Source organism: Lynx canadensis, chromosome A1, assembly GCF_007474595.2.
Source record: "Lynx canadensis isolate LIC74 chromosome A1, mLynCan4.pri.v2, whole genome shotgun sequence".
Lineage (NCBI taxonomy): Eukaryota > Metazoa > Chordata > Mammalia > Carnivora > Felidae > Lynx > Lynx canadensis.
In genome coordinates this window covers 69,395,591-69,467,679 of record NC_044303.2, presented here as the reverse complement: position 1 = coordinate 69,467,679, position 72,089 = coordinate 69,395,591, and the positions used below count along the sequence as shown (strand labels likewise).

The 72,089-nt window shown below is 39.8% G+C and overlaps 1 protein-coding gene across 1 annotated transcript; it reads right to left on the bottom strand.

Annotated features, from left to right (window-relative positions):
* Positions 1-17,468: 17,468 nt before the first annotated feature.
* On the bottom strand, positions 17,469-60,176 carry IPO5 (importin 5). Its single transcript, XM_030312981.2, has 26 exons — positions 60,059-60,176; positions 53,854-53,934; positions 50,492-50,684; positions 48,504-48,606; positions 47,294-47,390; positions 46,973-47,077; positions 44,646-44,768; positions 44,441-44,561; positions 42,561-42,648; positions 40,429-40,535; positions 35,368-35,492; positions 35,186-35,275; positions 34,920-35,093; positions 32,348-32,566; positions 30,761-30,844; positions 29,255-29,387; positions 29,046-29,167; positions 27,365-27,461; positions 25,548-25,720; positions 24,491-24,602; positions 24,348-24,403; positions 23,070-23,192; positions 21,983-22,202; positions 21,143-21,371; positions 18,844-18,985; positions 17,469-18,240 (listed from the first exon to the last, which is right to left on the bottom strand). The coding sequence occupies exons 1-26, from the start codon at positions 60,146-60,148 to the stop codon at positions 18,154-18,156; spliced, it is 3,294 nt and encodes a 1,097-aa protein (XP_030168841.1). The 5' UTR covers positions 60,149-60,176; the 3' UTR covers positions 17,469-18,153.
* Positions 60,177-72,089: the final 11,913 nt, after the last annotated feature.

Sequence of the window (72,089 nt, the reverse complement as noted above, 5' to 3'; positions counted from 1 at the left end):
TGGAGCTCCACGTTGGGTGTAGAGATTACTAAAAATAAGTAAATAAATAAACTTAAAAAAAAACTTGGATCAACAGACTTCTTGCCTGAATTTTCAATTTATCTTTGATTATCTGCCAAACTATTCTGCGTAGGAGTAAGACTATATGAACCTAATGCGCTCAAGCAGGTTTCTCTCAATTTTTCCCCACCGCTATATTCACAATTTTTTTAAAAAGTCTATTATTTTCTATTATTATTAGGCTACACTAAATGGAACCCTTTTCCATGACTGATGTAAAGTTTTCTAAGACAAAAATGACAACCCTTGGGTTCGTCAAAACATATGGATTATGACAGGTTAAGCAAATATTTTGCCGATGAAGAACGTAGTATGTGAAATATTCTCTAGCCGCCCCCCCCAACCTCCCGCCCAAAATTCTTAGCTCAGTAGAAGGGTACTCTTAAGAACTAAAAGCGTTAAGATGTGAGTGGCCTAATTCTATCCCCTTAAAGACTGAGAAATTCTTTCCATAATATCACTTCGTCAGCTTTAGGTTGGACATTAACAGTGATGAAAAACTCCTAAGTCTTGGATCCGTTCTCCTTCCTGGTAACTTATTCCTTCTCTAGACACCACCCAGACTCATAGCTCTCAGCCACTTCTCTAGAGCTGCCATTGAGAGCCAGGCAGAACTGGCCCAGTCCCTGTTGGAGACAACGGGGATCCCCTCCCAAGATCTTGAACTTACCACATCTTTCCTCTGCATGGTGCAACCAGATTTTATGATGCTGGTGGATGGTATTCCCCTTTCCCCAGAACTCTTCTCAGAACGCCGCCTTTTCCCAAAACTGCTTTTAAGAATCAGTAAGGGGTGTGGGTGGGTGGTGGTGGGGAGTGGGGGGGATTCATGTCAAAATCCCAGAGGAAACATGAAGCCTTAATTTCAATTATGAGACAAAATAATGTTGCCTCTTATGAAAGAAGTATCCAGCCTCAACAGACATGAGAGTATGGCTTGTTTTTGTAGGGATCATGATGGGGAAGGAGAGGAGATTGAGAATTTGGGTGCAAAGAGGCTTCCTAATTTTTCTGGGATCATAGTGCCTTGGATATAGGCCCATTATCTATGAGGTGGTCTTCTTGTTCCCCTGGCCTGGCATCAAGCCCTTTAGAGACAACTTGGATATGTGGAAAATGCAGCCTTTCAAGCAGGGTGCAGCTACGTGAATAGATGACAACATTACTGAGGACCTACTGAGTGCCGGGCTTTCAGCCACATGCTGGCAAAATAGCATTAAACCCTATGCACAAAAGTTATGGGCATGTTTCTTTCTTTCTTGCAGTTTTCCAAAATGAAAATGGCATCACTATTGTTTTTGATAACAAAAAAAATGCATATTATACAGAAAATTCAAATAATACAAAAAATATAAAGAAGGGGGAAAAGTGGTTGCTTTTCTTAGCATCCTGGAAAACTGGAGGTAAGAGCAACCACCTCACAAGATTGTTGGGAGGGTTAAATGAGAGAAGGCATGTGAAAATATCTAGCACATAGTAGGTCCTCAAAAGCAGGGGTGTAGTTATAGTAAAACCAATGGAGCTTAAGCTTCAGGTTTCCACAGTGACATGAGCTCCTTCCACGGCCCCTGGCAGTTTTTCCTTCGGTCATCGATTTTTGTGAAATTTGCAAAAGTGATCTATTTTTGTATTTTTTTCAAGTGCCACAAAATCTGGAGCATCTCCTGCTAAACAATTGTAGTTACTTTCCTTCCCTTGATGAACAACGAAACCATGTTTTCCATCTACTAGGAAAGCCCTGTGGAAGCGACTGAGACCACCACGAGTTGGCAAGGCTCAGCTCCAGCGACAAATGTCATGTTACCTTTCCCTCGAGGATTACATGGCTCCATCTTTGTTAGTGAAGCCCGCTCCTTCATTCTTCAGAACGATCAAAATGGCTGGCGCCTTCCTGAGTCGAAGAACAGTGCCTCGGCAGCCTGCTAAGCCGTGTGCTTCCTGAATTTAAGAAGAAAGTGGTCCCTGCCTTCTCCCTTCCCTACACCACAATGGAAAACAGCCTCAGCTGTCAGCAAGTTGAATAAACAAAGTAAGGGATTATCTCTGCCTTTTTACCACCTGTGTGACTGATCTCTGACACCAACAGCTCTTATTATGAAATCTTATTTTGAGGACGCTGAGGAAAATGATTGCATTTCAGTGCAGAAACACAATCTGAGCCTGTTTAGTTGGCTTCAAAAGATTGTTTTGGTCACTAAGGACCCATGAGAGGAGAGAGTCTGTCTGCACAGCTAATTATCTTCAGCCACAGGCTGCCTCCATGGCTCAGTACTGGCAGTAATGAGGCCTAGGTCTTGGGTTCGGGCCCCTTGTGGACAAGCTGACTTTGCTCCTAACATGATTACAAAATGCATCTGGACTTCGGTGCTCTTAAAAATGCGCATCACTTATCCAAGAGGGCCTGAGCGAGACGGTACGGGTATGCTCCTCACACAATTGGACGAACACTGTACAAGTACATGATTCATTTTTTTAAAACGTTTATTTATTTTAGAGAAAGAGGGAGCATGTGCATGTGTGTGAGTGAGGGAGGGGCAGAGAGAGAGGAAGACAGAGGATCCAAAGCAGTCTCTGTGCTGACAGCAGAGAGCCCAATATAGGGCTGGAACTTGTGAACTGTGAGATCATGACCCGAGCTGAAGTTGGCCACTTAATCCACTGAGCCACTCAGGCGCCCAAAGTATGTGACTCATTGATCTTGGGGTTGCAGTGCTTTCTTGTAGATGAGGAACAGACTTAGAGGTCTTTTATGGAACAGATGGGAGAATAACGTAAGAACAGATAGTAGTAAGTACAGTAAAACCTTGGTTTGCAAGCATAATTCGTTCCGGAAACATGATTGTAATCCAAAGCACTTGTATATCAAAGCGAATTTCCCCGTAAGAAATAATGGAAACTCGGATGATATGTTTCACAACCCAAAAATATTCACATAAAAATGATAACAATACTGTAATGCAATACAACATAATAAAGATAATACAAAATAGAAAAATAAACAAATTAACCTGCACTTACCTTTGAAAACCTTCGTGGCTGGTGTGAGGGGACAAGGGAGGAGGGTTATTGCATAGAGTGACTTTCACTATCATTAACAGAATCAGTGCTATCGTCACACTTCTTTTCATGCGACTTTAACAAAGAACCTATCCAATGACCTAAAATGAAGCAAAGCATTCCTAAGCTTACTCTTGCATGGAAAAGCAAAGGACTGTCCATTGGTGCTTTGAAGGGACAAAAAATACCCTAGTGCCAGTTGTGGGCACTTCCCAGCGTTCTGAAAATTCACTGCTTTCTGACAAGCACCGTGGCCTGAGACTGAGCGTTTGACCACGGGAGATAATCACCGACAATCCCGGAGAGAGAGAGAGAGAGAGAGAGAGAGAGAGAAAACCATTGACTCAGTTGTGATCATGTGACAACTCAGCATCACATACCAGTCGTATTGCAAGATATCACTCGTTTATCAAGTTAAAATTTATTAAAAATGTTTGCTCGTCTTGCAGAACACTTGCAGAACAAGTTACTTGCAATCCAAGGTTTTACTGTATTGTGGGTTGAATGTAGGTTTTCTTCCACTTTTGCTAGAAAAGCGATATATATGGGGCGCCTGGGTGGCTCAGTCGGTTAAGCGTCCGACTTCAGCCCAGGTCACGATCTCGCGGTCCGTGAGTTCGAGCCCCGCGTCGGGCTCTGGGCTGATGGCTCAGAGCCTGGAGCCTGCTTCCGATTCTGTGTCTCCCTCTCTCTGACCCTCCCCCGTTCATGCTCTGTCTCTGTCTCAAAAGTAAAATAAACGTTAAAAAAAAAATTAAAAAAGAAAAGAAAAAAAGAAAAGCAATGTATATATCCATAAAAAATAAAAAGTCAGAGTTATATCAGTACTTGGATCTATTGCGGTAGGGGTAGGAATTTCTGGTGACGACAAAGCAAGATGTAGAAGGAACATATGGTGTGATCTTGTTTTATAAGATCACTAAAAACCCTTGGCTATAGCTATGTATAAATGCATAAATGCCTTTTCATTTCTTTGTTTGTTTTTAAAGATTTTATTTTTAAGTAATCTTTACACCCAACGTGGGGCTCGAACTCACAACTTTGAGATCAAGAGTCTCATGCTCCGACTGAGCCAGCTGGGCACCCTAAAATTCCTTATAATTTGTAGAGTAACACTGTGTTGACATTAGCTACTCTGAAGAAGACATCCACCAGTTGGACAACTACCAATCTACACTTTGTCTCTATGGATTTACCTATTCTAAACATTTCATATAAATGGAATCATAAAGTATGTGGACTTTTGTGTCTGGCTTCTTCAGTTAGCATGTTTTTGAGATTCATCCATGTTGCATGTATCAATGCTTTGTTCCTTTTCATGGCTAAATAATATTCCATTGTATGACTATACCACAATTAGTCCGTTCGTTCACTGATGGGCATTTGGGATGTCTCCGCCTTTTGGCTGTGATTAGTGCTACTTTGATCATGTATTTGAACACCTGCTTTCAATTCTTTTGGGTACATACCTAGGAGTGGAATTGCTGGATCATATGGTAATTCTGTGTTTAATTTTTAAGGAACTATCAAACTGTTTTCCACAGTAGTTGAACCAATTTGCATTCCCACCAGCAATATAGGAGGGTTCAGTGGAATGTTTTAATTAAATAAGGAAAGGCACTAGAGAGGCCATAAATCCTTTTTTGTTTAAATTTTTTTTTAACATTTATTTATTTTTGAGAGATGGAAAAGACAGAGCAAGACCGAGTGCTAGCAGGGGAGGGACAGAGAGAGAAGGAGTCACAGAATCCAAAGCAGAGGCCATAAATTCTTAGAGCCCATTAAGGGGAGTGATCACAGGGAGAACAGCAATATCAGTGGGTTGAAAATTACCTTTGGCCTTGGGCCAATTCCTTACTTTCATGGAGCTTCACTTTCCTCATTGGTGAAATACCAAAACCATGACATCACCAAATACTTGAGTATTAAACGAAAAAACATGAAAAAGCATACTCACTGGCACAGTGTGGACAATAGTTAGCTGAATCTCAGCGTTCTTCACTAACAGATACCTTCAATGTAGTTGAAAAGTTGGTGGAAGCCATGATAGATACACACATGACAATTTCCCAAAAGGGGAGAGTTTCCATAGAAAACGTGTCTCTAGGAAGTAGAATTTCAACCAGAAGAGGGCACTCATGGTGAGGGCAGTAGGTCACACGGTGGTAAAAAGCACAGCCTTTGCAACCAGACTGTCCTGGGTCTTCAAACTAGCTTTGCTTTGAAGTAGTCAGAATTCCTTCCATTGCAAGTGGCAAGAACCCAACTCAAACAGCCCTTCGAAGAAAGGAGACTGACTTGCTGGCTCTGGCAGAGCTTCCCAAACAGTGTCTTGTGCATAGGCTATAGGTGGGTGGTGGTCCTCCTCCCCTCAGCCCTGGTGAGGCCGTGGGGTCCACCAGGGCTGGCGTCTTGACATAAGAACATGCAGTACCGGTCTCTCTGCTTCCCTTGGCAAGCTTTCTCATTGCACACCTGCTGTCTCATGTGATCACTGCCCCTTATGGGTTTCTATCCTCACGTCACATGGTTGGAGAAGAAAGAAGGCTCCCCCCCCACCCCCCCGGGCCACACGTGGAAAACCCCAGGGATGGTCTGATAAGCCTGGTTTCCATCATGTGTTCAAGTTTTCCACCAATTCCCATGACCAGGAGACTATGTATTTCAACTGGCCCAGCTTGGGCCAGCTGTGCCATCCCTTGTAGCCACAGGATTGGGATCATTGAAGATAATGGAAGCTCCCATCTCTACGGAGGGAGGGAGAAAGAATGGCTCCTCAAAAGGAGATGGACACAAACATTTTAATGACATCTAATTTAATTAAAAAAATTTTTAATGGCTTATGCTTTTGGTGTCATGTCTAAGAACACTTTTCCTAGCCCTAGGGTCCAACGACTTTTTCCTCAGTGTTCTTCTATAAGTGTTAGAACTTTACATTGTGCATTTAAATCCATGATCCGGGGTGCTGGGCTGGCTCAGTCGGTAGAGCATGTGACTCTTGATACCAGGGTTGTGAGTTCAAGCTCCACATTGGGCCTGAAGCCTATTATAAATTAAAAAAATAGAATGAAAAAATAAATTAATGATCCATTGTTGAATTAGTTTTTTCATTCAGTGCAAAGTTTAGGTTGAACTTCCTTGTTTGTCTCTGGATGTCTAATTTCCCAGCATCATTTGTTGAAAACACTGTCCTTCCTCCGTGGAATTGTGCCTTTCCTAAACATTAATTGGACATATTACATTGATCTATTTTTGGGTTCTCTTTTCTCTTCCATTGATCTATGTGTCTATTCCTCTTCCAGTACTGTGCTGTCTTGGTTACTAACACTATATACTAAGTCTTAAAAACAGGTAGAGTATTTCCTCCCACTTAATTCTTCTTTTTCAAAGTTGTATTGACTATTCAAGTTCCTTCACCATTCCATATGTATTTTAGAATTGGATTGTTTATATCTGCAAAAAACAATCTTGTGGCGATTTTTATAGGAACTATGTTGAATCTACAGATCAATTTGGGGGAAATTGATATCTTTAGTATAGTGAGCTTTCCAACTCATTAGTGCCTGACACCTCTCCATTTATTTAGATTTTCTTTTATTTATTTCACCAATATGTTGTGATTTGTCAGCATACAGATTCTATCTTGTTTTGTGCTGCAAAAGACCCTGTCCAGAGGGTGAAAGATAAGCTCTTGACCAGGAAAAAGTATTTGCAGATAACATGTCCCACAAAGATCTTATATTTGTAATATTTAATATAAAGAGCTCTCAAAACTTGACAGTAAAGGAAACTAACAATCCAGTTATAAAATAGGCGAATAAGCACATGACAAGTTGTTCAACATCAGTAGCCACGTTATATTTTAGTACACACAAGCTTGGATCATGCACAGAAATCAAGAGATTGAGTGTCCAATGTTGACTTCTTAGTGTGGGAGAATTAAATGTGCTCATATTGGCCATCCATGATAAAGGATATAATTGAACAAATCCAGTGTTATGTCAAAAGTGTGTGTGTTTATCACACAGAAAAGCTACTGTTTTCTCCAGAGGCATATGCCAAATTTATAACAGTGTGAAAAGTATTACTGTATGGTACATGTGTTCCTTTTCAAAAATGTGTTAAGTACATAGAGCCAGCTTAATCTGTATCTTAGGGTAGCAGATGTTAATTTTCATATTTTCTAATATTTATCCTCAATGATCCCCCTTAATCCTACCATGCTATTATTTTGATCGTAAAACTCTCATGGTTTCTCCAATTTCTTTTTCCTTGTTTGTTTCACCATATTGTACCAGGCCATCATTCGGATAGGAATGTGTAGAACCTGGGATCTAAACATTGCTTTAAAGACTAATGCTATGTAGCAGTTAATTATCTGCCATATATGTATCGAAGGTCAAATAATTAGTTGGCATTTATCAGGCACTGACTATATAGAAAGTTGTTTTTTTTTTTTTTATGTTTATTTACTTATTTTGAGAGACAGAGAAAGAGCACATGAGTGGGGGAGGGACAGAGAGAGAGAATCCCAAGCAGGATCTGTGTTATCAGTGCAGAGCCTGATGTGGGGCTCGAGCTCACAAACCGTGAGATCATGACCTGAGTCGAAGTTGGACACTTAAATGACTGAGCCACCCAGGCACCCCAGAAAGAGTTTTTAAAAATTCCTCCAATGTGGAAAAATTTCAAAATAATTTTACATAAATAGCAGCTCAGGCCTCATGCTTTACCAAGTTTGTGTTGTTAATCAGATTATTTGTCCCAACAATGGAGGAGGGTCAGAAAAGATAATACAGTGCAAATACACTGATAATTAACCCAGGAGAGGGCCAGTCCCCAACGGTTCTGATTATTCACAGTAACCTGTGTTTCTTGCCTGTTTATGCTCTGAACGTTGACCACGGAAGGGGCGAAAGTAGAATCCTGGGCAGCAACAGAATACGTTGAGGTATTTCTAATAGAACTGGTACATTCTTTAGAAACTGCTTCAGGATAGGTTAGTGTATCTCTTCCCCAAAATGACGAAACTCCTCATTGTTCTTCAACCTCAAGTTATGCTCCTTTGCTGCCCCCTCAAGGTTCTCAGAGTTTTCTCCAGGAAGACACATTTTTAAGTAAGCCAAGATACCACCCAAAACAGAGTATAAAAATCTCACATAAGCTGCTCATAATGCAAACCACTGATAGTCCCAATGATTAAGGAACAGTAATGTTATCTTCCGCACACGGATTTCGTCGGGGGCTATTTACTTGCTATTAGCATCATTCGGGATGATGGATCTTTAAGATCTAGTCATTAAAAAATATATTTTGCATACATGTTAAGGTAAAAGAGCAAAACCTTTTTTTGATATCTAATATTCTTGGGCTTTTAGGACACCCACCGTGTAATAAATGAGTCACAGATTCTGTCTTGGTTATTGTTTCACTGTGTCTACCGTCAACCTATCAACTACATTTTTGTTCTGAGATATAAGGATTTGCCAGCATTGTGCTGGGCAGGAAGGGCCTGTGGGCGGGCAGGGCCCACCTTGCTGTGCACCTAGGAATTCCCTGACCTTTGCGCCCTTGACCTCACTTAGCCCTCACTGCAACTCTGCGGAATAGGCATTTATTTCCCCATTTCCCAATGAGCAAACCGAGGTAGGAAGCTTGTCAATGCCAAGTACATTTTCCAAACCCACCCACTTAATAAAGCACATGGACAATTCAAATGCCTTCAGAGTCCATGCTTTTCCCCACCCAGCGCTAGTCTCAGGGGAAAACATGCACTTGCTCATTCTTTCCTTAGGCTTCTGCTTTCCATTCATGCTCCTGTCCAAGCCGTTCGTTGTGCACCTGTTCTCTGTGGGCCCTGAAGATAAGAGTTTAAATCCTTCTAGGTTAGAAGGCAGATATAATGCACGAACCCCCAGACTCCGATGCTGCACGGCAATGAAAGCGCACCCCACAATCCTCAACTGCTCCCTTAAAAGTGGCTAAGATGGTAATCTCGACGTTTTGTGTATTTACCACAGTTGAAAAAATGCAATTACAAAAATGAGACAGAGCGAATAAAATATCGGTCACATAGAGACATTGGAAGGCTGAAAGAGTAAGACACAGGATACTCAAACATCGGTATATTCACAAAGCAGTTGTGATGCCTGGGGCCGAGGTAAGCGAGATTCTCCTACTCTGGCGAGCAGCTACTACCCAAGGGCTAGGGGAGCAAAGAAGGGCTGGGCTGGCCAGAACCAGAGCTCAGGGGGCTGGCGCCCCACTCCCAAAGCTGGGGTGGGAGGCGGGTGGTGTGCCTGACGCTGGGAAGCCCTTGGGAAGCTGGAGTTTGACGTGCTAGCTTCCTCCTACTCCTTCCTTCTCCTCTCCCTGCCACGTCTCCCAGCGGGGCCTCCCGTTGGTAGGGTCCCCACAGGAGCTAGCTGGCAAGGGAGCCCTGCAAATGCACTTGGCAAAGTCCCAACCCCAGCGTCAGAGAGCAGAGCAAGGGAAGCTTGGAGTGAATGAGTGAATGAATGACCAGCACAACTGGTGAATTTTCAACATGGATGTGACATTGGACACTATTTTGGTGACGTTAAGTTTTCTGATGGTGATGATACTGTGGTGTTTATGGAAATGTCCTTATTCTTGGGAGATGTGTGCTGAACTGTGAAGGAACAGCAGGTTAGGATTCTGTAACTTTTGCTAAAGAAAAGATTTTTCATGACACTGGCTAAGAAGGCAAGGTGGACTTTATTCAGGGAGGCCGTTGTGACAGGTGTAGGGTCCAGGACAGTAGGTCCATGCTGTGGCAGAGACCGGGCTCAGCTCTGACTCCGAGGACAAGTGGGGATTTCCAGGCAAGGGGCAAGGTGGGGCTCGGTGGATGGAAAACCGTGAAGAGGGGTACGTGGGGTTCTGGCTGAACCAACCTGCAGGACCCTGAACCTGACCGGATATTGGATGTCCAGCAGCCCCACTGATAGCACGATTCTGGCTAGATTGGACAAGGCAGAGAGGAAGTCTGAAAGTCAAGGTCTGTGTGAAGAAGTGCTCAGAGGAACCTGCTCAGAGCTTGGTCAAGGAGGCAGGTTCCATCACCCTCAAGGGATTTGGGAGATAAACATTCAAGGTGGTGAATCTGGAGAAGGGAGATATGGGAGTTCTGTGTGCTATTTTGTACCCTTACCTATGAATTTGAAGTTGTTTTAAAACAACACAATTTAAAAAAAATCCCCAAACCTGTACAGTTCTTTAGTTTTTGGTCCATGCCTCCAAGTGTCCTGTTGGCTGAGCCTATTGCTGAATTTTGTCTAACCTGACAGAACAACTATGGCATTGCATTTCTCGTAACAAAGGACAAAACTTGTCGATCCTGCAGGATTTCATTGCAAACCTTGGTCAAGAAGTATCTCAAAGACTTTAATCATGAGTACCATCTGCATGATTTTTGCGGCACCCTCACGGCAATGGTGTCTGTATTTGCATTATAATTTAAAAAATCAACTCGCTTTTTAAAAAGTGCTTTAAGAGAAAATTTTAAGTCATTACCCCAAATAAAAAACTGGTATCGTTTGCTATAAATAGCAGGTAACCACAAAACTAAACACATTAAGAACAGAACTATGTTATTAAATTTTTAAAAATAAAATGGAATGCTAGTAAAGATAATTATTTTATGAAAATGCATACTTGAAAATATTCTCCCTAATGAGAGTGAGACTTTATGCTGATTTAGCAATAAAAGGATTTTTGGCCCAATGCCACTTAGTTTAAAACAAAATGAGGTTCTAAATCAATGTGATGACCTCATTTTACCAATTTGATGATAACCAGTACTGAGCGTTTCAATTTAGAGGGCAAAAGATCTTTAACCTCCACCTTTAATAGAGCTGGTTATTGATAATTCCTAGTGAAAATGATGTACTTTCATTCCAAAGATCCATTTGAATATTCATCACCTTGGAAGGATACATAAGACGGAAGATGGCTTAAAAAATCCTTTTCAGACAATGTAGTATGTTGGAACTTTAGTATAAATTTACTGCAGGAACATAGATCTTGAGCAGGCCAATTTCAAAGATTTCTTTCATAGAGGCATTTAGAGGCACGAAAAAATTAGGTTAGATAATCACTGTTGGCTTAGCAAAAAATAAAACAAAATAAATAAACCAAATGTCTGATTAGAGTTCAGGCTGGGTTAACTAGGTAGGTGGGTAGTTTTTCAGAATAGTTTTGGGTTTTTTTGTTTTTTTGAACTACATTAAAAAAATCTGTTTTATTTTTTTTAGTAATCTCTGCACCCAACGTGTAATTCGAACTCACAACCCCCAGATGGAGAGTTGTGTACTACTTCCTGAGTCAGCCAGGTGCCCTTCTCAGAACTGTTAACCTGACTCATATCCATCAGAAAGCATAGGCTTTTCATCTGGAATGCTGATTTCCTTCCAGAGGGAGGTTATCAAATACAGGGCAAAAAAGTCCTGTTGGGACCAAGTCTATGAATTTTTCTTTCACAAGGAAAGCTCAATGGGGCCAGCTGAGGCACAAGAGTGAAAAGAGACTTTTCCCTGAGTCATTTTTTAAATAAATCTTGAAGTTTGAACCAGGTACAGGTGGCCCTTTGTGTAAAAATAAGTTAAATAATTAAAAAAAAAATTTAAGACTCGGCAGAATTTGAGCCTCTTCTCGAAATACCCATATGCCAACTAAGGAAGAGACCTTTATTTTTTTTAAATAAGCAAACAGTGATTATCTACCCATTCCTTACTTATCCACTGCCATCTGCTTCAGAAAATGTCAAGGACCTTTTCATAAATAATTAAAGTATTTCCAGCAAAATGTTCACCTGAGTTCAGAAGCAGAAAGCTCAGATTATCAGGTTTTCCAATCTTGGTTGGTTTTGGAGTATTTAATTGGCGGCTGGTCTCCGGGACCTGGGTGTAGGTGTCATAGTAAAGCCACTACCCTGAACCACGTAAGCACTTGGGTTACATCATTCCATTGAACTGTCACCAGCACTCTCCACCGCACAAAATTAGAGAAGCCTTTGGAGCATCCAAGAGCAACAATTCAGAAACCATGTCATCTATTCTAGTTAGATCAGATAAAGGCCAGGTTGAGATGTTTGCAATGAAAACAGGCCCAGGCAAGAAGCAAATGGTCTAGTACAACAAAGTAGAGCGGGAGATGAGGGAGACAGCACTTTACCTGCAGGTCTAAGCAGTTTTCAAAACAGCAGAAGTCCGTGGGTCCAGGGCTCCCTTCCCAGGAGGGAAGGGGGTTCGGGCTGCTGGGTACTTGGGGAGGCAGGGCTGTGGGGGACCGTGGATCAGAGCCGGAAGCAGGCCCTGCTGCCTGGCCCCCAGCCTTGCACACCTCTGGGAATGACTTGTCTGAGCTGGCCTCTGCACTGGGATCGCACAGGCCATCTAGGGAAGCAAGTAGCTTTGGGGTGAGTGGGATCCCTGAAGGCTTTTGCAGGGCCTCCCACTCACTGTCTTTGGTGGCAGAGATCTGGAAGCTTCCATCTCGGGAGGGAAGGGGAGATCTCCACTGTGAATCAGAAAGTACCCCCCTTAGTATCTTCACAGAGGTACTGGGTGGCTGCTGGTTAAGGGTCCAACTCTTGATTTCCGCTCAGGTCATGATCACACAGCCATGAGATAGAGCCCCACGTCAGGCTCTGGGGCTGACAGCTTGGAGCCTGCTTGGGACACTCTCCCTCTCTCTCTCTCTCTATGTCCTTCCTCTGCTTGCTTTCTCTCAGAGTAAACTTTTTTAGAAAAGGCCCCTCAGTATCTTCAAAGGCAAAGTTCATTGTGCCTCGGAGTCCTTTCCAACTGCTATCCAGAAAAGCTATCCCTCTCTAGAGACAATTATAATTGCAATCCATTTTTAGGTCTCCATACTAGTGTTGGCTATTTTGTATTTTTAGTCTCTTTAAACACCATCTACAATGTGAGTTCTTGGTCTTACGACTTACTGATCTTTTATATAGTAGTGGTAACCTTTTCTCTTGAGACAATTCAGGAACACTAAAAATTGACAGGTTGTGTTTTTCTCTCAAAATAGAGTGCGAGCGGGGTGGGGGGTGGAGAATCCCAAGCAGGCTCTGCACTGACCCATGCAGGGTTCAGACTCACGGACCATGAAATCATGACCTGAGCTGAAACCAAGAGTTGGAAGGAAGCTCAACTGACTGAGCCACCCAGGTGCCCCTTTAATAAACTTTAAATATTTTTATTAAAAATTTTCAAAAATATTTTTGAGACAATGTGAGCGGGGGAGGGGCAGGGAGAGGGGGAGACAGATTCCAAAGCAGGCTCAAGGCTCTGAGCTGGCAGCACAGAGCCCAACATGGGGCTCAACTTCATGAACTGCGAGATTGGACGCAACCAACTAAACCACCTAGATGCCCCATAAACCTTAAATATTTTTAAAGCACAAAGTGCAATATGGCCACAATCCTGTATTTTCCCACTACTTGCAGTCAAAGGGTCTTTGTTATAAAGGCCACATTTTAGATCTATGTAAGACGTGTCAGCTGAAGCCGAAAGGAGTTTGGGAAAAGTCTGGGAGTGTGAAATTAAGTGGTAAGGGGCAGTCATGTACACGTGGGACAGAAACAGACACAAAAAGCTCACCTGCCCCACTAGGTTTCTACATATTGTGAAACAAGAGTTAGCTGCAGTTGGGGATTGGGACCAGGTCTCCAAATGGGCAACAAATACTTCGGCATTTTTCACGGTCAACCAGATTGTGATTTACTGGCAATACTTCCCCTAGGCAGGAGTTGTGCTCGGTTGCGGGGAGAGGGTTTGGGGACCCGACAGGCTTTCTGTGCCCGGCTCCTTCACCCTCCAAGAGAGCACGTGCTGGTCTGGTACTCTGGGCCATCTGTGACACAACCCTAGCACCAGCTCCACGGTGCCAGCAAGGCCAGGCAGAAAGCTTCAGCTCAGGGGTTTCTTCAGGGACCATGAGTGGGCAGTTTAAGCCCGCTGTGTACATCCCCTATTTGCAGTACTTGTTATGTTAGTTCTCTTTCTTCCTATTCTACCTTCTACTTTTCCTTGTTATGTAATTGGGTGTCCCCTACCTAAAGGCAGATGTTTTGCTCAGCACTTGCACTGAAGCCGGTGTTTGTTACACAGCTTAATAAAAGTGACCGCATTCTCGCTGGGAAGTACTACTCCACGTTCCATGGAGTAACTATGACGTAACTAGTTGTAAAAGCAGTATTGTCCAGATTTAATTCTACCTCTTCAAACGTGTACTCAAATAGCAAACCTGCACTGCTAGGCAGTCTCAGGTGCTTCTGGTGTTGTACTACCTCAGGCCTCACGACCATCCCGTGTGGTAGATCCGTCGATAGACTGTTTTACAAACAAATACTGAGGCAGAGAAATACGGGGGCTCTAGGAGGGCCTAGACTAGTAAGTAGTTGCAGCCAAAATGCGTGTGTGCTATTGCTCCCACTTTTGAGGTAACTAAGACATAGGTTAATTTGTCCAAGGTGTCAATACATGTACAGTGAGACTTTTGAACCCAAGCAATGGTTCTCATCAGATGTCAGCAAACCACGGCCAGCCTGTTTTTGTAGATTAAGGAGACACAGCCACACCCTCTCGTTTGGTATCACCTATGGATGGTCTGGCGCTAGAATGGCAGCTAAGTAGTTTTAAGAGAGACCTTTGAGCCTGCAAAGCCTAAAATATTTTTTGTCCCTTAGAAAGTTTGCTGACCCCTGGTTTTCATCACTCAACACCATGATCTTTCTTTCAAGGTGTGCCTGAAAACACAGGGTGTGATCAGGCTGCAATGGAAAACTTGGACATTTTCTACCCATCTGTCACAAAGTGTCCAGAGACAAAGGGGAACTAATTCCTTATCCACAGCAAACGGCGCAAGTCTTGATTTCCATCACAATCTGAAGGACAGTCAAGGAGGACAGAGACTTATAGATTGAGGAAACAATGAAAGATCAGAATCACCAAGAAACATTTCAGAATCACTCTTCTGCCTTAACTAGAATTAAAGCATTTGGGAGGTGTTTTGTATAAAATCCATACATACCACACCGCTTCTGGATTCAGTTTTTAGAAAGTAACAACTGAGCTATAATTTTATCTTCTAAGTGTTAGTATTTATCCATTCATATAAACAATATAATCTGTATAGTCTAGGCAATGACTGTCTGGACTAAAGGTCTGTGTAAAAAAAAAAAGGGAGGGGGTAAGCAAGTCTAGTCCAGAATGGTTTGTTACCCCTGCCCCTCTGCTTCAGAAGTTCAAGTGTTGGAAATGAAAATCCCAGCCTCCTCGTTGCAGTTGGTTCACACTCTTCTGAAACAGTGGTACTCCCACGTTTGGAGCTAAGGAAATCAAAGACGGCAGCTTCTGGCCATCACTCCTTTGAGGCAAAGAGGAATAGGAGCAGTGATTTCTATGCAACAAGATGAAAGCCAAAAAACTGTTTTATCCAATACCTGTAGGCAGAATGAAGCCATACTAAATAAAACATTACCTTGCTGTGAGGGGCTTCCAAATTGCTTAAAATGCCTTAATAAAAATATAATGCTCACACCACTATTAATATGCACCCCCCTTATTTACTATGAGACCAGGTGCATCAAGAATGTTTATTTGCATATTATTTAGTGATGGTTCGGTTAGTCAAACTACAACTCCAGAGTTATGATAAAGTTGCCTCCCATTACAGAAGTGTCAAATTAGCTTTAAGACAATTTTACTTTTCTTTAAATTTACAGCATTAAAAAAATACTCCAAATAAGTTTTGCTACAAATTTCTAATACTTGTGCAGGTAACTTAATCCTTTGTTACAAAATACCCAGAAAACGTAAGAGCCACACACATGATTTTCCTCCAGAAATAGCTTGGATTCATAAATATACCATTGTTGGCTGACACGCAAGGCCACCAGGCAACTAAATTTGGTACAAAAGGAAAAAACATGAATTTTCATCTTGTGTAGATAAAATGAGGTATTAAAAATGTGTCCCCAGATAATTCCAAAGAACCGTTAGTTCATGAACATATTACAATTAGTTACAAGCCCTGGATTTCCGGATCATGGCACAGTAACAGCCTTTAATACCAACCTTTCCCTGATGAATGCGATTCAGTTTCAGTTTCTCTATTTCTAGCCCGAGGATGGATCTGCACCCATTTACTTCTTTCAGGGATCTTACTGACTCTTCACTGGTCCATCTTCTGACTTTCCCATTAGTGTTTAAACCAGAAGCTACGAATCTTACCCGTAAGTACTTAGTACAGAGCTTTGCAGACACTAGATTCTCCAAAAACATGCAGCCATCTTCTGATCACACTTCCATTTCAACTTAGGCAGGCGTGCCACATTTTTAACATGTTTTAAGTGTTGTAATAATTTAAATTAAAAACAACAGCGAAACTGCTATTGCAATCAGTACACGATTCGGCCTTCCACACTCTATTCTACATAAGAAAGCACAAAGGAGTTGTCTTGACACATTTTACTCCAACAGGAATACAGGGTATAAAGTAGTTCCAAGTGTTACCCACACACGTTACAAAACAGTCGAGTAGGTGCCCACTGAAAGCAATGATTGTGCTGGTGAAGTCATTCAATGCTGTTCTGCAGGATACTGAAGCTTCTGGGCTAACAATGTGCTGAAAACTGAAAATATATTTGAAGGATATTTGCTACCAAGTGAACCATCTTAATTTTAGCTCATTCTTTCTATTCCATTTCAGATTTAATTTTAATAAAGTAATGCAAATCACTTAAAGAAAAAATCTTTAATTTTAAATTCTGATCTATGCATAAAATTCATTTTTGTATCACGGTTAAATTTAGTACAAACTATAAAAGTGTTAACACTGAAGTTTCAACAGAAATCTATTAAGATCCCTTAGAAAAATTATGTAAAGAAACAACAGCAAGTCATTCACTGCTATGAGGTTAACACACAAGGAAAAAAATTTCATACATTTTACTGAATTTATCAGTAAATAATTTTAGGCATAATACTTATCATAAAATTAAAAGTCTGAAAGTTGTACATGGCTCCCTATCAATTACAATTTGCAGTGAAAATACTAAGCCAGATCTTTTTTATCTACCAGAACAACACTAGTTTAAAAAAACTATTGGTTGAAATTTGCAAACTTTAAAGGGACACCAGTTGTGAAGGAATAGGTATATAACTTAGCTTAAATTAAAGTGGAAGATGGTAAAAACTAAATGCACAAGGAAAATATTAGGGGAAAAAGAAAACCTTCGAAGCCATAGTTGCTACTCTAAAAAAATATTAGCTTATTCTTATATTAAAAACATTAAATGAATCAAAGCCAGACAGTACTGAATTTCTACACAGATCTCTTTGTACTTCAATGTTGTTTATTGAGTGAATGAGACACTACTGCCAGACATGCCAACGACACTTCACATTCAAGGGCTGGAAGCTGGAGAGCTTTCCAGATTGAGTCACTGCATAAGCCTTTTGGGAAAAAACTGAAAGTGACATCAAATATGACATCTTCATGCTTGTTTTTGTCTTCAGCTTTTTTTTTTTTCTTCCAATTTTTAGATCTACTGGTTTGTTGGGTAGAAGGCTTCTTTCTACCCTACAAAAAGACTCACATCCAATTAATAGAACACTAGGTGTATAGCAAATTGTTTTAGTACACATCTACACTGAATAACTGATCTTAAAGCTGTTTTTTCTTAAATTTCCTTAAGTCTAATGAGAAAAATTAATTTTCCTTCCCTTTCACCTTCACGTGGGTGGCTTATACCAATAGAAAAATACTCTTCAGTGCTGCTGTAGGGCTTACAGGGAACCTCTTCAGTGGTACCATAGAAATCCTTTCAAACCCCACTCTGAAACCCAGTGCTTCTCTTCCTGCTGTTGTGGCTTTGCAGAAGAATGGCCTACACAACACAACTCTACCGTTCTCTTTTGCTCAAAAACAAAACAAAGAAACCTAAACAAAAGGGTAAACGTTTATTTGGAGTTAGTTTTCTGGTGGTGATATTAAGGCCCTTCAAGCAGAGTTCAGGAGCTCCTGTATGGCTGCCTGCTGCTCGGGACTGAGCTGTGCTATGCACTCAGTCCACAATCCTCCAGAAGTCTAGGAAAAAACAATTTCATACATTTAGATTCAGTGAAATGGTCATTTAGAAGTATTTTACTAATCATCATTAGGTAGACTATAATAATGCCAAATACTTTCTGTCGATGTAGTTTGAGGAGTGCCATCATAAAAGCAAGAAATCTATGCATTTCTTTAAAGTTCATTTCACTCACACTGTTTTCTTCATCCAATCTAACCTGAAAAAGCTATATTAGGTAGAGGACACAGTCAAGTAAACAACACAAAGGAATAAGGAGCATAAATCACTTAAAAAACTTTGGTAGCTGACGGCTCATTTACTATTAAAATCTCATCTTTTTTTCTTCACAGACAATGCAAAAAAAACCTTCTACAGGAATATGCGCTAAGCACCAAGTGGAAGGTTCGAAGTATCTCAAGTTTAAGACAAACATTTTAGTACTGATAAAAGATGAGAACATATAGACACAGTATACATTAAGTAATCTGAAGGTTGGAGACAAGAGAATATAAAAATGAAACTTCCTTTGCTCATTGGGTACCTATTTTTTTCCTTGTAGAACAGAAAACAAAACAAAACACCTCCCCAAGAAACTGTTTTATTTCCGCAAAACAGCTTACCTGTACTTGGCGGACTACATTAGCCAGACGTTTGGCACAAGGATCTTCATGTTTAATTGCCTCATGCATTTCTCCTTCTGCAATTATACTGAATATTTTGGGCAGATTGGTATTGTTGGGGCCAAGAACGATTGGGTGATTACTGACCAAAGAGAAGAAAGCCATTATAAATGAAAATTAAGGAAAAATTACACAAGCACTCATATTTTCCTATATCCTTCCCCCAATATGGAATTCTGCTATAGGATCTTTATAAAATGATTATGCATTCATTAAAATCAAATTCAGTGGCAGGAAAACCAGCTAATTTTATTTATTAGCTCTTCAGTGTTTTCCCATGTAAATTAAGAAAAATACTTGGCTCATCTCAGGTTAGTTGCAAGGGCCAAACAATAAATAGGACGTTCTAAGTGCCTTATAAATAACTTGTGACTTATTAAAAAAAAAAAAACAAAACAACAGAGCTATTACTAAGAATAGCAGTTTCTTATATGGCAAAATGATTTCCAAATAAATGTGAAGTTCAAAAGGATTTATGGGCATTTTAAGAGTAAGCCAGGGGGCGTCTGGGTGGCTCAGTCGGTTGAGTGTCCGACTTTGGCTCAGGTCATGATCTCGTGGTTTGTGAGTTCGAGCCCCATATTGGGCTCTGTGCTGACAGCTGGGAGCCTGGAGCCTGCTTCCGATTCTGTGTCTCCCTCTCTCTCTGCCCCTCCCCGACTCATTCTCTCTTTCTCCCTCTCTAATAAAAAAAGAAAACAAAACAAAACAAAAAGAGTAAGCCAGGAAGTAAACGTCAGGCAAGTTTAATGGAAAGAAACATAACAGTATATTTAACTGGGATTCCAGTCTTTGTCATTAAGAGAATTTCACAACAGTCCTTTCCAAGGGAGATGATCAAACAGCATGATGGAGAAGTGGTCACTTCAAAGGCAGTAGTAGATAAGGAGTGTGCAGTCTCCACCAGGGTTAGCACATCCCTTAATGACAGTTCTCAGTGGGAACACACAAATACACTTGTGTGAACCTGAACTTAAACAGATATGAAGGAATATGCTCACTGGCCTATTTCTACGAATCCCAGATGAGTGGTTGTAGCCCTTGGAGTTATTCATGAATAAAAGCAGTAATTAGTAGTGACAGAGCCTCGATCTGATTAACATTTAGGAGAACTTGGACTTAGAAAAACACACCACAGAACATGCCTTTGATTTGATAGCTTCTGTAGCCTCCAGGTTGTTGCAATTCTTAGATATACTCATGGACACAAAAGAGCATTAATAATGCCAGAGCCCAGGGCCAGATCTTGATTACCCAACCGGAATACTTTCCTTATACCACTGATTCTTGAATCCAAAAACCATGGTGCTAATGACATACTTTGATCTCATTATATTAACACATGATACATGTCAATTCTACTTCTGTAAAGCAGAGATTAAAAAAAAAATCTAAAGCCAAATAAATAAACAATAGATAAATGGGGTGACATTTTGGTGACATAAAGGGGCAACAACATTAAAAGGGAAACTTTGTTTTTTTTTTTAAGTAGACTCCAATGCCAAGTGTGGAGCCCAGTGTGGAGCTCAAACTCATGACCCTGAGAGGGGACCCAAGCTGAGGGCAAGAGTCAGATGCCTGGGGCACCTGGCCAGCTCAGTCAGTTGAGCATCTGACTTTGGCTCGGGTCATAACCTCATGGTTCGTGAATTCGAGCTCCATATCGGGCTTTGTGCTGACAGCACGGAGCCTGCTTTGGATTCTCTCTTTGCCCCTCCCCTGCTTGCATGTACATGCACTCTCTCTCACAAACAAACAAACAAACATTAAAATTTTGAGAAAGAGTGACAGAGCGTGAATGGGGGAGGGAAGACAGAAGGAGACACAGCATCCAAAGCAGGCTCCAGGCTCTGAGCTGTCAGCACAGAACTGACACGGGGCTCAAGCTCCCGAACTTTGAGATCATGACTTAAGTGGAAGTTGAACACTTAATCAACTGAGCCATCCAGGCACCGCTATGAATGGTTAAAAAAAAAAAAAAAAAAAAAAGAGTTGGATGTTTAACCCGAGCCACGCAGACACCCTTGAAAGAGAATCTTCTTAAAACATTATGTTCTATAATGCCTCATCTGTTGAATTCCATAAAGAACAAGTCAAATTAGATCTAACTGTAAGGCAGCGTTAACTGTGATACGGTTTTAAAGACAACATTATTAGAAACCTATACATCTGAGGGGCTGTGCACAGGAAACACTGTTTAGAGAGGAAGAAAGTGAGGTCTATTTGTCCTTTTTCTTACCTTTCGATCAAGTCACACAGATAATTGAAAGTCTGAACAGCTTCTTCTTTATCCTCATGTAGTGGAAGCCAAGACAACCAGTGAGGCAGGACTTCTTCCACGTTTACACAGTCAGGCTTGAACTTCATAATCTTCCCCACTGCTGAGATGCAGTTCTCTGTGGCATTGACATTTTCTTTGGTCTTAGAATCAGCAGACTGAATAACTCTTACCAGCAGTGGAAGTGCTTCTAAAATAAGCAATTGCAAAAAGGTCAGTTTTTTAAAACCTCACATTTTCATGCAAAGCCAGTATTTTTTATATAAATATTTCTTCTTATCTTCGGTCCAGTTATCGATTGTAGTGAAGAATTATTGAAGTGTCCAGCCTGTTTTGTTTTCTTGGCTGCAGAGCCAGACCTAAGAAGGAAAGGATTGCCCCGGCATGGGCCGGAGCACCAGTGCTCCACTAACTGGGAGCCCAAGAGGTTGGCAGACTCAACATTCAATTCCCGATCATCTCAGGGTACTTCAAGCTTTTAAAAGCCTCCAGCTGTATTCCTGCGCTGGCTTTACAGGGACCCCCATATGTTTTAAAAGTCCTATGCCGCAGCTGGGGTGTACCTCCCAAGCCCAAAATGAACTCTACTCTGGGGGATGGGGGTGGGGAGGCTCTGATTCCACTCAGATTTCATTTCCATATCTCCGAGAATAAAGACGGTCAATTTGTATATGTTATAGGTGAGACGTTTGAAAAAGGGAAGAAAAACACAGCAGAAATAGCTATATAATGTTTGGGGATGTGGAAAAGAGAACGAGAGAGCGATAAAAGGGATGCCTGGGACCGAGCAGAAGAAAGTACCTGTACAGAAAGGCCGGTAGTTCTCTCCACCGTACTGTGCCATGACACCCAGGCCATACGCAGCTGCTTGCCTCACTTCGGGGCTGCTGTCGCACACATATTGGAGCATCGGCCTTAAAAAATATTCTGCGTATTTAAAAGAGGCTGGACTACAGTGTTCTATGACATCATCAAAGATGCACAATCCCCATTGTCTGTCTGGCCATGGTCTATGTGGACACTATAAAAGAGATAATCTTTTAAGCTCTGAATACTAGAGTACACGAAGAACGTTAAAAAAAAATTCACTATAGGCTATCATGTAAGTGATAAGCTTACATGGATATTCCAGATACAGGCAACGAAAAACACAGTAATAATCACTTCTTGTGAATCCTCAAATTACAACACAGACTTAAGGAAGTACAGGTTTAAAAGACTTTGTATGATTTTTTTATAAAATCCCACAATTTGATATCAGCATATACCGGAAGAACCAACAGCAGCAACAACGTAGGTACATTTAATTCACAAAAAAGACAATGATAATGCTGTATTTAAAGAACAACAAAAGTTATGAAGATGTTAACTTTATATATCCACTCAACAGGCTAAGTCCTATGTGCCTAAGTTTTTAAAAAAAACGTGCTGCACTAAATACAAGATTAAAAGCCAAAGTGAGACAAATTTCTATTGATTGCTTTTCATGTGTATTTTAAAGACTGAATACATAAGGCCATTATCCAGAATCTATGATTGCTGGCTGTATGTAACAAGGATTTTAAGGGAGTCCTCTAGGGTCCACTGAAAAAAACTAATTATGTTGATAACTGAGCAGGGCACGGATAACCTGAAATAATGAAAAGTCATTTGTATGTCTTTGGAATGCATTCTGATTTAACTGAACTATGGAAAACCTAATTAGCAAATTTCTAGCATGTATCAAATGAGAAAATATCAAGGGCAATGCAATAAACCTGATAAAATCATGGAAACTCTTTAGGATTTCTAAGGTCCATTTTAACCTAGAAGTGTGTTTTCAAGTGCTGCACTGAAACAATCCCAGGTCAACTATCTAAAATAACGGTCAAAGAGAGGTAACACTTACAATTAGGTTGACAATTAACGGGAGCAGCTGTTCAAACCATGGTAACACCTTTTCCTTGTAGCTACTGAATATTGAGTGTAAAATGTCTGACACTTTGGTCAGAATATAAACATCGTTATCATCCTAAAAACAAAAACACACACAACACCCATATGTATCAAAAGGCATCTCCACTACTACTGCTAACAGTAACATTCATTTACAAAAATCTAGGAAATGCAGAAATTAAACTACTCATCACTGTAAGGGCACCTCTACGGCTGGGTGTCACGCCTCCCACCTGCCGACAGAAAGAGAAGTGCGGCCAGTACTGCACTTCCTCCAAAGACTTTCCTTGGAACATACTTACATTTCAAATTCTGAAACAGAAGTGTTTTTACTTCAGTAGTATTTTTTGCTTTCTGCAAGAATGTTTCTAATTTTGGAGATGGGTGGAGAGATGTGGGGTCAGTTAACTGACAACACCTCATCCCTGGGAGCAATCTGTGTGTGTCAGCATGGGAGCACCCTGCACAGAAAGGGATGGACCACCCCACACAGAAAGGGGATGAGCCGTATGCGGGAGCACCCCGCACAGAAAAGGGACGAGCCACGCGTGGGAGCACCCTGCACAGAAAGGGGATGAGCTGCGCACAGGAGCACCCGCACAGAAAGGGGATGACCCGAGCACGGGAGCACTGGTCCACCAGGATGGCTACGTGCCACATCCTGGAACCTAAATATGCAGCTGAAATACATCTGATGGCATCAAATGGTTTGATGAGGAGAGAACTGAACAAAGCAACATAGAAGACTTATTTCAACCACTGCATGTGTATTATTTATAAGGAAATTCTCACTATCCTGTGATCTGGTAGAAAGACAGCTGTTGTTACAAAAAGATCTGGCCTTAAGCCCTAGACTCGCGGCAGTGTGTGGCTTCAGACAGTCATTTAACACCTGACTTTGAGTCCACTAATCTTTAAAACAGTGAATACGCCAGCCAATAAAAATTTGCTGAGAGGCATATATAAAAGAAACACTAGGTGAACTTAGAAGTGCTGTCATGTGGGAGGTATTGCAGCAAAAACACTCACACAGCATCCAAAACACAAATCAGCTAACTGCAATTACTTATTCTCTAGATTAGTAAATGAAATACATGTCAGATTCTTCTGCTAAAAATTACCGATAATTACATCAGAATGACAAGTCAGAAATGAATTAGAAACTTAAGCATTTAAAAATGTTCCAGATGCAAATGATCATATAAATTAAGTTCTGAAGGAAATAATTTACCTCATCTTGTAGTGACTCTTCCACCTGTTCATCATAGTCTTCATCTTGTCTTTTAACTAAAACACACCCAAATAAATGTCTTTTTAAACGGTCGCCAAAACGGTCAAGGATTACATTCAGAAATAAAAGTGTGGAGAACTTACCTTGCCGCAATTCTTGATTTTTAAAATGTTCTTCGAGTTTAGCTTTCAATATGCCTCCCAATTCCTCAAAATGTTCATTATTAAGGCATCCATCTCCCATTACTTCAATGCACTAATGATGAAATTGAGGAAAGAAAGCAACCCATGAGATTTAAGTGTTTAAGAGTCAAAAGTTAAGTTCTGTTAAGAATAACACGGAAGCATGAGAAAAATTAACATAACTCTGTACGGTCGAAGACTAACGATCAAATGAGTAGATTACACTTGCTTGGTGTATATTCGTATGACAGTACTTCAAAGAAAATAATTTAAAAAATATTTTTATTTTGAACATGTCCTGAGCAGATCTTAAATGCCAGGCATTACTGCTAGGAGCTGACATCTCAAAGATGGAGCAGACTATCCAGCTTCTTAGGAGCTCAATTACCACACACACGGTCTACACAAACACAGTGGGGAGAAAGGACAAGGGGGTGCTGGGAGGGCACTACAGGCCGAGGAAATCACATGCACAAAGGCCCAGGGGGGCCTCCTTTGTTAAAATAGAAGAAATGTGAACTGTAAGAGTGTAAATGGGGACAAATGAAAGGTAATGAAGAACTTTTAAACCAAACTGTGGAGCAGACCATGGAGCCGTGAACAATGGGGGTGACCAGGAATATTGGGAAGAGGAGTGCAAGTATTGTGCAAGTTCATGCCTGAGAAAAGGAGAATGAACTGGGAGGGAAAGAAAGGAGAGAGACATCGGGAGCAGACCAAAGGAGGCGATCTCAGCACAGAGAAGACATAAGGGAAAATGAAGAGCAGAGGCATCTAGGAGAGAATAGGACAGAAAGTAGGTGTGAGCTGGAGATGAGCCAAGATTCTGCAGTTGGATTATTAGGTAAATGACGGTGGCAACTTATCAAGACTGGACTAAAACGTTAAAATAAGGAAGAAACATTTTCAGTAAATAAAAAAAAAATCACTTGTTATAAGATCGAATTTTATTTATTTTTAGCAAGACTAATATATGAACATACAACCTTATACATACTTTTAAGAGAAGAATATTTACCTTTGCAAAAGAATGCATTATTTCTGAGAGGACATCTGAGTCTGGTTCTGTGCCAATGGCCTTGATTAGAGCATCACACATAAAATGCCACATCTGTGTGAGATACTCAGGACCACGAACTCTCGCACATTCCAGGAGAAGAGGCATGGATTCTGCTGCCGCCACTCGAACACGTTTTATTGTTAAGGAAACGTAATCAATACTTTCAGACACACTTAGTGTAATTCCTCTCCTTGAAAGATTGTTCTCTCATTCTGCTTACGTAAATGTTAAAGTGTTCACCGAGTGCCAGTCATATGGCCAGATTATCTGAGACTGCTATCCAGGAGCTTGTGTTAAATATATCGTGTGTATAAAAACAGACATCTCCCCGGCCATATGACTTATCCCTGTCTTTTCTGTCACCTACAACACAGCAGTGAGTCTCAAATGTGACCTGCAAACACAGAAATGATTGTAAAAGGTTCTGGGACCCTTAGAGCATATCTTAGTATGTTCTCATCCCCAAACTTATGCAATATATATTTCTAATGGGAAGCCTGGTGGGGGGGTGGCACTCAGTTGGTAAGTGTCTGACTCTTGGTTTTGGCTCAGGTCATGATCTCACAGTTTTGAGTGTGAGCCCCATGTCAGGCTCCACACTGACAGCGTGGAGCCTGCTTGGCATTTTCTCTCTCCCTCTTCCTATACCCGCCCCCCCTCTGCCCCCACCGCTCATTCTCTTAAAATAAACAAACTTTAAAAAAGAAAATTTAAAAAAATGTTACTAATAAATGCAACCAAAGCTATATTTCTCCTGGGAACACTAATTAAGTTCTCCTGTCAGAGCCTTTTCAGTTTCAATGAAGACCAAGCTGCCCCTCCCTATCTAGTGTCAGTTGTGACATCAGGTCGTGAGACTTCCCTTTGTCCTCTCTCATCATGGTAAGTTTCTCTTGGGCAAAAGCCATCTTCTGTAAAGGATACCACTACAGGATACTGCATGAGGAACTAAAACAAAGGGGCTCTGGAGTCAGGAAGATCTGAGTTTGGGTCTGGCCTCAACCACTCTGTTGGGCTGTCCCCTTTTTTTAAACCCATCTACGAAATTGTGTGTGTGTTAAGGCCTAAAAATGTTTCCATGTATTAATTACGACAATCATGTTAGGAAGGAAAACATTTAACATGCAGATTTATCAAGAAAGGTTTCTCCAAGGTGATACCCACATTTGAAATGTAGGACTAGGCCACAGAAAGTTATCAGCGGATCTCTTAACCTATTAAGAAAACTCTTAGTTTCGGGGCACCCGGGTTGCTCAGTCGGTTAAGTGTCCGACTTCGGCTCAGGTCATGATCTCACCGTTCGTGAGTTCGAGCCCTGTGTTGGGCCTGTGCTGACAGCTCAGAGCCTAGAGCCTGCTTCAGATTCTGTGCTTCCCTCTCTCTCTGCCCCTCCCCCTCTCGTGCTCTGTCTCTCAAAAAAGGAACGTTGAAAAAAAAATTATAAAAAAGTCTTAGCTTAACACCACCAACAGATATTTGAGAAAAGTTCTTATATACGACTACAAACATTTGCTAAAAATATCAATCCTTAAAATCTTTCCAGTGGTTCACAGAAAAAGCTGTCAACTAGAAAATAGGTAACATTTTCTTCTTGTTTTTGGCACAAACAAAAACCATGACACTAAAGCACCTGCAAAAAATGTAGTTTACAATCTTAAATTACAGTTAGTGCAAACAATCATAGTGAAGCACACATCAGTTAACACAAAGTCAAACACTCAAGCTACAATTTAACTAATTCTAGAAATGTTTTGCATTCAAAAATTATAGGATATCATCATGGAAATAAAATTTCAGTAGAGGGACCATCAGTTTGACAACTTGTTCAGTGTATTCCACAAAGCCTTCCTTTAACTCTTTAGCATAGCAAACCTGAAACCAAAGTATCAGAAATCAAGATCCATGTTAGTTTTTAGGTACTAACATTTATTAAATAGCAGAATCCTAAGGACCACAGAATGCTGTACCCTGACTGGAAGTACACTTAGAGCTGCATGCAGGACTGTGAAAAGTATCTGGGAAATACAAATATAAATGTAGAAAAAGCTGTACAAAGGGAAAGGGCCTTGGCGTGACTGCAGTATACGCTGTCATTCAAAGACCAGAACACCCCACGTTTTTAGTGTTGTGTGTAGGAGAATGGTGCAAAAGTTTCAGCACTCTGAGGTACTTCAAACAAAATATATCATTGAAGAAAAATACTTTAAAAAGATATAAAAACCCGAACACTTAATTGTAGCGTATCACTCTGTAAATCTGCAAATAGGCTTATGTTATTTTGTAATAAAAAAATCATTTCATCAGTGAAACAGAAAAATAATGCTGCTTTAAAAATAATTGTTTCTCGGGATGCTTGAGTGGCTCAGTCAGTTAAGTAGCTGACTCTTGGTTTTGGCTCAGGTCACCATCTCATGGTTCATGGGACTGAGTGAGCCCTGTGTCATGCTGTCAGCATGGAGCCTACTTGGGATTCTCTCTCTCTGTTCTTCCCCTGCTCGCGTGCTCTCTCTCAAACTAAACAAACTTAAAAAAAAAAAAAGTTTCTTTACTTTCTTCCACATTAAAAGATTTGATAATTTTGTTTAGAGATGTTACATTTACGTTTACTCTCTAGTTGAAAGATACCACAAAAATCCAAAATGTCTATGAATTATATTATAGGCATAAATGTTTACAATATATAGTAAGTACTGATGATAAAAATAAGTTCAAGAAATATAAATTTAAATGAACTGGTAAATACAACAATGCTTTATTAATGCAAGATAAAATTTAAGTTATTAACTTTTATTTGGGCTTACTCATCTGCTAAGTTTGTAATATACCATAATTTCTTAATTCTACCTTTAAGAAAAAAATAGATTATTGTCTCTGTCTGTAACACATGCTCATAAAGGGGAAGGGGAGGGAAAAAACCAAACAAAACAACAACCTCAAAGAGAACTTGCACACAAGACCTCATAACACTGCAAGAGGTAATTACTGTCAACATTTTGATGTCCCTACCATGTTTATATTTTTTATATGACTGACATCATACCAGTTATATTTTCAGTAGCATGAGCACATTTCTGTTCATTCATTCATTCAAAAAATATTCCTTGGTCATCTTATCTACTATACACTAAGCACAGAACAGACAAAAATCCTTGCCCCAACATAGCTTTGTATCAGCTGGGTACAATAATTATTATCTTCCTGATAACAGGCATTCAGGCTTTTCATTTTTGTTGTTGTTATTAGAAACAGCAGTGATCATGAAGTTTACCTACGTGATTTCTTTATCCAGAAGTGGAAATGTTGGGTCAAAATGTCTCTACATTTTATTTTTTAAAGAATATATTCCTGCTCTTCAAATAATTTCTTTAACATCTATGGGAGGCACTCCTCTGAAATGTGTGTATGAATGTGTTCTAAGAACTCAACTGAAGTCTGATAAACACTATACGCACTCACCAGCATCTGACAAGCAGTGGACTTTTCTTCCAGTCCTGCAGTTTTAATACCAAAACTTTGCTGATCTCCAAGGTTCACAAACTCCCAACCGTCATCATCACTCATGTTTTCCATGTCTTGGGCTATTAACAAGGAAGAAAACAAATTCACGTTAAAAATAATCACAGGGAGGAATTTTACAACTGTTATGTCTTCATGAAGACACCTACTATCTAAAAGGGCTACTTCAGGCTTAATTGAAGCGGTCTTCATTAAAGGCCCCATAACCACTGGAAGGTACTGCTGAAATTCTTTTCCAAGAATTTTGCACATTCTGGCCCATGCTGAGATCATGTAAGAGATCTGGGGAAAAAAATTAAAATTGATTTCAAAACAATGGTAAATAGACAATCACAAAGAAGCCATTTCCCTATTTCATACAAACAATGTTTTATTTCACATTCATAGCCCTTCAAGCAGAAAGTACATTTCCTAGGGTCATATACTTAAAACATTCAGAAATAAAATCACTGTGAACCTTTACCCTGGGATAGAGAGAGCAGGTGAGGGAAAAGAGGAAGACCAGGACTGTGTCTTATTTTTTTCTTACTTTCAAGAAGCAATCTATAATTTTCTCTAATAGCATCTGAGTCACATATATAAAATCTACTTAACCATTTTAACTCCTAGGCCCTACATTTTTTGAAGACAAGAACATATTTTATCTGACTGTATCTTTACTGCCTAGCATTCCATTCATTAAACATGTATTAACACCCGAGAAAACATCCCTTTCTCCTAGCTGTTTCAATTTTCTGTGTAAGTGGCTGGGTGTTTTTAAGACACCTCTTCTACTACTGTGTTTACATAGTCTGAATCACCTGCAAACCACCAACAGAGGATCTAGTTCTAATTCATCATCCCTGTAACCCAGAAAGTGAGTTGATTTTTACTAATATATCTCACGTGCGTATACACACATATTCTCCACACCTACTCTAAAACAAACAAAAAAACCACACACACACACACACACACACACACACGAAAAAACAATCTAAGTTCATAGGAAATAATGATAGCATGGCCGTGTAAAGTCCAAATGTAACCCAGCAATTATTTATGGAGTCGCTGTTATTCATTAGGCATTGTGAATACTATTAGGACCATGACACACACTTACAATTTACAACACTGTGTCGTAAGGATCCACTATCAAGACTTATACTGGCCTTGAAATATGAGCTGGGATTAGTCAGGCTGCATGGGGCAGGGGTGACATGAATGTGTGCTCATGGGCAGAAAGAAAAAAGCAGAGCAGGTTTGTGGGAAGTCATGTGGCAATGACAGGGCCGAGAGACGTCCAAATGGAGATGTCTAGTAAGCGGGGGGATCAGTGAACCCTGAACTGAGAGAAAGATCTGGCAGTTACAGCACATGGAGGAAAACTGAAGCCATGGTGTGGATGACACTGCTCAGGAGGGAAGAGGGCCTAAGACAGAACCCTAAGAGCATAAAAATACCCAAAAAACCAAAAGCCAAAAGCCAGAGTCAGGGGAGAGGGCAGCCAGAGCAGACTGAGAAAAAGATGGCATGAGAAGTAGAAGGAAAGCCAGTGAAGAACGTCTCTGCAACCAGGGATTATCTCAAGAAAACTACCACTCAATTTCTTTTTTTGAGTACATTTAACTTTATACTACATGTACATCTAGGCGAACATGTGAAAGCTGCTTTACCTGGGGATCATCATCTTCCATATCGCTAAAGTCCGTCTGGGTCTTCAACAAGAGCTGCATCACATCTGATGCATCTTGCATGAACTGGAAGAAAATATTTGGGAGAATCAACACCGGTGTTTCTCGTGGCTATCAGAACAGAGAGGTGCTCACCGCTACCCAATTTTGGTTCTTGTATAATAACACAACTTTCCAAAAGAAAATCCATTACATTTCCCACATGGGTCATAACCCCTTAGACAAAAGTATCACACTGAAAAATTTTCATCTATGTTGCACACACCTAGTGCTCTTTCTAGAAAAATAGATTCTCCAGTGAAGGTCAGAGTGAACTGCAGTATAAAGGAATTTCTTTCTTTTTTTTTCCAATATATGAAATTTATTGTCAAACTGGTTTTCATACAACACCCAGTGCTCATCCCAAAAGGTGCCCTCCTCAATACCCATCACCCACCCTCCCCTCCCTCCCACCCTCCATCAACCCTCAGTTTGTTCTCAGTTTTTAAGAGTCTCTTATGCTTTGGCTCTCTCCCACTCTAACCTCTTTTTTTTTTTTCCCTTCCCCTCCTCCATGGGTTTCTGTTAAGTTTCTCAGGATCCACATAAGAGTGAAAACATATGGTATCTGTCTTTCTCTGTATGGCTTATTTCACTTAGCATCACACTCTCCAGTTCCATCCACGTTGCTACAAAGGGCCATATTTCGTTCTTTCTCAGTGCCATGTAGTACTCCATTGTGTATATAAACCACAATTTAAGGAATTTCTAATGATATCAAGTTTTGGTCTATAGTTTATGTATTTCCAGCAGTAAAAAGATAATCCAAATCCAGAAAGAAAACTTTGGATTGCTCCCTAGAAGTATAGGATTTTCAGGTAACTCTGTGTAGTTCTGCCAATCCCCACTGTATAAACAGGCAGTGTTTCAGAGACAGTTTGAAAATCAGACAAAGTAGGAACATGAAAATGTTGTATTGATTAGGTTCTCAGTATCTCACAGAAAATAATTTCTAAGGTAAAGTTAACACTGGTGCTGGTTTTGGAGGAGACCAACTGGAGAGGTTCTACTGTTGATAGTTCTGAGAATTAGAGTACGAGAGGTCAATGACAGGGGGGACTTCATTTGGATCAGCTTTGACACTCTGATATGCTGGCTGGAAGACAAATACATCTGCCAATGGTCCTTGCTAATTATTTTCTGCAGAGCTATATGTATAGAGATTTCTCTTAGGACACCTGATGGTTTTGGGATTAACAAGAAAGCAAACGGAATGTTACCAAGTACGTGTTTAAATGAGTGAAGCTAAACATACGGATCTTGAACTCCACACGCCTCCCAGTAGACTGTACGTGTGGTAGGAAGAGGAGGAGATTTCCAGAGCATAAATGAATTAAGAAAAAAACCTTAATATTAATGCTGAAAAAATGAATTTCTATATAAAGCTAGAATTACAGGAGAGTAAGATAATGGAAAAAAACAAGCATCTGGAAAACGATTTAGCAGAAGGAAAAGGCCTCTAAGTACCTCCGTCAATGCCTCCACAGCCAAACTACAGACAGTAAACTCAGCCTTCTACAAATCACTTACTTTTTCCTTCCCAACGGCTAGACCAATGAGGCTGATGCACTCAATAGTTTTTCCTCTGAGAAGTCGGAGTTCCTTCTGAACTGCGTTCTCGACGATGTGCTTTAGTGATGGCATAAATAAGTCATAGTAGGGGACAAATTTTTCCTCTGCGGTATCTGCAACTGATGCGATAGATGTCACAACTTGTTCCAGAACTAACTTGGTGCCTTTCTGAATCAACTAGGAGAAGGAAGACACACAAAATAAATCATGCAAACGAGAAACTGGAAGAAATACCTGCTCCGAGTTCTCACAGGCTTCTCTGAGACAACCAGCGGAGACCACCCTCCAGCAGCCCGAGTGGAGACCGTAGGTTCCGGAGCAAATTAAAGAATCCCTGCGGAACTACTGATGTGGGATCTCCTCTCTCTTCTGTTAATGGAATGCTCCTTACTCAGGTCTGCCTTAACTCCAAGCAACCAATTCTCAAGCACAAATCTGATTCCTTTTCCAATTTTTGTATCCCAGCTTGACACCCGTATTTCTCGGTCCTTTTACTTCACTGACTCCCACTACTTACCGTACACTCTGCGCCATCCTACCATGCATGAGAGAATCCCCTTCATGGTCCATTCCTTTATCTTCTCATGTGACTCTCCCCAGAAGGTAGCACTAATGACCCCATCAGAGCCAGAGCTTTTTAGCCAACTATTTCACTGTCTTGGTGAAACACATGAGCTCCCCTTTCTCCTGCATTCAAGACCTACAGGTTCTCTGACCTGGCTAGTAACAAACACTGGGTACTTGCAGCGGGGCTCATGCTGTCACCTGGTAACACTTTCTAACCCTTGAGGATTCACAGGAGTACCTGACCCAGGGACTATTCCAGATTTGTTTCATTTCCCCCCAATCAACTCCAGCCACTCTGAGCAGAGTTCTTCCCCCTGCACGACCACTTCCACTGCCCCGTAAGAGGGTAACTTACTCCCTTCTTCTGCATCCGCTCCACGTTTCAGGTCTTGACTGCTTCTGATCTCCGAGGAACGTTGTTCCTCATCAGCTACCTTCTCTTTGCACAACTTTTGCTCACATACTTTAACTTCTTCCTCAGGCCGTCTTAACAATTCCTTCTTTTAGTCTTTAAAAAATCTGACCTGTTGCCTCTTTGGAGTAAGGGGATGCAATTGAAACTCTATTTACACTTCAGCCCTCTACCCAAACACACTTGTAAAGTCACGTTTGATCCTTCCGTTCCTGATTTAACCAACAAACTCATCTGCCTTCAACTGGGGTCTACCCGTCTTCAGATTCACTCCTGTTCCTTCCTGGTCTGCTGTCACCGGACACTGAACACCTGTCATATTTCAAAAGCCCCTTTCTTCGCCTTCGGAGACACTGTATCTCGTCTCCACCCCGTTCTCCTTTAGAAAATGACTACGTGAAGTGTGGTTTACTAATTCTTCCTGGTTCATAACGAATGGATATGTGAGAATTGAGTTAGTAACGTTAGAAACTTTACTTTTATAGCAATTTGACAGTAACTTTGTGTCTGGTAAACACAGGAGTTTTCTTAAGAGGCTTTTATTTGTCCTTTTTATTCATTTCACGACAAACTGAGCCTGAATCTTTGCCTTTCTCACTTGCATCCTCTCCTCACACACTGCTGTACTAACACCACTGAGTCTCTTAGGTTCTATTTCTTATTTAAGCTATCACTGCAAACCTTCTTCTATTTGGACAGCCAGGCCTGATTTTAAAATTCAACTTATTTAACGTAAAAATGATATTCTTTCTCATCTGTCTACTTCTGTCATCCAGGTGAGAAGAACGGTCAACTTTTTTTTACTTATCTTTCGTCTTTTTTTTTTTTTTTAAGTTTATTTATTTTTGACGGGGGGTGGGGGGGTGGTTGGGGAGGGGAGAGAACAAGCAGGGGAGGGGCAGAAGGAGATCGAGAATCCCAAGCAGGCTCAGCACTGTCAGCACAGAGCCCAAAGTGGGACTCAAACCCACAAACCATGAGATCATGACCTGAGCCAAAACGAAGAATCAGACACTTAACCGACTGAGCCACCCAGGCACCCCCTCTCTATCATCTTTTAAAATTCAAACTGGTAGAAACTGTTACTGCTTCCCGAAAAATGACTTTTAGAATCATCTTTCCCCACTAATTTCCACTATTACCACCCAAGCTCTGTGAACAATAATCTTGACAGTCTTAAATTTTCTCCCGTTTTGTTTACGCCTCACAATGCTACACAGCTAATTTCTTACAATCACATTATCAGGATTTCCTGCAGCAGTTAAGAACAAAATGGTTCTTCCAAATTTACACAAATCAGAATTCAAAATAACTGCCTTGTTTTCAAGGCAATTCACACACTGATTTTACCTAACGTTTAGGCTATAACTTCTTTCCCAATTCCAATGTTGGCCTATTCTCTGGTCAAGACTGAATTATTCTACTTCAAACAGCCTAACCTGACTTTCTATTCTTTATGGCCAGGCTGAACCTGGTCTTTCTCCAGGTCTTGCCCACTAAAATAATCTACATTAATCTCTAAACAGGAGCTTAAAGACCTTGAAAACCTACCTCTTGAAGTTTAAGTACCATGATGGAATGTAGATGTTTCACCAAATTGTCTAAATATGGAATAAGCAGTGACTTGGGACAGTCCTCAGTGAAGTTGATCAGAGCGGCAGCAGCATGGGCCTGCACTCGCTGATTGCCCTGGTCCTCCATGGTCTGCAGCAGGGCCGCGATCACCTGGAAAATGGAATCAGATAAACACACATTTTGAAACACCACATTTCCAAGCACACCTCCTCTGTTTGAGTGTTTGAGGCATTGTTACTTACCTTCTCATGAAATTTCTTTTGGAAGCCAGGTGCAAAATCTGTAGCCATCTGTCCCACGGCATTACAGGCTGCGTACCTTACTCTTGGATGCTGCAATAGGGGACTTTGTGTAAGTAAAGGTAAGGGGTTCCCACATGGGAACTATGGTAATAAGTATGAATCAGGTATTTACTGGTACTTACAGGATCCTGAAGAAAAAGCAAAACAAAATTTACTATCTCATTTAAAATTCCTTCCATTTGCTGGTGGCATCCTTCACCAATGGCAGATAAGGCCATTAATCCTGCATGCCGGTATTTCCAGTCAGCTACAAAAAAGAATTACAGGTGAAAGAACAGTTAGCCAGTACAAACATGTCATTCTGGCAGTCAGAAGCATAAAAAAAGCTCTCCTTATTTAGAAAAGACCACCAAAATATTTTTATACATTAATTAGAAAAATGGACAGAAAAAAGTGCCCGACTGGACTATTTCACTATGGTAATGGTTATGTCAGACGAGCATTTCTATTCCAAAAGTAGTGCAAAGGCAATATGAAAGAAAATAGTTTATTAGTATTTATAACAACTACTGAAAATAAGCCTTTTCCCCCTAAGATTTACCATTAGCAACAAATACCTGGATTTTGTGCCACACACTGCTATTTATTGAACACAGAGATTCACTATTGTCCAACCATGGAAATTTATATTTGTTTAAAAAGAACAAAAGCCACGGAGAAGATACTGCTTTTAAAGAATTTTTATGTAACAACATGGTAAATGAATATAGATGAACATTACATATATTCTAATATTGCTAATAGCTACTTGGTTTTAGACTAGAATATTAGCTAAGCAGTATTTATTATACTGATCTTCATATCATATTCTAATATATAATTTCCCTGACTCTCATTTCGAAATGTTTATGCTCATTACATTATCGTTCCCTTTAAGCGGTTTCATACAACTTGTGGAACAAAGCAAGACATACATAAATACAGAAAACTAATATCTGTGTAAAGCAGTGGCTCTCAAGGTGAGGCCCAAGAACCCTGGGATTACTGTCCTGATAATACTCTTTCACTCTCACTCTGAGGGTCCAGTGGAGTATTCCAGGGATTACAACACATTATGATCCACTGACACTGAATGAAGAAGCAGAAACAAGAACTCAGCTAAGACACTTAAAGATATTTACAAAACTGCATAAGACGACATTCTTCTTGCTAACATATTTTTGTTTCGAAGTCATTCTTCACGAAAAATGTTATTTCTGTTCATGTGTAATGGCTTTATTATTGCTACCTTTAAGTGAACATTTTAAATGTTTTTCATCTTTAATAATACAAACACTGATATAACCCACATAAACAAAAGCATTCTAGGATCTTCAGTTGATTTTTAAGAGTGTAGGGGCGCCTGGGTGGCTCAGTCGGATAAGCATCCGACTTCGGCTGGGGTCATGATCTCACAGTCCATGAGTTCGAGCCCTGCGTCAGGCTCTGTGCTGACAGCTCAGAGCCTGGAGCCAGCTTCAGATTCTGTGTCTTCCTCTCTCTCTCTGCCCCTCTCATGCTGGCTCTCTGTCTCTCTCTAACATTAAAAAAAAAATTTGTTTTTTTAATTTTTTAAGAGTGTAAAGGGATCTTAAAAACAAAGTTTGTGAACCACTGGCGTAAGAGTTAACAAAAGTTGTAGAGAAGCATAAAATTATATCAGAATTAATAATTTTTCACTTTGGGGAGCCCAAGATGAACTCCATTGTAATATACTACTATAAAGAATTTTTTTGAGAGGGCACCTGCACTCCTGCACACCCTGCATGAGCAGGAGACAGGTAGAGAGAATCTTAAACAGGCTGCATGCTCAGTGCAAAGCCCAACATGGGGCTCAATCTAATGACCACAACTTTGAGATCATGACCTGAGCTGAAACCAAGAGTTGATGCTTAACAGACTGACCCACCCAGGCACCCCTCTAACATAAAGAATTTCTGAAAGTTTCCTAATTCTGCTGTTAAGTATTAAAACTTTATTATTAACATTATTAAATATTTTTAATGCATTTCAATTACTTAATATACCAATAAGCCAACATTTTTCAACTAAGGAATAATCATCTTAGGAAATCAGTAAATCAGATGCTAACCTTTGCATATTGGATTTACTAAGTTTTTTTTTTTAAATGTTTATTTTGGGGGGAGAGAGAGACACACACACACACGAGAGAGAGAGAGAGAGAGAGAGAGAGAGAGAGAGAGAGAGAGGGAGAGAGGAAGGGAAACAGTGAATCTGAAATGGGTTCCAGGCTCTGAGCTGTCAGAATAGAGCCTGTCGTGGGGCTTGAACCCACGAACCACGAGACTGTGACCTGAGCTAAAGTCGGACGCTTAACCAACTGAGCCACCCAGGCGCCCTGGATTTACTAATTTAAAGAAGAGATGCAATAAATACTTACTGATACAGAAAGGTGTCCTTATTTGGATCAGAGAAATAAAAATAAAAAGATATGTCTGTATATCTCTAATAGGCAGAGTTCCTGAAAGTATGTTCGGCAGAATGTGATGGTATGCTATGGGGATTTAGAAGTGGTTTTTCTCCTTTAAATTTTGCTGTTTATTATTTAAAGCAAAACCAGTAAAACTATCTTTAAAAATAAAGTGTTAAGTTACTAGGAGATACATATCGTTGGCCACTGTTTAAAGCACTTTTCACACACATTAGATACATCTTTGGATCTAATCTCAAGCCTGGGCATAAAGCAAGCATCATTTTTGCCTCTTTTACAAACAAGGAGATTAAGGTGCAGAAAATTTGCTCAAAGCCATACAATTAACAATAACAGATCTTTACTAAGAGTTCATTGCCATATATAATAAAGCCTCTTGCATCCAGCTGGTAGGTGTAGCAAGAAAAACTGAAAAGCCAAATTCTTTAATTACAAATCACAACCACATCCACAACTGATCTATCTGAAGATCACCATCAACCAATAGTGAAACAGTGACTACAATCTTTTATGTCTGTAGGCTACCTTCTTCATCTCAAAAATGGAAAAGCTAGATTCTTTCTCTTTTTTTTTTTTTTCAACGTTTATTTATTTTTGGGACAGAGAGAGACAGAGCATGAACGGGGGAGGGGCAGAGAGAGAGGGAGACACAGAATCGGAAACAGGCTCCAGGCTCTGAGCCATCAGCCCAGAGCCTGATGCGGGGCTCGAACTCACGGACCGCAAGATCGTGACCTGGCTGAAGTCGGACGCTTTAACCGGCTGCGCCACCCAGGCGCCCCTAGATTCTTTCTCTTAAGCAATCTGTGAAGCTGTCTCTATTCCTTTGGGGGAAAAAAAAAAACCCTCAAAAAATTGAGGAGCTAAAAAAAGGAAAACTGGGGCGCCTGCCTGGGTGGCTGAGTCGGTTAAGCGTCTGACTCTGGACTTTGGCTCAGGTCCATGATCTCATCGTTTGTGGGATCAAGTCCCCCAATGGGCTGCGTACTGTCAGAGCAGAGCCTCCTTGGGATTCTCTCTCCCCCTCTCCGCCCCTCCCCTGCTCATGTTCTCTCAAAATAAACAGTTAAAAAAGAGGGGGGAAACAACTATTCAAGACCCATGTATACAATCACATCATCAAAAAGAGTTAATTGTTTTGGGCCATGCCTTTTCCGAAGAATTTTATAGGATAAGAATTAAGTAAGTTGTATAAAGGGCTACAGTTCTCAACAGTTCCTTTCATTTGAAGCTGGTATTATGTTATTACCCTGCTTTACTACTTTAAGACCTCGAATCAACTGTCTGACCCTCAAGTGTGTCTCTTGCAATGTACCCTATAGATAGGACTATCCATACAAGTAAGTCAGGATATCTGTGGAAGAGTATATGCATTAGCATTATTTGTATCAACAAAAACTATTAACATTTAATGGGGTATTACAGAATGCTATGAGGGGGCTATTCTGTGGTGATACGATATACCCTGGGGTAAAAGCTTAAGTATGGTGTATCTATATGGTATGTTCACATTGTTTTAAAAACTGCATATATGCATGATGGAGGCCAAAGAAAAGTCTCAGAAAACAATTAACAGTGGCCACCTCAAAATCTAATAAGTTAAGAGACTTTTAGTCTATATCTCTGTTTTTGAATTTTTAAAAAAAGTCAAGCATAGGGTGCCTGGCTCGCTCAGTTGGTGGAATGTGCAACTTTTGATCTCAGGGTTGTTGAGTTTAAGCCCCATACTGGGTATAGAGATTACTTAAAAATAAAATCTTAAAAAAACATAAAAATATAACATGTATACAACAATTTTTGATATAGATATATTACAGGTAGAGGCTGACTGACAAAGGACCAGATATTTGTTATGAAAATAAAAGAAATAGAAGTGGCTTCTCTTTTTTTATTCAAAGTTTATTTATTTTTGGGAGAGACAGAGGTAGCATGAGTGGGGGAGGAGCAGAGAGAGGGGGAAAGAGAGAATCCCAAGTAGGCTCCACACCACCAGCACAGAGCCTGATGCAGGGCTTGAACCCACAAAACCATGAGATCATGGAGCCAAAACGGAGTCGGATGCCCAACCGACTGAGCCACCCAGGGGCCCCAGAAGTGGCTTCTCTTCTGATTATATATATATTATACATGTGTTTTTTAATGTTTCTTTATTTTTTAAGACAAAGAGAGACAGAGTGCAAGCAGGGGAGGGGCAGAGAGAGAGGGAGAGACAGAATCGGAAGCAGGCTCCAGGCTCTGAGCTGTCAGCACAGAGGCGAATGTGGGGCTTGAACTCACAGACCGTGAGATAATAACCTGAGCCAAAGTTGGGGCACTTAACCAACTGGGCCACCTACGCGCCCCTGATTATATATTTTTAAAAATAAAAGACAGTGGCTAAGGAAGATCATATGAATCAAATGTGCTAATATTTGTAAACATCAAATGACGATGTCTTATTTAAATTAAAACCTAGATACTTCTGGCTAGGGAGAAAATCTATAGTTTTTCCTTGGTATTGTAATTATTTCCTATGCATTGAAGCCAGTTCTACAGAGGAAATGGAGTATCTGCAGTCACGAGAAAAAACATTCTTTAGCGTAAGATTGGATGGTTCCAAAGAGGACTAAATAGAATTTTATCAGTATAACACAAAAATTAGGCTAAACATTGGATATAAAAAGGCAAAGAAAGATGAAGTCTAAGCATTTGTCAGTTTGAGACTTAGAAAGCCACATGCACTATGCTAGCATCTGAGGGAGACACAGCTTACGATTTTGGAGCATCTGCATAATGTGTTCCTTGATCATCGGCAGCACCAGCTTCCCACCAAGTCCACAGGCCATTCGGTCCAGAGCGCTCTCACCAGCAACCGCATTGCTGCACACAAACCAGAACGTATCCAACATGTTCAACACACAGAAGAACAGTGCACTGTGCACATGTATTTCTAAATATGCTATGAAACTAAGGCTGAGAAAGACCAATTTAAGCAGTCTTTCAAATGCATGAAGTTGTGGGTTCAAAATCCTCAAGAAAAGGAGAACACATAACATTTTCATGATTCATTCGCCATGATGTAAAAAGTCCTGTCTCAATCTTAACTTTCAAGACTTTGCTCTTTCTGCACACACCCCTCACTGGCTAACACTCAGCTTTGGTGCTTTCAAGACTCAAAGGTATGAGCAGCGTGTTCAAGAGAGCCTGTTACCTCATTTCCCAGACATACATCCTTCAAACTCCATCAACAGAACACAGAACACTGAAAGCGGTGCTCAGACTCAGGGATGCCTTCTCTGCAGTGAACTTACCTATTTTAAAGGAGTACTAGCTGCATAGCTAACATTTATGCACCGGTGAGACTCAATTCCAGTGTTTTCACTGAAAATGGAAGAAACTTGGGTATAAGAGCCTTTTGCACTGGCTTTGAACTCTAAGATTGGTAGTGAGTTTGTCATGGGATCATCTCCAACTGTCCAGTGAAGAGGAGACTATAAAGATGAAACTATAAATGATTTTTAGAATATATCTAAACTCACCTTGAATATATTCCTGGCCTATTTACCCACAGATAAGAAAATCTTACTCACCTAGCCCAGAAAAAGTAGCTTCATAAGCCATATAATTGTAAGCGCCTTTTACAGGGCAAACTAAAGGCCAGGGAGCAGCAGCACATTACAGTAACTGAACCAGGGAAAGGAAACCCAATCTGAGCCTGGTCTTCTCTTTAGTCCTATGAGATAATTTCCAGTGAAGGATTATTTTCACATACTTCAAAACGGCATTTAAGCCAGAGTAGTCATTTTTAATAATGGGACTAAGCCGCAAGATGCACTGTACATTCTGTAAGTCAAATGTCTTTCATTTTACCTAATTCCTGTTATAGTAGCTTATACCAACTACCAGTCTTTCAGGGCAATACTTTCAGCTCTTTGAGAAAGAGAATATGACACACTGGCATTAAACCTTCGTCTACAGACGGGCTATACAAACTCTGGACAAATCACTCAAATGCCCTCTCCATTTCTGACTCTACCTGAGAATGTATCTGTAGGAACACTGAAAGAATCAGTTAAAATAACAGAGTTCTAAAGTGCTACTTCTCACATGCGTGTAAGAAGAGGCCATCATCACCACTGGACAGTGAATAAGTAGATTCTGGTGGACTTTTCCAGGAATTCCAGAGGAATCTCTGAAGTCTAAACAAGTAAAACAGTAGCTCCAGTGTCACAGTAATCTAGTGTGCAAATCTTGCCACTATCTCGTCTCTAGCCTATGGTTAAATTGAATGAAATTGGGAAAACGTCATTTTGCAGGGAACAGTGTGGAAACAACTATTCTAAGTGAGGTCTATGCATATAAAGGCATTTTTCACAATAAAGCTTCTTCTTCTTTTTTTTTTCCAACGTTTATTTATTTTTGGGACAGAGAGAGACAGAGCATGAACGGGGGAGGGGCAGAGAGAGAGGGAGACACAGAATCGGAAACAGGCTCCAGGCTCTGAGCCATCAGCCCAGAGCCTGACGCGGGGCTCGAACTCCCGGACCGCAAGATCGTGACCTGGCTGAAGTCGGACGCTTAACCGACTGCGCCACCCAGGCGCCCCACAATAAAGCTTCTTTATACAGACTTTAAGATACTCTTACACTAAAAAAAAATCTTGAAGAAAATTCAGAGTAAAATGGGGAGGAAAGATGGCTACTTAACTAAAAGTAAATAAAATATAATTTATAAAATTTGACACAGAAAGCCTCAGTGTCCCATGTTCCAAACTGACAAGTTTAACTTTAGATTACAGAATAGAGTGGGAAGACATGGACCCTGGAACCCTAAACTCTTGTCACTACCGGAGCTCTCTCTGTTCTGTCGAGGAGCCTCCACACAGTCTCTGGCGCATGCAATTACCTGTCAAAGTCATCATCTTCTAGCTCATCTGCATTCGCCCAGTCCTCGTCCTCTTCAAGATCAACCATCATTGCTAACATCTGAGGAACTAAAGTAAATCATCACTTCACACCTGAAGACTAGCTTTTTTATTTTATCAGTATCACCATTTATGAACAAGAATTTTAAGAAGTAAAAAATGAAGGATTTACTTTGCCTCTAAGAGACAGAACAATTATTTGCCTGTGCCCCCCAAAATTTGCTATATTTTAACCTTTTTGCCACATTTGCTTTAGACCTTGTTCTTTTTAAGAAGTGCCACTAAGGATAAAAGTCAAACTTCCTAGATCCTATCATACTCTCTTTTACTCACCAGAGGTGAGCAATGAATAAAACCGACGCTTCTCATTCCCAAACTGTTTTTACACTTGAACTACAGATTTCCCTATATACAAAAAACAGCACCATTTCAAGATTTTAGTTTTTACACAATAAATGGTACCATACTACATGTAACCTTTGGCAATTTGCTTTCTTTTCAACACATATGGATTTTATTTTAATTACTTCACAGTATTCCACTACGTAAATACACTATTCCATCTATGGACATTCTGGTTATTTCCAATTTTCTTCCTATTAAAAAATTTCCTTTGATGAGTTTTCTATACACATATCCTTGAAATGTGTGAGTTCAGGGCATGAAACTGTTACAGGTTATCTTCAATATTATAAGAAAGACTAACTGCTCTGCATAGTGGTTGCATAAATTTGCATTCCTAGAGGAAGTTTAAAAGGATAACTGTCTTATTTCACAACAACGTGTGAAGTGCCCTGAAGCTGTATGAGTCCTGCCTGCTCAACACCTTTCATCAACACTCAGTATTGTCAAACTTTCTGACAACTTGGGACTCCACAACTACTCTGGTATTTGAGACTGACCAGCACTCATTAGCTAGTTCAGATTCCTCCTCTGTGAATTTCCAGTTCCCTAGCCTTCATCTATTTTCTAGGTACTTAAACTTTGTTGATTCTGTCCACTGCAGCTACTTTTCCCCAGCCTGCAGCTTATCTTTTAATTTCACTTATGGAGTATTTGGTCAAAAAATTATTTTAGTATTTGCAAATTTAGCAATATTTGCATCTGTGGTTTGTGATTCAGTCTTAAAAAAATCTTTTTCAATCATCAAGATTTACTTGTAAAAATGAACTATTATTTAGGTGTTTAATCCACCCCAAATTAGTGTTTATAGGATATCTGAGGTTGGGATATATTTTTGCCACAGAAATGACCTTTGATCAATTATCTTTTTTTTTCCCCCAATTATCTATCTTTTCAAGTCAGCTTTGTTTCCATGTGAGTGGATCTGCTTATAGGTCTTTTTGTTTCAGATGATTCACTTGTCTACACCTGTGCCACGAACAAATTCTAAATCTTCATAGTTGAGAGGGCAAGATCTCCACTATGCTCATCAAAATGGTCTTGGCTACTTCAGGCCCTGTGTTATTCTACATGAATTTTAGGATCAATCTTATCATGTCCAACTCTATTGGGATTCTGACTGAAATTGTATTAATTTATAGATTAATTTCAGAAGAACTGGTATTTAGCTCCTCTATTAGTCTAGTCTTTCAACATGTTATCTAATTTCCCCATAAAGGTCTTCTGTGTCTTTGGATTTGTTTCCAGGTATCACATGTCTTGCCTATTATGGGATTTCAAGATGTGTGCAGTATAGCCACCATACCCATAAATATGTATAGGGATGTATGTCTCCAGATTCATCTGTTTTGAAAGGACATCATATTCTCAACAAATCTATGAGCTTACACAATTCTCAGCAAATTCACTGAAGAGTTTTTCCACATGAACACAAATTATTTAAAGATCTTTGACTTACTAGTCTGTGCAACAATATTGGTATGTTTTCTTAACATAGCAGCTGCAGTCTCAGAGAGGGTCACGATTACTTCAAGGGCGAGCTGGCGTTGCATATTATTGAGGCTGGTGTCTCCACACAACTACAAAGAAGATGTATTTGTACACATTTCATAGTTTATTCATTGAAAATAATAAAAGAACATTTACTGAAGTGTTTAATTTACCTTTAGACTTAGCTGTAAAGTAGCTTCTAAATGAGGACGCAAATACTTTGGAACGGTATCTGCAATCTCAACAAGGGACTTTAAGACAGAATCGTCATTCTGGTAGCATGAGTCATTCACAGCCTGGAAAAAATAAAATAGAAAAGGAAAAAAGGTCTGGGTTCAAGAGTCACTTTATAGATGCCTCACTGCCAAAACAGTAAAAGGCAGACAACAAAGTGGCATTATCAAAGAGTATTTTTCACTAAATAATAACTTAGCAATTTATATGATGAAATTTTACCTACAGTCACATGTACACCTTCCTTTTGACTGTCAACTAGAAACATACAAAGATTTAAATCTAGTTCAGAATTATAGCATCCAGCACAACAAACTTGAGGCTGTTAAAGAATTCTTTTCATAACTAGAAGGAATCCCTTTCCTCTGTCCTTCCAACATCCACATCCTAGTCTTTTTCAGACATACAATAAATACTAGGCCCTAGGATACATTTCAAGTGTCCAATATTACTCAACTTATTTCTCTATGACATCGAGTTAGCTCACTGTGGTATTTAAATATACATTCTGTATCAACCACTGACTATTTAAGAGTGACAACTCCTAGAAGTTTTGGCTAACATTTTAACTTACTCTAAATTCAAGGGAAGAAAAATCTGAGATTAGACTTCAACAGTAACTCAAAATTTTAGGTAATAAATGACTAAAACGATAGAATGGAAAAGTTAATGTTTTTTGTCATTGACCTAAACTATCTTTTCAATTTGATAGCACTGAGAGAAAAGTTTCTACTAAATCCTACAAAATTACTCTGAATCATGTACAATTCACACAGGATTTTTCAATTTTAGCTCTTCTGAATCCTCTCTAACCTGGTGGTCTTCAACAGGACACTATTTCTCCCAGGAGTTTTCTTGGTTGTCACAATGACTCAGGAAGGGCCAAAACCAGGGTTGCTAGATGTCTGCATCTGTGACACAAATACTTACGAGGAACTCACAGGACCTTCTTACCATGCATCTCACATGATAATGTCAGATACTTCTAAAAATGAAAAACTCATTTATAATGATCTGAACCTAAAACCTAAGTCACAATTAGATTTTGTCTGGTTTTAATGTACCATGATTCCCCCCACCCCCAAAAGTAAATATTGTATAAATCTAGAATAAATACATAGTTTTGTCCAGAACTTTACCATTTCTGGAAATCAAATCATCAATAATAACAGCATTTGTGGTGTTGGCCTTGCCAATGATATCTATCAGTCCACATGTTTAGCTACTGAGTTTGTAGAGATCACTTAAAAATCACCTAGTCTGGGGATGCCTGGGAGACTCAGTCAGTTGAGCATCCAACTCTTGATTTAGGCTCAGGTCATTATCCCGGGGTGGTGGGATCAAGCCCTGCACTGGGTTCTATGCTGAGTGTGGAACCTGCTTGAGATTCTCACCCTGCTCCCCTGCTGCCCCTCTTCCCCAACCGCACATGCTCTAAAAAAATAAATAAAATAAAAAAACACCTAGTTTACTATGTCTTTCATTGTAGTCATGCCCTACCATTTATATATTGAAAAGCATGCCATTTTATTGCATATTACTTTCTTCTTATTTCTTCTTTGTATTTTAACTTAGGACAATATAATTTTATTTTTAAACTTTGTGCATATACATATGTACATTACCTGTGCATTTCAATATTTCAAAATGGAATATGCGAAGTTACAAAATCTGGGTCTAACAAGGTTGACAATAATTGTTCTAACTTACCCAATCATATTTTATGCTCTGATTGAGGCAGATGGTATCCCTAAAATAATAACACCCTTAGGATCCAATAGTGACAATTAACCATAAACTATTTATAGTACAAACTATCATAAGCCCTGGGATTAAGAGTAAGGACTTCGGTCTGATTTGGGTTTAAATCATGGTTCCATCACTTACTGACACTGTGACCTTGGGCAAGTTTCTTATCCTCCCCTCTTTAGTTTCTCCTTATGTAAAATGGGCATTAAATTTCATAGGTTTTTTTGGTTGATTCAGTGGCAATAACCTATGTGATTACTTAACAAATTACTTGTATCATGCATCATAGAAAACTTTAGAAACCCTAACCTAGGTATTTTAAGAGATTAAGAGTCTACGAAAGGCAAGAGATCTAGTTCAATGGGGACAGAGATCCCCTCTAGTGCCTAGTGCTAGCACACAGTAGCCAATGACTTGATTGAATAAATGAAAGCATTCGAGAATTCTGGTAAGAATTTGAAACCACAGAAAACCAAAAAAGGATATAATTTTCACTTACTTCATACCGTTTTCTTACCTGTAAGAATCCGGGTAACAAGTCTGCAAAATGTTTGAATAGAGCAACATTATGCTCATTTGCAAGTATAAATGCAGCTGTAGCTCTAGCAGATAATGTCCTGATCTAATACGAAAACAGTAAAAAACGTCAAGCATGAGAAATTACTGATGGATGCAAGGTCAAGATTTCTTACTCAAGATGAAATTTTTCATCAGTAAAACCAGTACTTCTATTTTGCAGTATTAAAACTAAAGATAATCTCCAAATACATAAATCCCGTTCACAAGTTAATGTTGTATTAAATTAGGTGTTAATACTAGTGGAATTGAAATTATTTACCGATGGATGTTCCTGATCTTGCATACACTGAACTAACATCCGTTTGATAACGTCTAAATAGTGCTGCTGTTGGTTCCCAAAAATTCCAGGAAAGTTCCTAAAAAAGATCCAAAGTACTCTTTCAAAATGACATATTTCAGTAAGGTGTCAGCTAGAACATCTCATGTTCTAATCTAACCTTAAACATCAGCCTGACTTAAGTGTGCATTAACCCTGATGGCTGAACACCATCCATCCATCTTCCAAGTAATCCTCTTTGGGGGTTGGGCGAATGGCAACAAACATTAGCAGAGAGGATTATGCTGGATGCAGAGGTGACCCAGGTGCGCACACACTACTCAGCAGCCCATCCAGCCCTGTACTTGATCCTTATCACTCTTGTCCCTGTAGGAAGCTGACCTGGAGTGCAGGACAAAACCAAACACGAGGCTGCAGATGGTAGCTGCAGTCACAGAGCTACCTGACAATCTGTGCCTGGGCTCAGTCAGTGACCCAGGGAGTCCCGATTCTGCTCTACTTTAAATGTAGCTAACAAGTATATTCAATACTTGCAATTAATTCTCTACTCCGGGTTACCGATACAAATGAGATCCATTTGACAAATTAAGTAGAAGATGGTATAATGTCTACCCTTATCCGCTTCTGATATTCAAGGTGTATCTCATTTCTTAACAAGTATATAATCTTGAAACGTTATAAATCCAACTATATTTTTAATGTAGAACTGTATAATAACACCAAAGTTTTCTTAGTGCAAATCATCTTTTAATTCTAAACTGAGACCATTTGCTTGTAAATATATAGGACTTTATTAAAATAATGTATTTTTATGAAGTTTGGTCATAGAAGACCCAGAAAACAATGGGGGTTCACCAGCCTTTTCTTTCTTCTTCAAGATTTCATCATTAAAGTAGCTTTCTAAAAGATATATTTAATACTGTGTTGATCTCCAAAAAAGGGAAAAGAAACCATCTTGTTTGGAATCATAAAAGCCAAAGAATAGAAAATAAATTGCAGACAACCGCTGTGCACAAAAAGGAATATAATATGAAATTGAAAGCTTTGTGTTTTTTCAATTTATTTCCAACACAAATAGCTCATCTAAAGACATTATTTAAGTCTAAAAAGTCAGACTAAAACATCCATTAAAATGTGCTTTGTACATTCATGACACTTAAGTTTTTCAGGAAAATAAGATCAATGTATGTACCAGAAAATGTGAAGGGCAGCTTCCCGCAGTCCCATATTTTGAGAGCTGACTGAATCAAAAAGGAACTTCAAACCTTCGGGCCACTGGTTGTTGCCGTCCTCATCTAAAAGTAAAGAAATCCAGGCATAAAGTATGTAAGTCAAAACTTCAAAGAATGAAGGGTGAATCCTTTCATTTCACAAGCCTCAAAGTATGTTAGTAGTAGAAAATGTCACATTTTTAAAACGTCCTAATAAAATTAGGTCCTTTAACCATAAACATGGCATTCTAATCTTGTAAACAGCAACTGTGCATCTGGGTTGCATAAGCACAGATACTGGCAGTGGTTATTTTCTAAAGAGCTGGCATTAAAAGAAACACCCTTAAATCAGTCCTTTTAACATAAAGATCATGCTTATGGGTGGAAGGGAATGAAATCATGGTTTAAAAAAAATCATTGTGGACAGCACTTTGAAACATTTCCATTATTAAGTGATTTTGAATTAGAAATGATGTCATTTATAAAGTTTGGTCACAGAAGACCCAGAAAACAATGGGGGTTCACCAGCCTTTTCTTTCTTTTTTTCAAAATTAAGGGGCACCTGGTGGCTCAGTGGGTTAAGTGTCCCAACTCTTGATTTCAGCTCAGGTCATGATCTCACAGTTGGTGAGATCAAGCCCAATGTTGGGCTCTGCCTGACAATGTGGAGCCTGCTTGGGATTTTCTCTCTCCTTCTTTCTCTCTCTCTCTGCCTCTCCCCAGGTCACGTTCTTTCTCTCTCAAAATAAATAAATATTTTTAAAAAATTCAAAATTAAGAGTTTCAGTGGGGTTTGAACTTATTTAAAATAAAAAATTTACACATTTCCTACTTTTTAAAAATATTTACTTTTTTGACAGAGAGAGAGGGAGAGCAAGCAGGGGAGGGGCAGAGAGAGGGAGATAGAGGATCCAAATCAGGCTCTGTATTGACAGCAGACAGCCTGATGCAGGGCTTGAACTCACGAACTGTGAGATTATGACCTGAACCGAAGTCAGACGCTTAACCGACTGAGCTGCCCAGGCGCCCCAACACATTTCCTGTTTTAAGGAATCAGTTGATATCTGTAAGCTGACTTGAACAAGAATTTCTACATTCCTGGTAGTGGAGATTAAAAAATCTTATCTTAGTGAGGTATCCTTTTCAACCTTTAAAAATGCTGCCTAAATGAAGTTTACAATCACATCTATGAACCTCCCAAAAAAAACAAAGCATATTCAATTACATTATTAATGTTTTTAGTGTGACCAAAAAAGGTTTGACTGTTGGCAAAGTGCATTTTTAGAGATTTTCTTTTTATTTCATCATTTAAAAATATTTTGGGGTATTTTAGAAGGTATACAGTATAGTGGTATAATAGCCTATTGCAAAATTTATTATCATACAGATGTAACACCCAATCTCCTGCAGTCCACTGATTTTTACTTCTGTTGGCAAGTTTAATCTACAAAACGGGTTATAAGTTAGACTGTGCTTTCAAAAATTAACAGATTAGGGGGGAATAAAACTGATTAATTTTCAAGCAAACTACAAAATTATTTCTCTACACAGATGCTCTGAAAACCAACAGGTAAGTATTATGACTGCACTTCAAAACATCGGTAAATGCAGAATCCATAATCACTCTCATTTTGAACAGAATAAATGGTACTCAGGTACTTATAAATCTTCCTTTAAAAAGACTCCACCAGGGGCGCCTAGGTGGCTCAGTCAGTTAAGTGTCTGATTCTTGATTTCAGCTTAGGTCATAATCTCACAGTTTGTGGGTTCAGGCCCTACGCTGGCAGAGTGGAACCTGCTTGGGATTCTGTCTCCTTCTCTCTCTGCTTCTCCCCAACTCTCTCAAAAATAAATACATAAACATTTTTAAAAAAATTTTTAAAAAGACTCCACTTTAGAAAAAAAAAAAAAAGGAAGAATATACTCATTTTCTTCCAAAATGTAATAATGAATGTATTTGCATACACACCTATTAAATTCCTGGCCAGTTCTGCAGCAATATCACAGATTTTTTTCCTCATGCTAGACTGGGTTTCCATTTGAATAATCATCAGTAGCTCACTCTTGATGGCAGTCTGAACATCAGAAGGAAGAGTTGGATAGACTTCATCAAATGCAGAGGACAAAAGACGTCTTAGGAGAACGGCAGCCATTTGTCTAGCCTATAAATGGAGAGCATGGTTAAAAACTTGGTATCTTTCAAGAGAAACAATTTTTAACAAACTACATTCACTCCACCATGGGTGTATTTTACAATTCATTTCAAAAGCACTTTGCTAGATTCTTTTTAAAAAAGATAAAATACATAAAACTCTCTCTAATCACATTAGTCTACTGTACTGACATGCTACCCAAAAGCTTTTTGTTAATAAGTAAGGAAAAGCCCTGAACACATCAGATCACAAATAAAAAATATACCTTAGCAATGGTAAACTTATCTTTAATTGCTATTTTTAATAGATTTTTTGAAGAAAAATAAGTATTAATATAAACTGCAAACTCTAGAATGCTCTTGTCCTACTTCTCATTCCAGTATACCTAATCTTACTCCTAGCCTGGCCTTATCTCACTGTATCACAGCCCTTTCATTAACCTTTGATAACATGCTATCAAATCCATTTATCTTTATGCTTCATTCAAGCAAACATTACAAGTTCCTAATGCCTACAACTGCTAATCAATATCAATGTGTACATTCTTATCCCAATTAACAATCTGTAGACTATATTTAAGTTTGGCGTTTTTTGTATGATATTCCTTTAGATTATAATGAGTCAAGAAAAAAAATCATTCTAAAATTTTATCATACTAAACAAATAAGCCATTAAAACTATTAAACCCAATTTTTCATGGGCTACTCATTATCACTATAATTACTTTGGGACTATGACCAACAAAAAAAAAGTTAAGCTATACAAATAAAATGTGCCAATTTTTTCCTGAAGTTATTTTTCACTGAATCTTTTTTTACTTAAAAAAATTTTTTTTAATGTTTGTTTATTTTTGAGAGAGAGAGAGAGACAGAGACAGAGAGTGAGCAAGGGAGGGGCAGAGACAGAGAGGGAGACACAGAATCTGAAGCAGGCTCTTGAACCCACAAACTGTGAGATTATGACCTGAGCCCAAGTTGGATGCTTAAAGGACTGAGCCACCCAGGTGGCCCTGAATCTTATTTCAATTTTGGCAAACAGCAAACTTTTAAAGAAATTTCAATGCTCTAGAAAGGGTTCAAAATGGTTAAAATCCCTGTAAAAGTGCCTAAAATTTGTACAGTTCTCACACACTGAAAACAATGAAGCCATAATGAAGACACTGAGGCTAGTTCATAATCATCATCTAATTCAAGATTTAAAACAGGTTCAATGTAGGTTTTTAAAAGTAAAATTCGACAGTTTTAGTATTATTTACTCTTGGCTTTAAAATGTGTTTCATAATTAACTTGATTCAATTTTCAAGAATTAAAATAGCCAATTGTTTCTAGAGATTTGTTACTTTATGTTTATTCTTCATATTTTAACATTCATTTGGAATTAAAGGATATATTACAAAGGTGAAGAAGCACCTTTTGTCATCTATTTTAATTATTTATTTAATTATTTAATTATTTATTTATTTATTTATTTTAACGTATATTTACTTTTGAGACAGAGAGAGACAGAACATGAACGGGGGAGGGTCAGAGAGACAGAGGGAGACACAGAATCCGAAACAGGCTCCAGGCTCTGAGCTGTCAGCACAGAGCCTGACGCAGGGCTCAAACTCACGAACCGTGAGATCATGACCCGAGACCAAGTCGGACGCTCAACCGACTGAGCCACCCAGGCGCCCCAGTCATCTATTTTTAAAAACTGGGGCACTTTCGGGGCACCCAGGTGGCTCAGTTGATTAAGCGACCGACTTCAGCTCAGGTCACAATCTCACAGTTTGTGAGTTCGAGCCCCATGTCAGGCTCTGCGCTGACAGTTCAGAGCCTGGAGCCCGTTTCAGATTCTGTGTCTCCCTCTCTCTGCCCCTCCCCCACTCACACTGTCTCTTTCCTTCAAAAATAAATAAACATTGAAAAGAAAAATTAAAAAAAAAAAAACTGGGGTACTTTCATACTGTTTTTAAGTAATACCACAGAACATTAAATTGCCAATTTAAACCGACTGACTACAAGAAGTCACGTGTAACAGTATGTAGAAATTTAGTGTGGCTTTGTTTCCATCATGTTTTAATATTAGCAAAAGTCTCACTTTACAAATTCTGTCACTTTTTTATTTTTATTTTTTTTTTTTTTTATTTATTTTTTTTTTTAAATTTTTTTTTCAACGTTTATTTATTTTTGGGACAGAGAGAGACAGAGCATGAACGGGGGAGGGGCAGAGAGAGAGGGAGACACAGAATCGGAAACAGGCTCCAGGCTCTGAGCCATCAGCCCAGAGCCCGACGCGGGGCTCGAACTCCCGGACCGCGAGATCGTGACCTGGCTGAAGTCGGACGCTTAACCGACTGCGCCACCCAGGCGCCCCACTTTTTTATTTTTTGAAAGTAACCTCTATTCCCAATGTGGGGTTCAAACTCATGATCCTGAGATCAGGAGTCGCATGCTCTGTCAACAAGCCAGCTAGAACACCCCTCACTTTACACATTCTAAATTACATGTTTCATAGGTGGGATTAGTTTTCTAGACTTGGATATTTTGACACCTTTTCTGAAATAAATAAAATATTCACTTAACGTTCAATATATGTAAGGATATTACTTTGGGCAAGAAAAAAAAATCAGCTGCTTATGCATATAAAACCACTAAGAAAAACACATTTGAATTTGGTACAGTCATCAGGTCATTTGCTAAAAACCAGTTTATAAAGGATTCAACAAAGTGTCTCTTTGTTCCTAAACATCTTTAACACATCTTATTCACCACCTAGGGATGATTATAATAAGCATAAGAATTTTAAAGACAGACAAAACATATTTTTTCAGAAACATCTGGCAACATATTAAAACAACGAATGGATTAAATTTCCTCCTTTAGGATGGTTTCAAGGAAGAAATATTTTTTATAACCACAGAAATCACTTAAATTTAATAAATTTTTATGTAAAATAAAAAGTATTAACTCAAATATCCTGAACACATCATCTGACATGGAAAAGAGAAATTATTTAATAGAATACTTAAAAAAAATGTAACTGCAAAGTAGCTTTTCGCAAATATAAGTTCAAAGTTCTGGTACCATCTATGCAGTAATCACCAGTTCTCATTACCCACATGGACCACCATCTAATACCCAACTTTGTATTTTGTTTTGTAAGAATGTCATATCCTCAAATATTAAAATAGTACCTCCTCAGCAGCTGTTGTATTTCTGATGGCTTGTAAGAGGAATGTGATCTTTGACTGGCCTGGGATATTCTCGTAGGTTTCCTTCAGGGAAAAGAAAAACATTAAAGGTTAGAAGATGTTCAAAAACTTCACGAGCACACCAGTGAAAAAAAATGAAGTAAGACTGGGAAAGGTCTGTGCATACGAAGTCATGTAATCTAGGTCTGGTGTTAAAATTTTCTCCTGGTAAGGAAAGAGAGGATGTCCAGGGAGTGACTTTCAAGCTCCTTTCTACATTTAGCTCTTAGATTTTTCTAATGTAAGTGCATATTTTCCCAACTTTTGCTTCTGTGAATAACAAAACTCAAGGCCTATGAGGGCCAAAAAATTCTTAAATGTGACCTGAGCCACCATGCTGTAAAGCAAGTGCTTACCCAGTATCCCTTTACATCATGGAAAACTACTTATCTTGTCAACATTTTCTAGATCAGATGACGTAGAATTGGTTTATGTTACCACTACTTACAAACTACCAGAAACATACCTCAGATGAAGTAAATCCAAGAAAGGGAAGAAAGTATTCAAATTTTTCTTTCAAGAGAGGGATTATACTAAAACCATATTATATACACAAATAAATGAATATGGCCAGGAGAAATTTGGCCAGGAGATTTTAACATAATTTCTTTAATAGTGTTTTAATATTCTAGAAATCTGGTTTTGTGACTCAGGGCACTGCTTCCCTTCTCCATGAATAATGTAAAATGAGCAAATTGGTTAACAATAAAAGTTGACACCAATTAAAAGACAGATTGTCAGAGTAGATCAAAATATAAGATCTAAGTATATATTGTCTACAAAAGCTAAAGAGAAGTATAGATTCATGTGCACGTATTCTAAGAATTCTATAACAGGGGCGTCTGGGCGGCTCTGTCGGTTAAGCGTACGACTTTGGCTCAGGTCATAATCTCGCGGTCCATGAGTTCGAGCCCCACATCAGGCTGTGTGCTGACAGCTCAGAGCCTGGAGCCTGCTTTGGATTCTGTGTCTCCCTCTCTCAAAAATAAACATTAAAACACGCTCTGTCTTTCTCTCTCTCAAAAACAAACATTAAAAAAATAAAATTAAAATAAAGAATTCTGTAATAGTAGTCTTTTACTGTGGAAAAAAATCATTATTTGAAGTATAAAATTGTTCTCCCAAAGGCAACTCTTCACTTGTCTACTCTCTAATAGCCACTACCCCTATAACCTACCTAGTTCCTCCGGACAGAAGTGACAAGGAAAAGGGTGGGAAAACAGGGTCTCCCCAAATGCACATCTACCTCATAACTTCTATTAAGCGCTCTGTGGCATCCCTGAGATATTGACAGATACTGAAATAAAGGCTCAGAAGTTAAATGACCTGCCCAAGGTCAAATACAATAAATGCTGGCGAGAACTCTGGTTTCCTGAGGCCAACCGTATTCAAAATCTCCCCAGCACCGAATGTTCTTTCTGGGTTTTGCTCCTGGGGCCTGACTCCACCAACCAGTCAGTTCTGTTTATGCAGTGCTGCACAGTTTTCAAACTTCTCAAACATATCTCAATGAAAGAACACATCTGGGGGGAAGAGGAGAATTCAAAATCCTAATAAACTCAAGTTCCTCTCAAGCGTGTAAGCACAGAGGAATACAACAATGCCGAAAACTGTGACAAGCATTCACAGCTGAGGAGAGAAGATGGTCTGAATTTATGTATACAGAAATGAGATAATTTATGTAGAGATATTCATAAGATGATTGCAAAAATGGAAATGTACCTTGAGGTTTCTCACTTAATCTTTATGAATGCAACTGAATGACCGGTGTAGCCTTTCCATTTAAACACAGTCTCTCAGTATATAATAAAAATGCCTTTTTATTTTTGTATCTAGCCTAGCTCCTGATGCACTGTATCTGCCATAAATGTTAAACAGTTAAATTTCCAGTGGTCTAAATCAAGTTTCAGAAAAAAATTCTTTATTAGGATATCACTCTCGGAAAACCATGCCCAGCTGGGACTATTAGTGTGACAGTTATACTGTGCTAATTCTAGTAGAGACTTTGAAATATTAAGTCCAATACTGAACTCTATTCCATAAGGAATTAGAATTAGAAGTCAATGGAGACAGAGTTTGGTATGAGTGACATCTGACTCCTGAGAGAGGGTTCTCCCATTTGTTATGTTCCACTGTAGCAATCCAGATATAGTATTACATTTACACCATAACATTGGTCAAGGATAATAGTTTGGCAAAAAGAGCACAACCTTAAAACCCTAAACAGACAGAGTGCCACCAAGACAGGGCTGGTATCTCCTTGTATTCCAGCACTTAGCACATCAGAGTGCAGCAAATGTAAAGAATATCTATATAAAGAATATATAAGCAATCTTTCGAAGAATATTCCTAGCCCTAGGCCAGGCAGGTTCAATGAATGTTGCCAGTTTCCTGGCAAACAGAATTTCAACTCCATTTGATTTCACCATGCACATTCACACAATGCAAAGTATTTCACCTCCCCCTTTTCTGTCCATACAAAGGAGAAACGCTAATAAATACTCATTTCACTCATTCCATAAATATTTATGGTGAGCCAACCTTGCATATGAAAAGAGGGGGCAAGTTTTACCTGGTACAATTTTTACCTAGCAAATAAACAACCTGGTTCCTCAAAAATCAGGTATATTTTTCAATACATTACCCTCCTCTAATTCAAATCTCATTGATGTAGTTCTATACTACAATCAATGAAGAACAAAGCCAATGGAAAAACTAAGAATATAAAATCCAAGCATATGTTTAATAAAATACTTAAGCTTGTGTCACATAAAAATGTCCAGTCATGAATGCCATGGACATTCAACTTTGTACTATCTGTCAACTATTTATTCAAATTGCTTATTCATGTTAATCATTGTATTTTTAGACTTAGAAGCATTTAAATCATTTCTTCAAGCATCAGAAACATTTTTTGTAAAGTTAAAGAGAAAAATTCTTGAAGATTTAACAGAAATATAACATAAAGCCTACCAGATAGTTTATATAATGGAAATTTTAAAAACTTTTAAAACTTTTCAAGACTTTCAATGATTTCAACAATATGTTACAATGAGTCCTTTACTGTACTTCATTTCATGTTTGAATGCAAGTTACCTTAGTCAACAGTTCAGTATTTGTGTCAACTAAGTATTTTTATTTTGACTGCGTAAATTACAAAAATACTTACTGAGCTTTTGCCAATTTTTAGTTAAAAAAATTTCTATATTTGCCATATCAGACTGTAATACTCAATTTAATTTGGCTTCATTACTTATAAACAGCTCATTTCATAAGGCAAAAAAAGGGCATTAAAGTATCATTATGCACAGCTATTTACTTTTCCAACTAATATTTTGCTTTCTTAAGCTCTATTTACAGTCAAACTTTGTGTTATGTGACATCAGGAAACTTCCCCTCTAACATTTACCTTTTTTGGTGTCAAATTAAGAATATTCTGTTTTATAAGACTTACTTCACACATTAATATATTCCTGGGATATACAAAGAAAGTAAAAATGTACTACCTGAATGTTTTCACTAGGAATAAAAAGACTGACAGTACAGCTGAACCTTGAACATGGGTTTGAACTGTGCAGGTCTACTTATATGTGGATTTCTTTCTGAGGGGGATAAATACAGTACAGTACTGGAATGTATCTTTTCACCTTATGATTTCCTTAATAACGTTTTTTTCCTCTTTCTTTGTTGTAAAAATACTGTATATAACACACATACAAAATATGTGTAAACTGGCTCTTTATGTTATTGGTAAGGCTTCCAGTCAACAGGAGGCTATCAGTAGTTAAATTTTGGGAGTGTTAGGGGGGTGGGAGCTGGTGTCCCTAACCTCTGTGTTGTTCAAGGGTCAACTATACTTTCCAATTGTTCTTTATGAGAAAATGTGCTGAATGCTGCTAATTATCCCCAAAGTGATGCAAGTGATAAAAGATTTACAACAGGCACCAATCGGAATTCAAGCTGAACCAGACACTGGTATTTAGTTCAATGGAAGAGAGATTCCCCACTAGGCTTGACAATAGAGACTTAAGCAACTGGAGGGAAGAGGGAGAATTAAACTAGCTTACTAATTACAATGCTGTTCTGCTTTGTAACACATGGCAATTTCTATTATGGTTTGGGATTAGGAACTTATTTTGGTGAAAAATTACCCCCAGAGTTAGCAGAATGCATTAAAATGTTTTCATAGGCATCATCACATCCCACTAATACAGGAGTGCAAATTGATGCAACTAATAAATGCACTTTACTTCCAAGGACAAATACTACTTTTAAGTATTTCAAGTAAACCTGGCAAAGTCTGAAAAGTATGCATGTACTCTTATTTTTAGCATGTACTCTTATTTTGAAAAGGACACTAGAAACCTTAATGTCCTTTCATAGGTGGGTTGGTTGAATAAATAATACATCCCTATTATGGACTACTACATAGCTGCTTTAACAAAATCTTGTATGTGGCAACGTGAAATATATGGAGTGAAAAATCCAGGTTCACAGCATATGAATTATATGTGTATGTGTATTAAGGTCCATTCATGTAAAAATGAATGTATACATTTACACTTGTGAAGGTATTTTCAGGGATAACTCACAAGACACTTAAAAGTGGTTACCTTTGGGGAAAGGGATAAAAAACTATTTGCACTGTTTAAAATTTTACCCTGAACACATATCACATGTATAATACATGAAGCAAAAATCATTAAATAGTTGTTTAAAGCGCGTTCTCATACAGAACTGAACTTCCAGCGTATTTACTTCAAATATTATAAAACCACTAAGTATAACCAGCATATCCTAATCTATTCAAAGTAAGTACTAACAACATTGTGATTCTAAAGTTTATCTATAAAACCCAGGAGTACAGAAGAGGACTCGTCCCCCAATTTTGTTAGCTACACGTAAAATGAATTTTGCTCCCTAAAAACATCTGGTTGAACATCTTTTGCTGAATCTTCTAAAAATCTTCGATCACATGGTGGCAGAGAACTCCACATATAACCAAGTTTGAAGACAGGTTCTTATAATGCACTTAAAAGAAACTGGAAAGTTTCTGCCCTTCCCTTACACTGTCTCACGTATGTACTGTGGTCTCAACACTGACAGCCTTAACATCAGTCTTCTACTAAACCAAGTGTTTCTCACTGCTACTTGGTAAAAGAACTTGAAGATACATCTGAAATACTGTCTCTTGAAAATATCCACAGCTCCACATTTTGGAGGCCAGCAGTCAGAGGAGGTAAAAAAAAAAAAAAAAAAAAAAGGAGAGAGAGAGAGAGAGAGAGAGAGAGATTGATTGACTGACTGATTCAGGTTGGATTTCATGAAATTAAAGACTTAAACATATGGTGGCACTGGCCCACTTAAACAACGGAAGTCCCAGGACATCGCAGTAATGAGACCACAAATCTCTACAGATCAAAGAAAATGTGTCTAAAGGAAGAATAAAGTAAGGTGCAAGCGGCTTAGAAAGAAACCCTAAAGGCAACTTTACAGAATTGTGGCGAGGGCCGGGGGCGGGGGGGGGGGGAGGGGGGAGGGAAATCCAGCTTCCGATGGATTGTCAGGAAACTAGACAAGAGAAAGAGGACTAAATGGAGTGAGTGGAAAGGCTCAAGAGAGCAAGACACACATTTCGAAAGGAGGGGATGGGGGAGGGAGGGAAAGACGGTAGCGAAGAAAGAGGGGACAGGAGAGAGGCCGGGGTGAAGGGTCAGGTAGCGGGCAGGGCTTGGGGACCCAGGAGGGCGAGGCCGGCTGGAGACCAGGGCTGGCAGGGCGGGGAAGGCTCCCACGGGGAGAAAGCGGGAAAGGGGCGAGGGGAGCCCCGCGGCCCGCCCCACACCCCACATCCCTCCCCGCCGCCCGGCTTCCCCATCTGGGCGGGGGCAGCGTGTCAGGAGTGGCCGCACGTGTGTGCGAGGGGTGGCGGGGAGGTAACTGGCTCCGGGCGCCGCGGCGACAAGGGCCGGAAGGGCCCGGGGGCACGGCCGGGAGCCGCGGGCCGCCTCACACGTGGGCTACGCGGCCGCCGCCCGGCCCCGGCCTGCGCGGCCGCGGCTGAGCGACCGAGGCCCGGAGGGGCGGCGTCGGGGGCAGGCCGGCGCGCCGGCCGGGGCACGGAGTCAGGGGCGACGAGCTCGGTTACCTCTGCCTGTTTCCGGACCACATTGTCGGGGCTGAGCAGGTTTCCCAGGAGCAGGTAGAACTGTTGCTGCTCCGCCGCGGCCGCCGCCATTGCGCTAGGCGTGTGAGAGAGAAGGAGGGAGGGGAGACAGGAGCCGTGAGGCGCGCTGGCGGGCCGGCGGGAGGGGTGGGGGCGGGCCCAGCGCGGGGACCTGCACCAGCCGCGGCGCGGGGCTGGTGGGGGGGGCGGGTGGCGGGCGGGAAAGGGCGGGGCAAAGGGGAAAGGGGAGGATGGGGCGGGGACTCGTGACCCCTCACCCAGTCGCGGCCCCCAGCTCCGGCGTCTCATTGGCTCTGGGCGCGGGAGGCGGGGCGGAGGCCGCCTCCTCCGGGGCCGCGCCGATTGGCCACGCACCCTGCAGTGCCGTCACTGGCGACTCGCGGCGGGCTGCCCGGCTGGTCGCGGGCGATGTGGGGCGGGGACTCTGCCGGCCAGCTGGGGCCTGGGGTGACGTTGGGAGGGTGGCGGGAGGGAGGGGCTGGCTGGCGGGCCGCGCAGCGGCGCGGAGGGGCGTGAGGTTCGGCTGGGGAGGTGGGGCCAGCTCCAGAGCGCGGGAGATTTCGGCGCCGCGGGCTGGCCGGCTTCCTCGGCTGCGGCCCGCCACCCTCTCCCTGCGGCCCGCGGAGCTTCCCCCAACTCCAGCCCCCGCAGTCTCTAGGACCGTAAACCCCCACCCCCCAGGGAGGAGCTCCTTTGAAACCCACTTCCCACTCAATTCCACCCCCGGGTTTACAGACTTCTCTATCTGTCAGACCCTCCGACCTCCCCCAGGGCTGTGACTCAGGCCACCCCTTGCTCCAGCCGTGCTCACCAGTGACTCACACCTTCGGCTTGTCCGGGAGAGGTGTTACTCAGCCCTGGGCTCTCCCGCCAGGCCTCCCTCCCCTGCCCTCCTCTGCCCTCCCCAGCCCAGGGTCGTCCTGAGTTGTACACGTAGCACACAGGCCTCCATCCCCTCCCCACCCAGGATCCCAGACTTTTCCCTTGAATTCCTTGTTTTGGGGTCCCGTTCTTTCAATGATTGGGAGAAGCTAAGACAGATCACCCCTCCCTAACGGAATCCTGGTTTGTAGGGCTCATCTAAATGCTTAAATGATTCCTGCCGGTACTGCGGGACCCAGAGACCTGATTTCAATTGCATAGACAGTACACCCAATCTTTCTTCGCTACTGGAGCTGCCAAATGGGAGAGGGCAGTGTTCAAATCAAAGGGCACTTCTGTTGAGCCCCTACTGTGTCCAATGGTTTGGGCTAAGGGTGACAGTGGAGAAAATAATTCATCATCTTTGCTTCAAAAGGACACTGGTAGGGAGGAGATTCCACGTTGGGTGAGATGGACCACACTTCTGGCAGCCCGAAGGGAATTTAATTTCCTGTTGACTACTCGGAAGTTGTGTTCTCTGGAAGTCTACTTAAAACATTTGCTTTAAAGGGAATGATTTTAAACCTTGGCTGTATATTAGAATCCCAGCCACTGCGTCCAGAATCTCTGCACTGAGGCCCCGGGATCGCTATGCAATTGTGATTGCCAGCTAAGATCTTTTAAAGGATTCTGATTCGTGGAGAAAAAAACTCCCTTAGAAAGTTTTAGCTGTGATAGTGATAAGAGTTCTCTACAAGAGGTCTGCAGACCTATCTTTGAAGAATTGATGCTCCTTAGATGTGACAATTTGTTGTTCTTACGACACATTATTTCTTTAAAGATAGAATATCACGTACATTAATTTGGGACAGGTTTTTGTTTTTGCTTGTTTTGTATGTATGTATGTCAGCAGTGGTCATGTCTGGATTCTGGGAGGCGTTTTCCTCACCCAAGGTTATTAAGATTTGGGGAATTACTTATCCAGCCTATTTTATGACTATGTTACCAGTGAAATAAGATGAATTGCCTGGAGGCTTGCTTAGGGTAAGTCCTGATCTCCAGTTACTTTATAACACTTCCTGTGGTATGTGTTTTATTGGCAATGACTCTGTAGATTACATACATTTGTTTAATAATTACTAAATAATAGAAATTACAACGTATGTGTCAAGATAGGGAGCTTGTTTTAATTTTTAAAATTATTTTTTTAGAGAGATTAAGTATGAGAGCTATCAGAGGAGAGGGGCAGAGATAGAGAGAGAGAGAGAGAGAGAGAGAGAGAGAGAGAGAGAGAGAGAATGTGTGTGTGTGTGTGTATGAGCCGAGAAGGGGCAAAGAGACAGGGGGAGAGAGAATCCCAAGCAGGCTCCGCACTGTTAGTGCAGAGCCGAGCTCTATCCCACCAACCGTGAGATCATGACCAGAGCGGAAAACAAGAGTTGGATGCTCAACCAACTGAGCTTCCCAGGTGCCCGAGAGAGCTTGATTTTTTGGTGAGGCAAAGCACATACTTATTCAGACTACAAATAAAACAAGTCAGTGTTAGTCGTGACATCAACTGCTACAATATGAAATGTCAGCCCAGCTTTATTTTAATATTCTAAGTAAGAAGGAAGGAGATTTTTACGGGCAATGAAAAAAGAGATCCCCAAATGGGAGAAATTCCTGTAAACTTGGGGTGGATATCAGCCATTCTGACAACGGAGACCAGTTCTTGTGTCCAGGAAACCTCCTTCTAAGTGGGGACTGCATTTTCAACAGCAGGCCTGCCAGTTTAGAGAGTTTGTAATGCTCAGCCTTCAGGGAATGTATTGCACTTAGAAACCTATTTCCCATGGACAGAGTCCTATTTGTTTTATGAACATAATCTCCCCCTGGGAAAATAGCTCAGATATTGTATCATGGCAGTCCATAAGAATATAGGTTTATTTCCCAAGGAGATCAGATGGTAGAAGGTAAAGAACCTTGAACTTGAGTGGATGTGGGTCTTTAGTGTCTTACTAATGTGAACTTGAGTGAGCACTTAATGTCTTTAAGCCTCAATCTCTCATTATAAAATGGAATAATAATGGCTGTTAAAGTATGCTATTATTAATCAGAAAAGTTCTGACATTAAATTATAATTGGAAATGAAATGGAGGGGTAGAACGAAGCCTTGCTCACTCCCAATTAGCCGCCATTGCTTTGGGCGAGTCAACTGTGAACAGCCAGCTCCTGATGCCTTTCACTTCAGCTTATTAGACCTGACCCTACCTCCATTAAGTTCTGGAGGCATATTTGCTCAGAGCATTTATAACCCCTTGCGTAAAAGCGTGAGGTTGGGAAAATGGAAGGCTGGAAGTTTCTCTCAACTGAGACTTGAAATCTAGGCAATTTAGGATTCTTGATGTTTGTCAGAAGGTACTGCACAGCCTGGCCATGCCCTCTTTATAATAATACAGGAGGCCAGACTCCTTAACAAGAGAGCAGCAGAATCTTCCTTGGGTACTGCTCTTGATTTTATAGGTTTTGTGTTGATGGGAGTGGCTGGAGAAGTTAGGCTTATAAAAAACCCCTGCGAAAGCTTCTTTCAGCTGGGGTAGAATTTGGTCTTGTCTGTCATTTCTGGTTTGTTGGGTTCTGAATGTAAATAAGATTCTCCCGAGTGAACAATCTGTAAATTTTTAAAAGTTGCCCCAGGACTCCCAACATAACTTCCACTACCTGTCCTGGTAGTGGTAAGCACAGGTGCTCTCTATAGCACAACTTATTTTGAGGGGCAGTTTAAATGATAGAAGTGAAAGTATTATAATCTATAACTACACAGATATAAGCAGATGGTATTATTTACAAGTGTTTGTATTAATAGTTAATATGGTATGACATAACAAGTTGTCTTTGTTTCCTCATCTGTAAAAGGGGAATAATACTTCTTCATAGGGGTGTTGTAGAAAGTAGGATAATATTTGTAAATGCACATAGCATGGGGTCTGCAGACACCGTAGCGCTCAATAGTTATCAGCTATTATTGGTTAGATGGATTCTAGGGTTAAATAAGAAATAGGCCTCAGGTGACTACTCTTAAAGCTACATGTGATATAGATGTATGCATCGCGTTTGTGTGTGTAATAAAGTGTATTTGTATATTTTCTATTAGTCTCCCTCCCAATTATGCAGAGTAAAATGGTATGTTGATGGATTAAGGATGGTTAACAAACATTTGGCTGATAAATAAAATTTCTAATGCTTTCTAATATCGATGCTCTTTGTTGCTTAGGTAAGAGCCAGCAGAAAAGATGAGACCTGTTGAGGAAAGTTGTCTGCTGAAAAGAAAATGCTAAGCTGTTTCCATTTCTCCAGCTGCCTTTTATCAAGATTTTTAAGCCCCTGTCTGAAGCAGTCTGTTACAGTCAGAGCATGCAGACCAGGGGCAAGTGAAACCTTGTATTCCCAAAGGGCACTAAACACACTAGTCAGCAAACTGTGGAATTGAACACAGGCAGGGGAAATTTGGATTCGGTTAGTTTCTTTTGCCCTCTCTCTCTCATAGTTTTATATATGAAATTCACTGAATGTCAGCTGGTGGTTGGATACATTTGAAGGACGTATTGAGTTTGGAGGCTTAGGAGCAGAGGCTCCAAGAGCCAGCCAGAATGAGACTTCAAATTATGACTTCACAACTTACATGCTGTGATCTTGCCCAAGTTATTTAACCTTTCTCAGCCCCAGTTTCCTCTTCTGTGAAGTGGAAATAACAGTAGTACCTTCCACCATGCATCAAAATACCTGGCATAGTGCTGGCACAGAGTAAATGCTTAATAAAGTTAGCTGTACTTATTGATGCAGATCAAAACCTCCAAGATTTGTTAGTTTGGATTGCACATCTACTTGTTAGGTTATTACATTTTTATACTCCTATTATATAAGCAGTCATGTTATCGCAATGTATAATGTTAAGGAAAAAAAATTTACAGGGCGCTCAGGTGGCTCAGTCGGTTAAGCATCTGACTTTGGCTCAGGTCATGATCATCATAGAGCATTTTAAGGTCATTTTCACTTTTAAATGTTACAGTTCTCTGTCCGAGTGGTAGCCACTAGCCATTGTGGCTATCAGTCACTTGAAATGTGGCTAGTTTGAAATTAGGTGTGCTTTAAGTGTAAGGTGCATACTAAACTTCAGAGCCTTGGAAGAAAATGAAGAGTAACAATTTTATATTGGTCACATGTAGAAATGACAACATATTGGGTTAAATAAAATATGTTAATTATACTTATTAATAAATGATAATTATTAATTATATTAATTTTCCTGCTTTTACTTTTTAAAATATGGTTGCTAGAAACCTTAAAATTACATATATGGGGGCGGGCATCTGACTGGCTCAGTCGGTTATGTGTCTAAGTCTTGATTTCGGCTCAGGTCACGATCTCAGGGTTCATGAGTTTGAGCCCTACTCGGGCTCTGTGCTGACAGCGTGGAGCCTGTTTGGGATTTTGTCTCTCCCTCTCTCTGCCCCTCCTCCACTTGCATGTGTGCTCTCTCTCTCTCTCAAATAAACATTTAAAAAATTTACAAATATGACTAGCATTTGTGGTTCACATGATATTTCTATTGAACACTGCTTTGCTTGGGAGCAAAATAACCAACTAGTTACACACAAGTGTGCTACGTAGTTTGTTCATTTATATTTAGGAAATGACTTGTCACAAAGTGAGGATCAGTTACCTTATAGTGCTTTCCGTTGCTTCCAGTTTTCTGACTTGATTCTCAGGGACCTGGAGACATGGTGCAGTACTTCCTGAGCAGTGTTTCTTGCTTAGGAATGTCCTTTCCCTGCTGGTTTGACATTGAACACATTTGTGAACCTTTAGAAGGTAAGGAAGACTCAAGATTTGACCCCTAGAATAAATCCTTATAAGTTAAGTCAGGAACTGATGAAGAGCTGGAGGAAGGAAGAATATCTTTTATTTTTTTAATGTTGATTATTTTCATTTAAATGTGAATGGATTTTAAAAACCATCATTTGCTGCCTTTTAACACCTGAAATAAAAATATACTTAGCAGAAGAATTTAGTGTTAAGTGTATTTTTTTCCTTAGAACACAAATAGGTTGAAAATGAAAGGATGGAAAAAGATATGCCATCCAAAAGAGAGCCAAAATGGCTATACTGCTATCAGACAAAATAGATTTTAAAATAAAATTATCAGAGACGAAGAAGGATATTTTATTAGGATAAAAGGGTCAATCAATCAGGTAGACACAAAAATCATAAATGCATGTATCCATCAACAGAGCCCCAAAATACATGAAGCAAAACTTGACAGAATTGAAGGGAAAAGTTCAGCAAAATAGTTGAAGACTTCTATCTGCACTCTTAATAATGAATAGAACCACTAGGCAGAAGACAAACAACAAATAGAAGATGTGGAGAACACTATACACCATCTAAACCTAACAGACATCCATAGGACACTCCATCCAACAACAGCAGAATACACATTTTTCTCAAGCGCACAAGGAACATTCTCCAGAAGAGATCACATGTTGGGCCATAGAACAAGTATCAATGGGTTTAAAAAGACTCAAATCATATAAAATATCTTCTCTGTCCTCAGCAAAATGAAATTAGAAATCAAGAACAAAAGGAAATTTGAGAAATTCACAAATAAGTGGGAATTAGCCGCATCCTTCTAAATAACAAATGGGTTGAAGAAGAAATCACAAGAAAAATTAGGAAACACTCTGAGATGAATGAAAACAGAAACACAAGAGACCCAAACTTTTCGGATGCAGTGAAAGCAGTGCTCTTGGGAAACTTTAGAGTTGTAAACATCTTTGGTAAAAAAGAAGAGAGCTCAAATCAATAGTCTCGCCTAGTTTCTTAGAAACTAGAGGAAGAGCAAACTAAACCCAAAGCAAGCAGAAGAGACAATGAAAACAAGAAAGGAAGTAAGTGAAATTGAGAATTAAAAAATCAACAGAGGGGGAAAAAAGTTGTTTCTTTGAAAAGATCAACAAAATTGACAAATCTCTGGCTAGACCCAGAAAAAAAGAAGACTCAAATTACTAAAATTAAAAATAAAAGACCATCACTACCAAACTTTCAGGAATAAAAAGAATTAAAAGGAAAAACTGAACAATTGTATGCTGACAAGTTAGATAACCTGGATTCAACAGAAAATCCTAGAAAGTCACAACTGCTGAACTGAATCCAAAAAGAAACAGAAAATCTGGATAGGCCTATATATAGCAATTAAAGGGATTGAATTAGTAATAAAAAAATTTCCCACAAAATTCTAAGAAAAGATATGGCTTTACCGGTGAATTCTACCAAACATTTAAAGAAGAATTAACACCTGTCCTTTCTAAGCTCTTCCAAAAAATAGAAGCAGAGTGAACACTCACTCTATGAGGCCAGTTTTAACTTGATACCAAAACCAAAGATATCACAAGGAAAATGCTTACCAATATAAATATGGATGCAAAAATTATCAACAGAATCCTAGCAAACTGAATTCAGCAAAATGTAAAAAGGATTATATATCACTACTAGGTGGGACTTCTCCTAGGAATGCAAAGTTGGTATAACATAAGAAAATTGATCAATGTGATACACCATATTAACGGAATAAAGTATAAAGACCACATAATTATCTCAATTGATGCAGAATAAGCCTTTGACAAAATCCAACACCCTTTCATGATAAAAACACTCAGCAAACTGAACAAATTGATTGCCACTTATGAAAAACCCACAGCTAATATCATACTTACTGGGGGAAAACTGAATGCCTTCTTCCTGAGATCAAGAACAAGACAAGAATGCCCATTCTCACCATTTCTATTCAATATTGTACTGGAGAGTCACAGATGGCATGAACTTGTATAGAGAAAATCCTGATGAATCCACAAAAATGTTGTTAGAAAAATAAATGTATTCCGCAAGGTTACAGGATATAAGGCCAATACACAAAAATCATGCACTTATATGCTAGCCATGAACAATCAAAAAATGAAATTAAGCAAATCTCATTTATGATGGCATCAAAAAATATAAAATAGAACAAATTTAACAAACATATAAGACTTCTACACCGAAAATTATAAAACATGGCTAAAGAAATTTAGAAAGATCTAAATAAATGGAAAGACATTTTACGTGCATGGATTGGAAGACTTAAAATTAAGATGGCAATACTCCCCAGATTGATCTACAGATTTAAGCAATACCTATTAACATTTTAACCACTTTTTTCTTCAGAAAAAGCTGGTCCTAAAATGGATATGAATTGCAAGAGACTACCAATAGCCAAAATAATTTCAAACCCAGCAAAAATTGAAAGATTCACACCTTGATTTTAAAGCTTACTTTAAAGCTACACTGTGATGCTGGCCTAAGGATAGACCTTTATAAAGATCAGTGAAATTGAATGGGGAATTCAGAAATAAACCTTATATTTGTGGCCAGTTGATTTTTGACAAGGGTGCTATGATGGTTAATTTTATTATTCAACGTGGCTTGGCTATGGTGCCCAGTTGTTTGGTCAAACACTAGTCTAGACGTTTCCGTGAAGGCATTTGTAGATGTGATTAACATGTATAGTCTGTTGACTCTAAGTAAAGTAGATTACCCTCCATACTGTGGGTAGGTCTCATCTAACCAATGGAAGGCCTTCATAGCAAAGACAGGTTTCCAGAGGAAGAAGCAATTCGGATCTGGCTTAAGACAGATGGCAACACAGAAACACATATTGGCTTCCTCTGCAAATTTCAGACTCCATACTGCAAAATCAACTCATGCCTAAATTTCCACTTGTTGCCCTGCCCTAAGGATTTCAGACATGCCAGCCCCCACAATCACATGAGCTAATTCCTTAAAATAGATCTCTTTTTGGGGATCCTATTGATTCTATTTCTTTGGAGAATCCTGACAAATTTAGGTGCTAAGGCCATTCATGTGAAAGAATAATCTTTTCAACAAATGTTGTGGTACAACTGGATATCCACATGCAAAAGAATGAAGCTGATCTGCTACCTCATACCATATGCAAACCTCAACATAGGGCGTAGACCTAAATGTAGGAGCAAAACTATAAAATCCTTAGAAGAAAACAGAAGATAAGACTTCATGGCCTTTGATTAGACAATGGGTTTCTTAGTTATGGCACTGGAATTACAAAAGACAAAAATAAGAAAAGTTAAATTGGACTTCATCAAAATTAAAAATTTTTGTGCTTCAAAGGAAACCATCAAGAACGTGAAAAGACACCCCATAGAATGGAAGAAAATATTTGCAGATCATACATCTGATAAGGGACTTGTATCCAGATTACATAAAGAACCATTGCACTCAATAACAACAACAACAAAAAAAACCACCCAATTAAAAAATAGGCAAAACAGACATTCAGATAGACCTTCCCCCACAGAAGATACATGAATGCAAATGACTAATAAGTACATTGAAAGATGTTCGATGTCATTAGTCATTAGGGAGATAAATATTAAACCCCCACCCCCCCCAAAAAAGGGGGGGTATACTGCTAGTATGGCTACAATAAAAAAGACAATAGCAAGTGTTGATGAGGGTGTGGAAAAACGGGGCCCCTCATATGGGAACCCTCCTGCGTTGCTGATGGAAATTCAAAATGGTGTGGTCAATTTGAGTTTGGAAGTTCTTCAGAAGTAACACATAAAGTTACTATATGAGTCAGCATTTGTGCTCGAGAGAAATGGAAACATATGTCTACACAAAAACTTGTACATGAATGTTCATAGCAGCATTATTCATAATAGCCAAAATGTGGAAACAATCCAAAATATCCATAAACTGATGAATAGATAGACAAAATGTGGTATATCACCTTGGCAATAAAAAGAAACAATACTGGTACATATTGCAACATGGATGAACCTTAAAAATATGATGCTAAGTGAGAGAAGCCAGACACAAAAAGTCACATATTTTTTGGTTCCATTTATGTGAAATGTCCAGGAGCAGCAAATCCATAGACACAGAAAGTAGATTTGTAGTTGTCAGGGGCCTGGAGGGGAGGGGAAGGAAGGTGGAATGACTGTTAATGGGTATGGAGTTCCTTTTTGGCGTGATGAAATGTTCTGGAATGTGATAGCAGTGATGGATGACTAACTCTGTGAATATACTAAAGAATTGTACATTTAAAAAGTGTGAGCTTTATGGTATGTGAATTATATCTCAATAAAGGTGTGATTTTAAAAAATGCTTTTCCTTAGCTATCTGAAGGAAGTTGATCCGGACCTCAATTACTATTTTTTTTCTATTTTCACACTATTTTTTTTTTTTAATTTTTTTTTCAATGTTTTTATTTATTTTTGGGACAGAGAGAGACAGAGCATGAACGGGGGAGGGGCAGAGAGAGAGGGAGACACAGAATCGGAAACAGGCTCCAGGCTCCGAGCCATCAGCCCAGAGCCTGACGCGGGGCTCGAACTCACGGACCGCGAGATCGTGACCTGGCTGAAGTCGGACGCTTAACCGACTGCGCCACCCAGGCGCCCCAATTTTCACACTATTTTTAACTCAATTCAGAGTACATAGATGATAGCATTGATAACCTTGAAACCTTCTGAGCATTCCTAAACCATTATTTTGGAGGAAAAGGACTGGAGAGATACAGATATGATTCAGTCTATATATTTTCCTCTCCATATATTTGCTATTTATAGTAATTATCTCATAGTTTGGATACTATGACACGCAAATTTTACCTCATGCATTATGATGACGCTCATAGTGGAATATCAATTGTGACATCAATGTACAGCTCAAATTTGCATCTACTTGCAACAGATTTTTAGCTGTAATTAATGAGGTAGAAACAAAAAGGACCTCGTAATACAGTTCATACTCTTCAATTCCACCCATGCTATGTGTTTATCACTTTATGCCTCACTTTACTGTATTAGCATTTGTTTTTAACATTTACTTATTCACTTATTTAGCAAATATTTATTGGGCACCTTCTCTGCAGTGGGCACTGATTGTGAGATTCAGTGGTGAGTAGGACTGGGTTCCCACCTCCACGGAGCTTATCTTTTGGGAGAAGTCAGACAATCAACAAATCAACTGAGTAGATTAGAACATTCTATAGTGACCAGTGAAAGGAAGATAATGGGATCAAGAAGGTGTGGAGTTGGGTGCTACTTCGGTGAAAGTCTTTTGAGGGAGATATCTGAGCTGAGACTTGAAAGTTGAGCCAAGGTGAAGAAAGAAATGGGAGAAATTCCTATTTCCACCAGAGGAAACAGCAAGTGCAAAAGCCCCCAAGCGAAACTAGTCTGGTGTATTCCAGTGAGGAAAGAAGGGTACAGCCAGAGAGGAGTAAACCTTGAAGGGAGGGCTGAGAAGCAAGTTGGGGGGGGGGGGCACATCACCCGGGGCATTGTGATCGTTCAGTAGTATAACTTATTCTAAGCAAAACAGGTTAAGTAAAGGGTATGACCATTTTTCACAGATCATTGAACATTTAAACAGTTATAAAAGGTCATTTTGCTGCAATATAGGAAATAGTAGGAGGGAGTGAGGAAGCTGGGGGAGCATGAGGAGGTCACGATAGTACTCCAGGCAGGAGAATAATGTGGCCTGGAGTATGGCGATCAACGGTGTCCAAAGTGGTCTGGTTTAGATGTTTTTCGTTTGGAAATGGAACAGGACGTAGGGTGCAGAGGCAGATCCAAGTTAAAAACAACTGAAACTTGACACAATCTGAGGGCCCTCTGTAAGATAAATTAAAAAATTGAACATAAAGTGAGGTTTCCTGGAGGGGCTCTGTGCGAGTGAATGGGCTGTAAGCTCAAGCTTCATGAGCTCCATGGTGAATCCTCCTCTGGTCAATTGGAGTAAATTGGAGACGTCGAGAATGCTTAGGATTTGGGTCTGAGCAATGGTAATGCCACTAAAAGGAGGATGGGTTTGGGAGAAGGTGTGGCAAGAAGAAATCAAGAGGGGAATTTCAGTCATAGTCAGTTTGAGATGCCTAGTAGACATCCAAGTGGTGATGTCCAGTAAGCAGTTGGACAGGGGAGCCTGGAGCTCAGAAAGAGCAGGGCTGGAAATACCAACTGAGTCATCACATTCATGGCATTCAAGACTGCCGAAGTGGATAATGTCG

Excerpts from the sequence above, each read along its gene's own strand:
- IPO5 (XM_030312981.2), bottom strand. The coding sequence starts at position 60,148 with ATGGCGGCGGCCGCGGCGGAGCAGCAACAGTTCTACCTGCTCCTGGGA. Across the intron at positions 44,769-46,972 it reads TGTTACCCGGATTCTTACAG|GCTGTGAATGACTCATGCTA; the intron begins GTAAGAAAACGG and ends TATTTTTTCCAG. Across the intron at positions 42,649-44,440 it reads CAATATTGTTGCACAGACTA|TTCCTCAGATGTTAGCAATG; the intron begins GTAAGTCAAAGA and ends GATTTACTTTAG.